General features: G+C 44.1%; 2 non-coding genes across 2 annotated transcripts; one reads left to right on the top strand and one right to left on the bottom strand.

The window, feature by feature from the left end:
- Positions 1-32,572: 32,572 nt before the first annotated feature.
- Positions 32,573-32,644, top strand: Trnas-acu (transfer RNA serine (anticodon ACU)). The gene has a single exon. It is a non-coding gene; the product is annotated as a tRNA-Ser (tRNA).
- Positions 32,645-48,477: 15,833 nt separating this feature from the next.
- Trnas-uga (transfer RNA serine (anticodon UGA)) lies at positions 48,478-48,559 on the bottom strand. Its single transcript has one exon. It is a non-coding gene; the product is annotated as a tRNA-Ser (tRNA).
- Between the last annotated feature and the right edge of the window lie 23,530 nt (positions 48,560-72,089).

Here is a 72,089-nt window from a genome sequence, read left to right as displayed (position 1 = left end):
CCTCGTCGAACTGTTCGTGCAGATGGTTGTTGTCTTGCAAACGTTCCCATCTGTTGACTCAGGGATCGAGACGTGGCTGCACGATCCGTTACAGCCATGCGGATAAGATGCTAGTGATACGAGGCCGTTGGGATCCAGCACGGCGTTCCGTATTACCCTCCTGAACCCACTGATTTCATATTCTGCTAACAGTCATTGGATATCGACCAACCTGAGCAGCAAAGTCGCGATTCGATAAACCGCAATCGCCATAGGCTACAATCCGACCTTTACCAAAGTCGGAAACGTGATGGTACGCATTTCTCGTCCTTACACGAGGCATCACAACAATGTTTCACCAGGCAACGCCGGTCAACTGCTTTTTGTGTATGAGAAATCGGTTGGAAACTTTCCTCATGTCAGCACGTTGTAGGTGTCGCCACAGGCGCCAACCTTGTGTGAATGCTCTGAAAAGCTAATCATTTGCATATCGCAGCATCTTCTTCCTCTCGGTTAAATTTCGCGTCTGTACCACGTAATCTTCGTGGTGTAGCAATTTTAATGGCCAGTAGTGTATTACACATTTTTCCTGTTTGCGAATACGCACCACGAGGGAACGGCTGTTATGGAATGTCTGTAAGTCAATTCACGCAACATGTAATTTCTCCTCTCCCCCCCCCCCCTTCCACATTTTTATTGTATTTTAAGCATTTCATTATTTTGGTAACTTTTTGTCTCCGGAAGAGGTGTGTGATTCTTTCGGATTGTTTTAGACACGCAATTTTGACACGGAATCTTTGGCTCCATGACAACATTGGGGTGAGGGTGACCTCAGAAAATTAAGTGATTTTATTTGTACTGAACGTCCTGTTCTACCTCTTTTAATCCGTTTTAATTTAGAAATTTTAGCCAGATAATCCCTTATCTGATACTTGAGGATCCCCTCCCAATCTCATGTAACAGAAGACTTTTACTGTTGCTGTTTACACCAGCTGATGGTGCTGTACCAGTTCCGAAACCGGTCGTATACCAAAAAAAGCACTGCGCGGTTTTCTTCATTTTTCAAAATTGCGTTTTTCGTATACGTTTAGGTTCTCTTGTGGTAGGTACTGCCTGTATTGAGTCTGGTTGGTGGAGGTATTTGGATTTCCTGTTTTCTCATTGCGGGTATTTTTCTTGACTGTTGTTTTGTCGGTGTTCGCGGTTGGGTGTAAATCTGGTGCGTTTTTTTGCTTAGATTCCTCCGGCATTGGCGTGTTATTGCGAGGTTCCTCCATCGTTTTTCTGGTCGATCGGATGTTGATGCGTATTTTATCGCCGACTGGTACAGGGTCTATTTTATTAACGAAGAACGCTCCAAGTACTTTGGTTTGCCTGTCCGGTAGGATGTTAATGAGGGCTGTTGTTATCGCTCTAAGGTCATGAGGCCTTACGCCTTGATCAGTGGCTGTAGTTGTTGTTTCGTGGTGTGTAAGATTATCCATGAATTTTGTAGGTTCTGTAGCTTCTGGTGATGTTGCTGTTGGTCGCCTGTTTGGGCCTCTTGAGCCCAAGCGGTGGTATTCCCCATCGCATTTTACTTTCTCTTCCTGCTAGCTGCACTCGCAGGTGAAATGGTTTTTCCGCTCCTCTAGTGCATTTACAGTTTGTGGGCAGTTTACTGTGACGTGTTCATAGTTTAAGCACCATCCATAATGAGCTGGTTGTGGTGAAGGCATGCTGGGTCGCTCTACGTTGTAGGATTTCAGGTACATTCAGAAGTTTTGTGAGAGCAGTTTATCTACTGTTGTCTGCTATCTTGTGAGAACTCGGATGTTCGGTGTGAATTTTTTTTTATCTGACGCCAGCCGTTCTTTCGAATTTGCATCCTTGTTTTTGAGTTCCTCTTCTACTTCATTAGCGGTCATGTCGAAGTCACATTTTTCATTACCAAGCACGTGTATGGGCCTAAGTTTGTTCTTTGTTCTCTTGTAGTGTGAGGTTCTAGTGCACTGCAATTCGCTTTAGGGTAGTGTGGTGCTAAAAATGCATCAACTCTTTATTATACGTCGATTGGTGGCTCTTGGGTGCCGCTGTATGATTTTATGCAGCATGAAATCATGATCATACTGTGCGACATCCAGTGCCTTTAGTGTAAAGCAGAATTTGTTTTTGATTTTCTTCTTTTGACAGGTTCCTGATTAGCAGAGTCGTCCGTTTGTATTTTTGTTGGGGCTCTTTGTTGATTCGGGTTGTGGTTTCCCGTGTTATAGGGTTTTCTGTAACGATTATTGCGTTCTTTTTGCCTGGTGAGAGTTACACACTCATGAGCAAACAGGGTGCTCTGTTTTCTTCGCGGATGTGGCGTCTACATATGTTGCCGTGGTCGCTTCCGCGTATGAGGCGCGTTTGTTTCCTCGCTGGCTCTTGGGGCTCTTTGTTGATTTGTGTTGTGGTTTCCCGTGTGATAGGGTTTTCTGTAACGATTATTGCGTTCTTTTTGCCTGGTGAGAGTTACACACTCATGAGCAAACAGGGTGCTCTGTTTTCTTCGCGGATGTGGCGTCTACATATGTTGCCGTGGTCGCTTCCGCGTATGAGGCGCGTTTGTTTCCTCGCTGGCGGGTGCGATGGCGTCGGTGATGGTGGGCGCATTTACTACTGCGCTTGCGGGCTCATTTAATTCCACAGATTTGGGTTTAGTATTATTCGGTTTGTTCCTGGTTTTGGAGGTGTTTTTGTCTTTACCCTCGTTCGTGGCGCCAGTTCAAGGTCAGGGACAAGGGCAGCAACTGTCTCTACCTGCGTCGTCTTGAACAAGGGCGTCTGTGGTGTGGTGTGCGGTATCTCGGCGAACCGGTGCCTTCTGCTTACGAGTGCTCTGCTCTGCTCCTACTGCTGGATCTTTGCCTCAACGACCGCGGGATAGACCGACATGAGCGGAACCCTGGATCGCTATCACCCGCTGTGCCGTCTCTGATTTCCGAAAGGCTGTGCTGTCACTATTTTGCCTCTGCGGGGCGTTACAGCATTATATTTTATGATAAATGCGACTGGACATGTCACTCGTCATTTTGACGTCACTTCTGGGTTTCTGGAGCCGCGTATGTTCTAAGCTCATGTCATTTTGTAAGGTATTGCCGAATAGCACTTTCTAAGGGTGGAACAATCTGCTAGTTTACATAACAAGCTGCGTTCTGTCAAATCTCTGCGGAGTGGAAATAAGGCGAGGACAGTGAGTCCTCTCGTACCATAAGCTCAAAACTTAAACGTACCGAAGCAGGACCAGTGTACTGCAAGTGATCCTCATTCAGTAATACTTGACTTATGTTCATTTCAAGAGCTTGTTCATGCAACTTTGTTCTTTGTAAAGTACTTTTGATTGACTCACATATAAGCGTTTTCGGAACACTTAAATCTCATCGTCAGATCCTTCTACAGCCAAACACGATGGTAATCATGGCCCCAATCTTGCATCGATCAAAAGACCAGCCAACGAACTAACCAGCAAGTGAACATGTCGGGTGGTGGTTAGTGGTGAACTTGCGGGCCGTGTGAGCCTAATTGTACCCAAACTTTCCTGTGGGAGGCATCTGAAGACGGTATTTTAGTCTCTTTGAAAAATATTTTCAAGTGATAAACCCATTTATATATTACAGAATTTCCTTTAAATCATAAGGGGCATTCAAATGAAACCAGGTCGCTAGTGTAAAGTAACGGTAATGATTTTATTAACTCAAAAATGCAGTTATACACAGTACACATACTCAAAAATAGTCACCAAACTGTTGGCACATTTGCCGGCCGGAGTGGCCGAGCGGTTCTATGCGGTACATTCTGGAACCGCGCGACCGCTACGGTCGCAGGTTCGAATCCTGCCTCGGGCATGGATGTGTGTGATGACCTTAGGTTAGTTAGGTTTAAATAGTTCTAAGTTCTAGGGGACTGATGACCGCAGAAGTTAAGTCCCATAGTGCTCAGAGCCATTTGAACCATTTTGTTGGCACATTTATCCCATTGCGACACTAGACGGTCGATTCCATCCTTGAAGTAGCTAGTAGGCTGCTTTCGGATCCAGACCTGGACCGAGTCACACACTTCGTCGTGGGCGGTGTCCATGCTAATACCCGGTAACCGATGGATCTCCTCCACGGTGATTCTGCGGCTGTCCAAGACTAAAGCATTCACTTCCGCAACCATTGCCGGTGTGATGACAACGATGAGCCTGTCCAGGACGAGCATCGTCTTCCAGTGACTCGCGCCCCTTACGGACTCGTTTGCGCCATTCCACAACGACTCATACTGTATTCACCGTACACAGTCTTCACCCGTCGATACATTTCACGGCCTCCAACTCCCTCCGCTGCCAAAAATCGAATCACTCCTCGTTGTTCCTGCTTACTCGTCTGCATGCTCGATAGTGGACGATAACTTGTTTGACCACCTTCTCTTCGGCGTGAAACCACACGCGCTATGCAACATTAAACTGTGCACACGCGTCAGTCTGTCTACCAATAGATTGAACCAGCATACCCGCAGTTACGTGGTGCCACCTTACGTGTAAGGCAAAGGTAGACCCACTGACGAGGTTTCATTTGAACCTCATATTTATTTCTAATTGTTTGCTCCCTGTCTTCCACCATCCTTTTCTCCGTTTCACTCCCTTCTCTCTCTTTCTCTCTCACACACGCACACACACACACACAACTCTCACAGAATTTCCACCTGCATCAGAAAGTTAGCTTTAGTCGTTATCAGACTGGTAAGCTGACGAGCTGTTCCGCAAATGGTGGAATTCCCCAAAACTGTTCTTTTTCCACGGTTTCTCAAAGAAAGCCAACGATAAGATGACCAGGATCTTTAAAGAGCAAATAATTCCTCTTGCCTGGCGTCGTTCCAGCGGAGAGATAACATCGACAACGGCCCGAGCCATCAAACGGTGGGGCTTGTAGTTGTTAGCACAACCGCCTGCGCGTGACGCAACACTATACGCGACGCGGACAGCGTTCAGTGATTTAGTTCTTAGCATAGATAACGTCGGGACGCTGGCTACTGCCTCACCTACGTAGCGAAACAGGACGATATTCAGGCTGTCGATATCTTGGTGTGTGGAAGAAGCAAAACGATTCCGATTTTTCCATTTCTAATAAGCTTGAAACTGGTAAATTCTTCGTAGACGAAAGCGTTTCAACGATCTGTTATATTTCTGCACAAGTCAAAAGGAAGTCTTTGAATAACATAAAGTAGAGATACGTGTTTTAATTATGAAATCACTTTTTGATATGGGAGATATACATCTGAGTTTCACTTGTTTTCTCTGTCGCAAGCCATTTTACTTTCTGGCTCAAAGAACACGTATGAGCCGGCCAGAGTGGCCGAGCGATTCTAGGCGCTTCAGTCTGGAACCGCGCGACCGCTACGGTCGCAGGTTCGAATCCTCCCTCGGGCATGGACGTGTGCGATGTCCTTAGGTTAGTTAGGTTTAAGTAGTTCTAAGTTCTAGGGAACTGATGACTTCAGATGTTAAGTCCCATAGTGCTCAGAGCCATTTGAACCATTTGAATACGTAAGAAGCCTTGAATAGAGACTCAAAATACTAAATGTCTGTAAACGTGAAATGATCATGTTCCTTCAGTAGAGAGCTGTGCAACAGTCTGAGAGTGTGTACCGAATAAAAGAACAATTCTACCCATTACAGACGAATAAAAATCACCTCAAGCAGAAATGACCAGTAGCATTTGACTTTTGTACGAATGGCGAGTATTGGACATTAGGTGCAGCTGTAATCTGCTGACCGAATACCCACACTACGAGTTCCTTAAAGAAAACATCAGATCACGCTCTCAACTGACTGCTGATGCCCGTAATGATCTAACTTACAATATGGAGGTGCGTGTTACGCTCCTGTTATAACAACTGAGTCCGAACTTGCAGCAGACAGAGCGACCAACAGAACAAAGAGTTTGTAAACAGTTCACTTGGTGGCGCTGTTCGTAAAGACTAACTGCAAATCGTGAGATTCGAACGCTGCTTGATCAAAGAATTGTCTCTGGTATTTTATGCCATTTAAGTTATTTATAGTGCTTTCCGAGTTCTTGAGTTGCATGAGTTCAATTTATTCGTACTTGCGTGAATGGGTGGGTAACGGACATAATTTGAGAATTGATAAGGAACAAAAACAGTATAGCAGTGCGACGCGTGTTTCCAAAACAGGTACTTCACAAACATTAGCTAACAGCCCACCAATGAAATTCACCTTGAAAATTATAGAGAATATCACGAACCCAGAAGCAAGAACGAAAGATAAATACATAAAAGCAGTGCCAGTAAGAAAAGCCCGAGAGAAGAACAACGTTACACTGCGTAGCAATTTTTACTAAGTGCATACTGGAACATTCCACACAAACATCTAGAAAATAAACTGAATGTTGCCCAAAATGGAAGTACTCTCCGCCGGCCGAAGTGGCCGTGCGGTTAAAGGCGCTGCAGTCTGGAGCCGCAAGACCGCTACGGTCGCAGGTTCGAATCCTGCCTCGGGCATGGATGTTTGTGATGTCCTTAGGTTAGTTAGGTTTAACTAGTTCTAAGTTCTAGGGGACTAATGACCTCAGCAGTTGAGTCCCATAGTGCTCAGAGCCATTTGAACCATTTTTTGAAGTACTCTCCGACATGTGTGCTCACCGAGAAGCAAAAGCAGGAAACAACATTCTCGGTTATGTCTCTCGTGACAGTAATTGCCGTTACCACTTCGATGCCAACAGACTAGGAAACAGCATGACGAACAATGTGGCACACATTTTAAAGCACTGGACTCTTATTCAGCAGAAAACACGTTCTCATTCCTGTCCGGACATCCTAGTGTAGCGTTTCCATGGTTACCGTGACTCATGTAAACCGAATGCTCGAATGGTTTCACTTATAATAAATGATAAGGACCTATTCAATCTGAACTAAAAACCTGCCCACAGAAACCTCAATGCTGACAAGACGTCAGAGCCTAATCCTCACTGTTATATTTATTTTCAGTCCAGTAATATGTATCTTGCAATATATTACGGTTTATTTATCCTATTTTCAGTTACTACAAAATAACAGAGGATTTATGGGTTGGGATGTCTTAAATTGTCTTTAATGTGATCATTAAGCATAATAGTTTCTTTACTTTTTATTGTTATCCTTGTTATGTATAATTATTTAAATAAACGCAAATTTTTAATATAACACGTTTATAAATCGGACTAAAAAGCACAAAATAACTTCTCCTTGCCCCATAGAGATTCCTAACCCCGTACAGATAGCTCTGACAATTTGTGCTTGTAAATTTTTTACAGCTATGACAATATCTGTAAGATTTATAACTAGAAAGTTGGGCCAAATGCAATACATGATTGATGCATGAGTAGTTCAACTCCTAACTCTTACATGTTGCATGCGTCCCTCGGTTTTTGTTATATATTAAAAAGTCATAAGCGCAAATCTTCAGGACTATCTGGATAGTTAGGAATCTGTACAGGGCTAGGAAAAATTACTTTATACTTTTTAGGCCGATTTGAAAACGTATTATATCAAAAATATGTTTTTACTAAAATATTTTCTGCCTCTTAGTTTTGTATGTGACATATCTTAGTGGATTTTAAACATTTTGATAAGTTTATATTTTACTGCGAAGGAGTCCTCGTAAGTTAACATCTCTGACTTCGTGGTAGAGCATGTGTGCTCAAGCTGCTATTGCTGCAGCTACTGAAACAACAGTGTTCTCTCGTCTAATGTGGCCGATGTGCACGAAGGAAAACACCAACACAGCAAAGCAGAACTTAGTACCATACTAGGTTATCTTTGTACTGACTAACCAAGAAAGCTGTAGGACAAATTAAGGCTCTTCCAATGGAAATCAAGTCTGCTTTTAACATAATCTTTGTTTAATCTATAGTTGACCAGTATGAATAAGAGGTTATTTGCCTTTAATATAATTTTAATTTTCACTTTTAACTGACACAGAAGTTAAAAGCAAGTAGTCTGTCTATCGCAGAATCTTATTTCCTCTTAAATGAGGCAGATGTTAGACAAAAATTATCAGTGGAATAAAATCAATTGAATCTCAAAATTGGTTAACGAAATAGCCGAGATAAACACTTTGGGAAGAACGCTATAGAAGGAAGATTGTGTGGAGGCAATAGTACCAAGATATCCTTACCCGTGTGTAAGAGGTCCATGATTAAGGAATTTGTTGCTAGCGCACTCGAGCAGGTGTAATTTCGGTCCATGATTAAGGAATTTGTTGCTAGCGCAGTCGAGCAGATGTAATTTAGATGGATTGCTCACGCGCTGCCTGCGATATGTAAGGTATAATAGAATCTCAGACCAGAGAGCAGTGTTGTCAGCAATAGGAACTGTGTGGCAGTAGGAGTAAGTAGTTGCTAGCGAGCAGTCGTGTGTATCGAGTTGGCTGGAGCGATGTGGAGCGATGGCGGTGCCTGAGCGTTGTAGTATAAGGTAAAAGCAGCCTCGCGCATATGTACTATTGTAGTAACAAGTCCCATGTAAATGTTTTTCAAAAAAGTCTCTTAATGATAAGCATTCTTATGAAAATTAACTTTTGACAATCATTCATCTCAATTTAAAGAATTTACTAATTTCTCCAATCCATGGTCATCCCGATTATTGTAAAGAAAAATCAGTTGTTTCCTTTTATACATGACAAACCTATCGGCCAGCATTGCACTGGGCTGTGCAAGAAAAATTTCTTATAGGAGCAGATATATATGCGTTATCCGGCGACTTCATTGAGGTAAAATTTTTCGATTTATTCAGAATGATATTTCAGGACCATGATTCAGCACTGCTGACGTCTAAAATTTACCAGTTTAAATTCACAGTCAGTTATTGAAAGGTAATAAGTGAGCCACATTTTTTTATTGAGAGATTAGTCACATTTTTATTATTGGTAGGTTACGGAATTTATCTGCTGGGAGGTCACGCTGAATGTGAATTATATAATTATATTTTTACTGTTGGGAGGTTACACGTGCAGCTCAATGATGCAAGATTAAAGAACCGAAATTCAAATCGGTGCTCAGTCAGCAACTTATGCTGCACATCCAGAACAAATGAGAAGCGAACTGCTCAGATTACGGGTCGTGCTACTTCGCATTGCCAAAACTTACCTCCGCTCCAAGCCAGAAGAGTGCTGCAAAACAGCAACTGATGGCCGTCAGCTTCCGTCTCTGGCGACCTCCAACCACGCGGCTCGAACCTGCGACCCCGTCTCCCGCAAAATATTCCTTCTTTTTGCTGCCCAACTTCCAAAAAACCATAGGTGGAGAAGCCTACTTTCAACTAATGTCAACATGGTGACTGGGAAATGACCCAAAATTTCCGGAAAATCGGTGAAAAGACAGTGGACTTCCCCCTCTCTGCATACACGAAGCAGATTTAACCTTCATGAAGTTGATACTGGACTGAAGCCGAGTTATGCTTGACTGGTCGATTCGTCTGCGCCCTGTCATAGGCGAACCGTCACAAACTCATTGGCTGAATTAAATTTTTGGAGCGAAGACAGAAGCACCGCTCCAACACCTCTTCTGGCGCTGGGGCGTCCAGTCCAAATAGCAGAGAAACCATATACGTAATCGTATCCACTTTATCTGCAGGGAGTAACGCGGTCGACGTACTCGCACCTAGGTACCGTTTACCAATACACAAAGGGCGACGCTATGAGACGTTTAGACTGACACGAAGTCTCCGCCACCTACAACTGGGGTATGACTGACACAATGAGATTTACTGATGGCTCTGTCTCTACAACAGACCACACTAGGATGATGAGAAGTCTTTCACTCCCGAACAGCCCAACAGAACATCAACATAAAATGGAAAAATATGCTGACCCTGCGATGAATACATATCACATAGCATTGTCACAATTTAACTAACAAGGGGAGGCCGCCAATTGTGAAATTCAGATTCGATTCATGCTGCGCATAATAAAAGCTCATGGCCAGAGGTGTAATGTGGTAAAGCACCAAGATGCACTTCTCAGCCGTTGTCGAGAAAATCGACAGTTAAAAGAAACCGTTGCGGCGAAATACTCTCTACGATTAATTATTTTCTACAGCGTCGTGGCGCTCGGGTTCGTAATCCGAAGGTCGCCGGATCGAATCTCGCGCCATGCAATTTTTTTATTATTAGTTTTTTGTAATATATATATATATATATATATATATATATATATATATATATATATATATATAAAACTATTAATGAATTGCTTATGCATGTTAGTGAAGGCGGATCGCTCTCCAATTGTACCGCCTCCGTATTTCCGTTTGTTTAACAGGGTGTACCAAAGCTCTCACGTCCGCACTGATTTTCGACGATGTTATAAGTTGCGCTAGGGACCGCATCTACCTTCTTTATCGAAGTTAGCAGGTTACTACGCTGTTATGCGGCAGCTCGTTTCGGCCCATTCAACATCTGTCCTTCAAGTGTAACGAGCGAGTAACGGAGTTTATATTTCATACCTGCCACAGCAAATTTGTGTTCGTGGGGTCTCTATTCCAATTCGAACGTCTGACTTACGCTATACGCATTCATTTCGGAATATCGTTTCTACGTCTTCCGTTAACTATACGTGTTTAACATTATGAAGACAATTAGTAACATTTGTGAAATACAACTTTGTTTGCGGAAAACATAATGATGTTCGAAGTCGCCAGTTTTTCCACGACAAACGACGTTCAACAACTTATTATATGCATAATCGTTGCAACTGATTGCCGGGAATTTTATATATATATATATATATATATATATATATATATATATATATATATATATATGTGTGTGTGTGTGTGTGTGTGTGTGTGTGTGTATGCGTGTGTGTGTATACACATTTGAATTACAAAAACAAATACTAAAAAAAAGGTTGCAGGGCGTGAGATTAGATCCGGCGACCTTCGGATAACGAACCCGAGCGCTTACCGCTGCACCACGACGCTGTAGAAAATAACTAATCGTAGAGAGTATTTCACCGCAACGGTTTCTTTTAGCTGTTGATTTTCTCGACAACGGCTGAGAAGTGCATCTTGGTGCGTTGCCACATTACACCTCTGGCCATGACCTTTTATTATGCGCAGTATGAATCGAATCTGAATTTCACAATTGGCGGCCTCCCCTTGTAAGTATTTATATAGATACTAGCTCTTTACACAGCTTTGCCCTTGTACGTGCATGTCACATACATTGCAAACATCTCCTCCTCCCCTCTCTCTGTCCATCTCCTCTCCCCCCGACTCACTGCTCAGCCATTTTCGTCACCTCGCATAACGCCTGAAACGCATTCCAGTGCCACCTGAACAATCAGATCAGCCGACATGTCAGGTATTACCAAACTTATACACCCCCACTCCTAACCCTACCGAACAGACCGTCAAGACAGATAGGTAATATTGGATTGTAATCCAGTTCTGAAATGGTTCAAATGGCTCTCAGCACTGTGGGACTTAACATCTGAAGTCATCAGTCCCCTAGAACTTAGCACTACTTAAACCTAACTAACCTAAGGACATCACACACAACCATGCCCGAGGCAGAATTCGAACCTGCGACCGTAGCGGTCGCGCGGTTCCAGACTGAAGAGCCGAGAACCGCTCGGCCACACCGGCCGGCTAATACAGTTATGAACTACGCTTAAAATTTCAGTTATCTATCTGATTGGGAAGTTAGTTTAAAATCAATTGCAAAATTGTACCAAGCAGACAGACAGAAAATGAAGCAACCTAATAAAATTGTGATGAAAATATTTGTGATATTGTGCATTGTTTTCGAATCGTCGGTGGATCCTAACCACTACATGAGACAGGTTTCAAGAGCTTTTAGCTTCGGCTTCTTTAAGTGTGATGTGGGCTTATATTGGCGCAACGTACAGTATTGAGAGTGGAACTGTCCGAACATTGTCTACAGATAAAGTTGGGGAAAATTTGTAGCTGTTTGGTGGATTCTGTTCTTACACAAGAACGGATGTAGTACCAGCGAGCCCACCACCTTTCGGATTGAGGAGAAAAAGGCACTGTGACTGTAATGAATCACCTTGAGAGAAGCGTAGGTTAGGTCTGTGCTGGCGCCACACTGTACAGGGAGTCCGCGCAGTCAGCTGTGACTGTTGGCTGCCCGACGTTCCCAGACAGTGAGCCATTACTCTCACGGAAAATAAAGTCGACGCCTGCTCGCCCGGCGTGTCCTGTGTCCGGCCGAGAGCAGAGCCTAATGGCGCCGCCCTTAATGGGAAATTCGCCACGAGTCGGCGACGCGAACTGGCTGGCCCATTCTCGCCGGAGCGGTAAAAAAGGGTGGTCTGCGTTTAATCTGCGGTCATGCAGGCGTCCCAGCCGGGCGGAGAGAAACGCCGAGGTCTGTGGTCAGCTCTGCCCAGCTGAGCTCATTTCGCGCTCCAGTCGGCCTCTTATGAAGAACATCCGTTCCGAGAGCTATGCGTGAAGTTTGTCGGACTGCGTGAACAGTCGGCAAGTCTAGCAGTACGCCTTCGTCATGCAGGCTTCGTTTGAGCTTCGGATCTTTCCAACACAGCCTACTCATCACGTGAAGGATGTGGTTCTGCGTCTGTATCTACACTCTTCGACTGACTATCAAATTTAGTCTGGTGATCTTATTAATAAACTGTCCACTCACATTAATGTGACCACCTGTCAAAAGCGAGGAGCGCCGCGAACCGTGCAGGAACAGAGTCAGTGAGGTTCTGGAAGGTACGGACAGGGACGTGGAGCCATGTCGACCCTAGTGCCTTGGCCATCCGTGCTAGAATTCTCAGTTGAGGACCCATGGTGCGAACAGTCCGATCGAGATGGTCCCACAGATCCGCGATTCGGTTTAAGTCCGTACAGTTTAAAAACATAGCCATTTCGAAAATGCTTCCACCCTTAGCCCGAAAGCCAGTGATCATGCCCTTTCGGACATAAGATACATCGTTCCGTTTCCGCATCATGACAACGACTGCGTCGGCCGGAGTGGCCGAGCGGTTCAAGGCGCTTCAGTCCGGACCCGCCCGACCGCTACGGTCGCAGGTTCGAATCCTGCCTCGGGCATGGATGTGTGTGGTGTCCTTAGGTTAGTTAGGTTTAAGTAGTTCTAAGCTCTACGGGACTGATGACCTCAGATGTTAAGTCCCATAGTGCTCAGTACCATTTTTGACAACGACTGCATTATCGTCCGCGTGTTAGCCCCCTCCCCCCGACGCGCTTTCTATACCCTCCGCTGCTAGTGCTGCCGCCTGGCGTGTGTGAATGGTTATTGCCTGATCATGTCCAACATAGGCGGTGGTCGCCCCCTCAAATGACCATACTGGTCTCTTCGCAGGGCTGCAGACGTAGAATTGAAACCAGGCACTCGTTTGATTCTCCACCGCTGATGTAAGTTACGGCGGCGAAGTGGTGTGTATGTTCAAATTGATTGTATAGAGAGAGCAAAGTAAGGTGGGCCGATGTGGAGATGTGACAATTTGGCAAAATGGAACTATCGTCTTTGGACAGGCCCACTACTACAATGTGATTGAAGTTGCCTGATTTATTTATGTATTCGTCTTTTGGCTAATGGGCACAATACTATACGGCATGTCAAATACATTACTGAAATGACAGAGACACACGTAAAACACACAAGCCAGGATCGAATTAGGTGTTTCAATATGGACTGTCCAACGTATCTACAAGGAATGTGTACAACTTACAGCCAAGTAACACTGCGCAAAAACAGTGGCCGTGGAATGAGCCTAACCGTCTGGCACTGGAGACGAGTGTCACGCTTTGGCAAACAGAACCAGTTTTAAACCGTACACGAATTCGTGCTCTCGGTGACTGCAGGTCTATCTCAGACAGTTTCCGAGCGAACGTCAAGTAGGTAGCTGCACGGAACGGACACTTGGTGTCACGTAGATCACAAAAGGCCATTGCTCACAGCAGCACATAAAACTGCACGTCTTCGAGGGGGCAGGCAACACAGATACTGGACAGTAGCTGATTGAAAAAGTCACTGACTGCACCAACAGATTAATGAGACATCGAAACAGCAGTGTGTGGAGGACACTCTTAGTGCAGAGGTAGTTCTCTGACGTTTTAGGGTGTCTGTAGTACTATAATCTCTCGGCTAGCCGCGCGGTCTAGGAGTGCCGGTCCCCGGCATAAATCCACCAGGCGGATTAGTGTCGAGGTCCGGTGTGTCGGCCATCCTGTAGATGGTTTTTAAGACGGTTTTCCATCTGCCTCAGCGAACGCGGGCTGGTTCCCCTCATTCCGCCTCAGTTACACTATGTCGACGATTGCTGCGCAAACACTGTCTCCACGTATGCATACACCATAATTACTCTGCCACGCAAACATTTGGGGCTACACGCGTCTGGTATAGACGTTCCCGGGGGAGGGCGGGGGGGGGGGGGGGCACTAGGGGCCGAACTGCACAATAACCCTGGGTTCGGTGTGGGGCGGCGGTAAGTGGACTGCTGTGGCCTGTTGTGGGGTTGTGTACCACTGAGGGATATGACGGTGACGAAGCCTCTCCATCGTTTCTAGGTCCCCAGTTCAATACATAATACACTATAATTGGGACCACTCATTCAGATTACCATGATCAGGAACGATGTTGTTTATTTCAACACTCCCAGTGACCAAGTGTTGTCGTGTTCACAGGGCTGCACATATATGTTCTTGATTTGACATACACTGAGGTATTCCAGAACAGCTCGACCAACCCACTGAAACACCCAACTTCAATTGCATAGAAAATGTTTGGGATTATTTGGGGCAGATAGTGAAATTTAGCAGTCCGCATCCCTGTAATTTAACAGCTCCATGGGATCTAATTACCTATGAATGGTTTCGTCTGGTTGAGGCATATTTGAAGACAGGTGTGGGCACCCTTTCTGGTCAAATTAAGAGGACTGTATAGTCTACAGACTACAGGTTGACATTACTGTCACATATCACTATATGTTGTTGTTTCATTTTTTTGCAACCATTGCTTAGTTATTAAATTGTGAATATTGGGCATGTGTGTTTTGGAGAAAGCCTTCGCTTTTTTTTTTTTTTTTTTTTTTTTTTTTTTTTTTTTTTTTTTTTTTTGTGCTGGGAAGGTGCACTCCTGGTGTGATTTTATGGTCCTGTTGTCGGTAGAAGGCATTCAGTGAATCTTATTGGGAGAAGCCAGTCTCCCTAGGGAGGTGGGTCGTATATGTGGAAGTGAGGCTGCAGCCTGCTTCAGGTTTTTGTGAGTAGAGCCAGTGCCCGGCCTAGTTGAAAGCAGGGGCGCCGTGCCACCACTGACATCCCCATGCCGTGGCGCCGCCCAGACAGCGTGAGAAAGATGGCTGCTTTCATTCCAAAATTTTGGTCAGCCAACTGAGTTGAGTCATCCTGCCACTGTGTTCGGCGCGAAGAAGCTGGCCAATGAAGGAGAAACTGCTAAGCACAGTATCAACATTTTGTTTTGTTAATCTGCGTTTTATGCACCAAGAATGGGAAGGTTCTGCTGCGTTTTCGTGTGTTCTCATTAAATACACTCAACGATATTCTCGTGTGTCACATTGGTGACAACAAGGAGTCAGCCCCTCCACATAGAATTTTTATAAAGTAGAGAGTTGAGGAGATCTATGTTTCGTTCAATTGCCGCCTACCATGATGATCATTCGATTGCTATCCGCCTTCAGGGCTATTTCTCTGCCGGCCGTCGACTGAAGGTGATCGGTGCACGCTAGCTGTTGTGGTGTAATGTGTCGCTACTGCGGCAGCACAGTTCACATTCTGAGCAGCTCGCTACCTACTTACTTTGCCATACAATTTCAGTCGCTTAAATTGGTTATAATTTGTAGCTTCTTGTCATATAATTAATTCTGACTTCGCGAGCTGCCCAGACGATCAGATCTTGCTGTGCTCTCTTCACACAGTCTTCCAAATTCTGTGGTACCTCCCCACATAGTTAGCGCGATTTTGTAATTCTATTTCAGTTTAGAGAATTTTGTTCTTCCGTTAATTTTATTGTGATTTTTGTCAGTCATTAAAGGATATAAATATCTGTAAATCCCCAGTCTATCCTTAGATTTCAAGATCCTTTAAATTGTCGTACAACTTTCCCACGGTTAGGCGACCCAATAATAATAAATGTAACCTGGTGCGTGTCTAAACTTCTTCTCACTGTGACAGCGTTATCGTTGTGCACTGTGGCCAAACTCAACCACCATTCTGTTATTATTCAGAGCACTCGCTCGTCTGGTTTGTTTATAAATTTGTGTATTGACCAGGGAGAGCTGTGTCGATTTCCCCTAGAATTATATTTTTGCTGTGTATTGTGTCGTGACAATATGGCTAACAAACTTGTAGTAGGTAATAAGCAACAACATTTAATAGCAAAGTCGTAGAGTAACGCAGGTCCCAAGAGGGTCACTGCAGCTCATAGAACATTGAAGGTATTACACGGTATTAATGTAGCGCCAGCGGAGTGACGGGGGTGGCGAGAGAGACGGGGGAGTAATTTTTGTCCACGCCACTTACCCGAACATCTGGAAGATTTGTTTAGAAACTGAGTTTTGGAGATCATACTTGCCGGTTATAATCGATGACTTCATCGGATGCCGGCCGGAGTGGCCGAGCGGTTCTAGGCGCTACAATCTGGAACCGCGCGACCGCTACGGTCGCAGGTTCGAATCCTGCCTCGGGCATGGATGTGTGTGATGTCCTTAGGTTAGTTAGGTTTAATTAGTTCCAAGTTCTAGGGGACTGGTGACAGCAGTTAAGTCCCATAGTGGTTAGTGCCATTTGAACCATTTTTGAACTTCATCGGATGAATGGGTTCTTTGGGCAACACAGATGAGCTAGGAGTGGCCGCAGATAGCTGTAAGGGAAGAGTCAAGGCTTCGAGTTGCTTCCCTGCAGTAAACAACATCGTAATTTAACCCAGTTGAATGTCTGTGTTGTGTTTCCCCCGTGAAGAGTCTGCATGCACTGTTCACTAACTGTGGGACGCACTACAGGCATCCTAGTTCAGTACACTGAGATGCAAAAGTCATGGGACACCGATACGCATACATACATATGCTGGTAGTATCGCGTACATAACGTGTGCACTGACTGTACTCAGGTGATTCATGTGAAAAGACTTCCGACATGATTGTAGCCGCACTACGGGAATTAGCAGGCTTCGAACGCGGTATAGTAGTTGGACCCAGACGCATGAAACATTCGATTTCGGAAGTCGATGGAGAGTTTAATACTCCGCGATCCACACGGTCCAGAGTGTGCCGAAAATGCAAATATCAGGCATTGCCTCTCACCACGGACACTGCAGTGGCCAACGCCCTTCACTTAACGACCGAGAGCAGCGGCGTTTACTTAGAGTTGTCAGTGCTAGCAGACAAACAATACTATGTGAAATAACCGCACTCAATGTGGGTCGAACGACGAACGTATCGGTTAGGAAAGTGCGGCGAAATACGGCGTTAATGGGCTATGGCAACAGACGACCGACGCTAGTGGCTTTGATAACAGCACGACATCGCCTGCAGCACCTCTCTTGGGTTCGTGCCCGTATCGCTTGGACCCTAGACGACTGGAAAACCGTGGCCTCGCCAGATGGGTCCCGATTTTAGTTGATAAAAGCTGATCGTAGGGTTCGAGTGCGACGCAAACTTCACGAAACAATGGACCCAAGTTGTCAAGAAGGCACTGTGCAAGCTGGTAGTGGCTGCGTAATGGTAAGGGCTCTGTTTGCATGGAATGGACTGGATCCTCTGGATGTTCGGCTATTTGGAAACCATTTGCAACCATTTATGGCCTTCAAGAATGACAATGCGTCATGTCATCAAAAAAATGGTTGAAATGGCTTTCAGCACTATGGGACTTAACTGCTGTGGTCATCAGTCCCCTAGAACTTAGAACTACTTAAACCTAACTAACCTAAAGACATCACACACATCCATGCCCGAGGCAGAATGCGAACCTGCGACCGGAGTGGTCGTGCACTTCCAGACCGAAGTGCCTAGAACGGCTCGACCACACCGGCCGGCTCATGTCATCAGGCCATAACTTCAAATGTTCAAATGTATGTGAAATCTTATGGGACTTAACTGCTAAGGTCATCAGTCCCTAAGCTTACACACTACTTAACCTAAATGATCCTAACAAGGGAACCTCCCCATCGCACCCCCCTCAGATTTAGTTGTAATTTGGCACAGTGGATAGGCCTTGAAAAACTGAACACAGATCAATCGAGAAAACAGGAAGAAGTTGTGTAGAACTATGAAAAAATAAGCAAAATATACAAACTCAGTACTCAATGCGTAACATATGCAACATTAAGTATCATGTGAGCTGAGGAGAGCCGTGGTCCCGTGGTTAGCGTGAGGAGCTGCGGAACGAAAGATCCTTGGTTCAACTCTTCCCTCGAGTAAAAAGTTTAATTTTTTGTTTTCAGTTTATGTGACAAACTCTTTTGTTTTCATTACTTTTTTGGGAGTGATTATCACATCCACAAGAAAACCTAAATCGGGCAAGGTAGAAGAATCTTTTTACCCATCCGCCAAGTGTACAAGTTAGGTGGTTGGTTGGTTGGTTTGGGGAAGGAGACCAGACAGCGAGGTCATCGGTCTCATCGGTTTAGAGAAGGACGGGGAAGGGAGTCGGCCGTGCCCTTTGAAAGGAACCATCCCGGCATTTGCCTGGAGCGATTTAGGGAAATCACGGAAAACCTAAATTAGGATGGCCGGACGCGGAATTGAACCGTCGTCCTCCCGAATGCGAGTCCAGTGTCTAACCACTGCGCCACCTCGCTCGGTACAAGTTAGGTGGGTCGACAACATATTCCTGTCATGTGACGCACATGCCGTCACCAGTGTCGTATAGAATATATCAGATGTGTTTTCCTATGGAGGAATCGGTTGACCTATGACCTTGCGATCAAATGTTTTCGGTTCCCATTGGAGAGGCACGTCCTTTCGTCTACTAATCGCACGGTTTTGCGATGCGGTCGCAAAACACAGACACTAAACTTATTACAGTGAACAGAGACGTCAATGAACGAACGGACAGATCATAAATTGGCGAAAATAAAGAAAGTAAACTTTTCACTCCGTAGAAAACTTGAACCAAGGACCTCTTCCTGCGCAGCCCCTCGCGCTAACCACGGGACCACGGCGCTCTTGAGCTCACATTATCCTTGATGTTGCCTATCTTGCGCATGGACTACTGAGTTGTACATTTTGCTTATTTTTTCATAGTTCCACACAACTTCTTCCTGTTTTCTCGATTGATCTGTGTTCAGTTTTTCAAGGCCTATCCACTGTGCCACCTTATAACTAAATCTGAGGGGGGTGCGATGGGGAGGTTCCCTTGTAAGGCCAAACACACACACCCATGCCCGAGGGAGGACTCGAGTCTCCGCCGGGACCATCTGCACAGTCAGGCCATAACTGGTCGCGATTGTTTTGAAGAACATTCTGGACAATTCGAATGAACGGTTTGGCCGCCCAGATAGCTCATCGGAACATTTGTGGAATATAATCGAGAGGTCTGTTGGTGTAAGAGATCCTGCACCGGCAACACTTTTGTAATTATGGGTAGGTGGTACAGAGGCAGCAGATCTCAATATTTCTGCAGGGTACTTCCGGCGACACGGTGGTAGAAGGTATTCGACAGCTTTAGTCTCCTCAATAAAATGGCCCCGGAGGCCTGTCAGCACCTGACGAAGTTTATTCGCCCTTGAGTACGCTGTCGTAAGGTTCGCCGAAGACCGCTGCGTTCGATGGCAGCGGCTCGCTTCGGCGTTGCTGGGAACGAGCTGCAGCGCGGGGCAGCCCACTACCCGGAGTACGGCGGTGCGGTCAGTGGCGCGTGGGCGGGCCGCGCCGCCTCGGACCCGGCCGTGACGATGCGTCTATTTGCGGAGCGGGCCAGAGCGCGCCGCGGGTCGCGGCCACCGCCCCCGCACCCACCCGCCCCCGCGGCCGGCTGTTTCGGCAGGCGGCGGGCTTTTTGCCTGCGGGCCCGTCTGGCGGCTCCGTGGCGCTGACTCAGCGGCGGCCGCTGACTGCTGCGCGACCGGCAGGCGGCGGATCCGCCGAGCGCCGCGCGATCTAAGAGTCCACCACACAACGAAGGGTTGTCGTAAAGCTTGAACTGCCGCCTAAAAATGTCCACCTAATTACCACGATCACAGTCGAACTCTGTGGTAGTGTTAGTCCTTCTACACGGTGAAAAGTATTTAAACCGACAAACTCTGGGAGGTTGTGGGGGACATCAAAACAAATATTTTCCCCTAATGTCATTTTTTCCTATGAGGATTATTTAAACCAGTGGAGGCCATATAACGCTCTTCAGCTGTTAGAGGCCGTATTACGATCTTCACTTCTTAGATGGCGTATTACGCTCTTCAGTTGTAGGCAGCTGCTGTCTGCCAGTGTAGTAGTGCATTGTCTCTGTTTACTAATGGAGCGATACACCTGGAGTGAGTACACTGATATGGTTGGTGCGTACTACGTAGCACTCCACAACGGACGAGCTGCACAGTCAGTTTATCAACAACAATATCCTAATCGCCGTATCCCGCATCACACGACCTTTGCTGCTGTTTACCAACGTCTGCGTGAGACTGGGTCATTTAGCAGATTACCTGGAAAGGGACGTCGTCGCACGGTAAGAACGCTGCAACTTGAGGAAGCTGTCTTGCAGCATGTGGAGCGGGATCCTTCAATCAGCACTTGTGCAATTGCACGTAACATGGGGACGAATCAGACGAATGTAAGAACAGTCCTTCGAGAGCAATTGTTACGTCCATTTCACTACAGCGTGTCCACAACCTGGAACCAGTTGATTACCCACCCAGAGCACAGTTTTCGCAGTGTTACCTGGAACAGTGTGAAATGCGTCCTACATTTCCATCCTCTGTGTTGTTTACCGATGAAGCAACGTTCGGGCGTGATGGAGTCTTCAACATGCACAATTCGCATGTTTCGAGTGAGGATAACCGACATGCCACAGTTACTAGCGCTCGTCAAGTGCCGTTCTTGGCTAATGTGTGGGTCAGTGTTGTTACGGAATGTTTAATTGGACCGTATGTGCTACCTAGGCCGTTAAATGGCAGGCACTATCACAATTTTCTCGCCAGAGCATTACCGGAATTGCTGGAAGACGTCCCGCTCCCTACAAGACAACACATGTGGTTCCAACATGACGGGGCGCTGGCACATTTCAGTCGTCGTGTGCGTCGATTCCCGGACCGAGGGTTACCAGAAACGTGGATTGGCAGAGGTGGTCCTGTACCATGGCCTGCTCGATCCCCAGATATGTCCCCTCTGGACTTTTTCTATGGGGAGAGATGCACAACCTTGTTTATGCAACTCCTGTTGCATCAGAAGAGGATCTGGTTGCCCGGATAGTAGCAGCAGCAGGAACAATTCAGGGTACTCCTGTGGTTTTTGCCCGTCAGAGAGAACATGATCCGACGGTCATGTCAATGGAGGTACGTCAATGGAGGCATTTTTGAAAATCTACTGTAACTGAAATTGGGTTGTGTGTATGTGTTGTCTCTTGGTCATAAAAAATGGAAAAGTGTTTGTTGGTTTAATTAATTTGCCGCGCAGATAAATCTTCCTCTACCGGTTTAAATACTCCTCATAGGAAAAAATGACATTAGGGAAAAATATTTGTTTTGATGTCCCCTACAACCTCCCAGAGTTTGTCGGTTTAAATACTTTTCACCCTGTATAAGGAATCTGAATTTCAGGGACCTTTGACAGATAGTAGATTTCGATGCTTCTTCTGACTGGCAAAATTTGCGATTCACTCTTATTTCGGCTACCTTCTTCTTTCGTTACAAATTCTTTGGGGTACGCTGGATCAATCATTTCTTTGCGCGTTGTTCTTTTCCTAGGGCCCAGTATTTCTTCATTCTTCCTGATCTTCTTTTCCTCTCTTCTTCCGAGATGCAGGGTTTGGACTTTTGTGTAGATTTGTCTTGGAACCTTACGTTTTCATCTTTAGTAATTAATTTAGCTGTTCGATCAATAAGTGAATTTTCTGAAATCTTCAATTCTACTTGGTCTTTCTCAGTTTCTTTAAACCAGTTGGGTTTCGTTTTGCGGTTACGGAAAAAGTCAAAGATTTGTTTAATTAATCTGTTAGAATTCATTCTGAGAAGATGTCCATAAAAATTTATCGTCCTTTTTCGCATAGTATCTGAAAGTTTTTCAAATTATCTTGTAGAGAGTTTCATTTTTTATGTATATAATCTTATAGTCTTGAAATTTTGGTCCTATGATTTTTCTTAAAAAAATTTTTCCTTTAGCTTATGTTTCTCCATTTGGCCTTTGAAATTCGTGTTTAGTGTTTCTGCTGCATACAGTGCTTCTGGCCTAATCACTGTCTTGTAATGTGCAATTTTGGACCCCCATGAAAGGGATTTTTTGTTGTATGTATTTTTTGTTAGTTGGAAGGCCAATTCAAGTTTATTTTTTCTGCATTCCATTGCTTTGCTTTCCCCAGCATTCCAACTAATCCATTCTCCGAGATATTTGAATTCTTTTACTATTTCAATCTTTTGTTCCTGAACTTTGAGGTATCTGCATGAATGCTTGATGCTTGTCAATATCTTAGTTTTTTCAAAGAAGATGTGAAGACCTATTATAGCTGCTTGTTTCTTTAGTTGAAGGATTTTCTCCCGTGCTTCTTCCATTGTTTCAGCAAACAGGGTCATATCATCTGCAAAAGCAATGCAATTTACTTTAAGGTTCTTCTTTTTGCAACCCAGTCTTATACCACTCTTAATATTTGTGTTCCATTCTGTGACTACTTACTCAAGCGCACAATTGAACAGCTATGTTATGTCTAAGATGGCAAATCTTATGTTCAAAATGGGAGTCTATGGAATCGATGTATTGTATGGGAATATTTACTTAAATTTTAAGTTACATTGTTTTCCATGTTTCCTGTAATACACTCCTGGAAATGGAAAAAAGAACACATTGACACCGGTGTGTCAGACCCACCATACTTGCTCCGGACACTGCGAGAGGGCTGTACAAGCAATGATCACACGCACGGCACAGCGGACACACCAGGAACCGCGGTGTTGGCCGTCGAATGGCGCTAGCTGCGCAGCATTTGTGCACCGCCGCCGTCAGTGTCAGCCAGTTTGCCGTGGCATACGGAGCTCCATCGCAGTCTTTAACACTGGTAGCATGCCGCGACAGCGTGGACGTGAACCGTATGTGCAGTTGACGGACTTTGAGCGAGGGCGTATAGTGGGCATGCGGGAGGCCGGGTGGACGTACCGCCGAATTGCTCAACACGTGGGGCGTGAGGTCTCCACAGTACATCGATGTTGTCGCCAGTGGTCGGCGGAAGGTGCACGTGCCCGTCGACCTGGGACCGGACCGCAGCGACGCACGGATGCACGCCAAGACCGTAGGATCCTACGCAGTGCCGTAGGGGACCGCACCGCCACTTCCCAGCAAATTAGGGACACTGTTGCTCCTGGGGTATCAGCGAGGACCATTCGCAACCGTCTCCATGAAGCTGGGCTACGGTCCCGCACACCGTTAGGCCGTCTTCCGCTCACGCCCCAACATCGTGCAGCCCGCCTCCAGTGGTGTCGCGACAGGCGTGAATGGAGGGACGAATGGAGACGTGTCGTCTTCAGCGATGAGAGTCGCTTCTGCCTTGGTGCCAATGATGGTCGTATGCGTGTTTGGCGCCGTGCAGGTGAGCGCCACAATCAGGACTGCATACGACCGAGGCACACAGGGCCAACACCCGGCATCATGGTGTGGGGAGCGATCTCCTACACTTGCCGTACACCACTGGTGATCGTCGAGGGGACACTGAATAGTGCACGGTACATCCAAACCGTCATCGAACCCATCGTTCTACCATTCCTAGACCGGCAAGGGAACTTGCTGTTCCAACAGGACAATGCACGTCCGCATGTATCCCGTGCCACCCAACGTGCTCTAGAAGGTGTAAGTCAACTACCCTGGCCAGCAAGATCTCCGGATCTGTCCCCCATTGAGCATGTTTGGGACTGGATGAAGCGTCGTCTCACGCGGTCTGCACGTCCAGCACGAACGCTGGTCCAACTGAGGCGCCAGGTGGAAATGGCATGGCAAGCCGTTCCACAGGACTACATCCAGCATCTCTACGATCGTCTCCATGGGAGAATAGCAGCCTGCATTGCTGCGAAAGGTGGATATACACTGTACTAGTGCCGACATTGTGCATGCTCTGTTGCCTGTGTCTATGTGCCTGTGGTTCTGTCAGTGTGATCATGTGATGTATCTGACCCCAGGAATGTGTCAATAAAGTTTCCCCTTCCTGGGACAATGAATTCACGGTGTTCTTATTTCAATTTCCAGGAGTGTATTTTGGAACTCCATCTCTATCTTTGAGGTTAAAGAAATTAATAGTCCTATAAATTCAATTTCATTTCACCGCAACTGAAATACGTCTCACATTATGCAATATTTGGTTACTAAATTTTCTACTAATATTTATTTTCCGTTAAATTAAGTACTGTTATAAGTTTTGATAAAAACCGTTCAGGTGGAAGAAAGTACAAGATATTTGTTATTTTCGCCATGTGGCACACTTTGTAAACTTTAATGTGGGGTTGTGAGCCCGCCTTCATGCAAAACACTTCTTTCTTCTATTTATTTTCTTTTCTTTTCCAAACAGTTTCAGCAACGATATTGCCTTCATCAGCGGGTTTTTTCTTTATTCTAAATCGTGCAAAAGTAGCATCGTTATGAACATTATAAAACATAACTATATGAGTTCTGTTTTGTTCCAAATATTGTTTTCTGTGAACAGTTTCATAACATCTTATTTATTCTGAGTCGCAGCGTGGTGACTGGTTTGAACAAACACAAAAATCATGCCGTGACTCAAAGTAAATAAGGTATAATGAAAGTATACAGACAGCACACTATTTGGAACCAAGCAGTACACGTGCAATAATGTTTTATAATGTTTATAACGATGCTACTTTTGCATGGTTTAGAATAAAGAAAAACCCCATTGATCATGGCGATACTGTCGCTCAAACTAGTTGGGAAATAAAATAAAATAAATAGAAGACAAAAGAGTTTGCCTCTAGGCGGACCCAGAATCCCATATTGTTGGTTTTATGCAAACACCGACCAGTGGGACTGTTCGCGAACTTGACAAAATCTTCATTTCAAAATTATATTCAATAATATATAACTATTTTTACAAATTTTCCTTATCTCAAGAGTCAATGTATTCTTGTTAATTATTCACTAAAGTATTCAGAAAAGCATGTACCAAAATTATTTTGATTAACTACTGCTTCTGGAATAATATTCGATTCCAAGGTATAATATGTCACTGGGCTATGGGCCAAAAGTTTGTAAGTCTTTATTTAGCTTTCATGTCGGGCAGTCTCTTTGCTGCTCTCAGGGAGTGTGGTCTTTGCTTTAGAGCTACGTAGTATGTCTGGTTTCGGTACTGTGAATTACAGTCTTGTCATTTGGTGCACAGTGTTTATTATAAAATAATGTGGAACACTCTCTTTCTCAAGATGCATTAAAATGAGGCATGAAGTTGAGTGTTTGCCATGTGTGAAGTGGAAATAACCGACGATGTCCTGAACACGTGAATAACTACCTTCCCACTCATTTAAATCTCTGGACCCGAACATCATCCCCTAAAAAAAGTAGATATCGACTGAAGCCACAAAAACTTTAGTTAAAACAAGATGTATATTGAAACTTCCTGGCAAATTAAAACTGTATGCCGGACCGAGACTCGAACTCGGGACCTTTGCCTTTCGCGGGCAATTTCTCTACCAGCTGAGTCACCCAAGCACGACTCACGCCCCGTCCTCACAGCAGATGTATATTACAAAAATCTTTGTACCCACTGTAACAATAATTATAGAATAGGTTTTTTGCACTGCTGTTTACCGTTCTATTCATCTAAGCACTTACATAGCTGAGTGTCTTGCCGAAGACATGCGTCACATAATTTTCCAACTGTAGGCGCCCTAACGGAGACCTTGGTTGTATATTTCCGTGAAACACTCCACCTCGACAATCACCTCTTTCCTATTGTGATATGAGGAAAGAGCGCAGCTGGGTTCCTCAGGAAGAGAATACTGGGAATGAGGCAGAATTTGGCAGGCCAAAATGCAGGATGTCTGGCTGTGTCCCATGCAGATTGAGCTGGGACCTTGCCGTGGAGCAAACGCACCAATTGGGACACTCCCTCATCCGACAGTTTATCTTGACAGGCTTCCGTAACCACGTCAGGAGATTTCCGTGGTATGCTCCTCTCATGTTTGATGTCGAGGTGCTGTTCCAGTACAGTTGAAGAGCCTCTGCAATGCTGTTGGAGTTCAGGGGGAATACTAAATGAGCTGTGGTGTGAATGACAGGATGGCCTAGTGGTTAGCATATCTCTCTAGTGAGCAGGAGACACGGCTTCGAATCCCGACCTTGATGATAATTTTATTGGTCGGCTTCAGTCTGCATATAGACATCAACATGGATTGTTGCAGCGTTGTCGCCCATCTAACGTAGAAAATGAAATACTAGACGATACTGCAGCGTATCGATAGACCACGCCACTTAGTTTTCGGTCCCTCTAAGTGGTGTACTATACTGTGGCACGGGGATCTCAATGAGTAGAACTTTACGCCCAACCCTCGTCGTGATGCTATTTGACCCAAAAAGCAACTCTTCGTTTCCTCCACGCCTCACCCTAAACAGTGGCTCCCAGCCTCCTCCTTTGGGGAAAATTAAAATTTCTGAAAACAGAAAGGGTTCAATGAAATACAAATTCAGATGGCTGCAACTAACGACTTACGAAATGTTTACTTCCCCGAACTACTAGGGGCGTTCAATAAGTAATGCAACATATTCGTTTTCTGAAAGCAGGTCGGTTTTATTCGGGATTCCAACAATTCATATTATTCTCCGCTCTTTTGGCTACCAAACCCTATTTTTCAACATAATCTCCGTTCGATGCGACGACCTTACGCCACCTTCCTGGGAGGGGGGGGGGGGGGGGGGGCGGTCTGTATTCTAGAATGGAACCACTCTACTGATCAACGTTGGAGTAAATACCTGGCTGCATCTATAACGTACCATCATCCACGTACTGTTTTCCGCAGATGTATCCTTCCTTGGCCCAAACAGATGGAAGTCGGAAGGTGCGGAATCCGGGCTCTAGGGTGGATGAGGAAGAACACCCCAATGGTTTTGTGAGCTCCTCTCGGGTGCGCAGACTCGTGAGCCCTTGCGTTGCTATGGAGAAGAAGTTCGCTTGTATTTTTATAGCGATGAACACGCTGAAATCGTTTCTTCAATTTCCTGAGGGTAGCGGTATACATTTCCCAGTTGGGCGTTTCACCATGAGGGAGGACATCAGACAATAAACCCTTCACAGTCTCATAAGACCGCCGCAGCGATTTTACCGGCTGATTGTGCGGCTTTGAGGTTATGTGGCGCCACTCCATGAATTGTCGTTTTGTTTCCAGTTCAAAGTGGCGAATCCATGTTTCATGACCTGTGACGATGTTAGACAAAAAATTGTTGCTGTCAACTTCGTAGCGCGCAGCCAGGTGTTGGACTGTGATACATCGATCACCTCGAATGAGAGTGTCCGCACGTTCGAACATTGTGTGAGTCACAACTGTGTGCAGCCGACCGGCATACAGGAGATCGGACGGGTTTGTACGACCTTGTTGCGATGATGATAGAACGCCACGCCCAACGACTCACCGTGCTTTTGTTAAGTGACAGGTTTCCATAGACATTCAGCAAGCTCCTATGAATATCTCCGATGATCTGGTTTTCCGCCAAAAGAAACTCAATGGCACCTCTCTCCTTCGAACGTACCTTCATTAGATACTCCAATTTGAAGGCTACGTATAGCGCCCCAAGCTATTGGAACTTCTGAAAATAAAGATGCTGAAGCGGGAATATTCCTCGGTGTTCCACAACAAATTCTGCATTTTTTCAACCGATATGGGCCGACAAAAAAGTGTTGCATTGCTTATTGAACATACCGCGTAGTTTTTGAGCTCATCTTCTGAGGGGGCGTAGAGAAATTTACATATTCGTGTTGGTAGCATGTTGATGAGTACTTGAGATTTCTTCACTTTGAAACGAAGACAGGAAAGCACTTTAATGTGTCGCTTTATGTGTTACTTATACTTAGAGTCAAAAATTGAATTTCTTTAGTTACTGCGGTAGTATGGGTGGTATTAGTGTTAACAATGAACCGGCAGCTTCCATTGTTATTGCCTGTTAGCCACAGACATAAGCATTATTCTGCCGTATCTGACATCTACCTTATCGTAGAACGCAGCTACCGCAGATATGCCGGTACTCGTATTTTAGATTCATCTCTGAACACTTTGTACCAGCTGTCCCAAAACCAATTTAATTTACACAGGGTTCAGGCTCATTCGCAGATACCATTGCTTTATTAACTTGATAATCAACCGAAGGTAAATCTGCCATCAACTCGAAGATTTGTTTGGACACAGCTCTGTGTTGCGAGATATGATCATATTCAAGGTGGTATGCCCTTGCTTTCTTCCGATCACTGAACTGATTTATCCTGCCCGTTACAGGTAGACCTACGGTTTAACGGGATTTCTGGCCATGAACAACTTGGTTTTTTGACACATTAACAATCACTGCGAGAGGTGAAAGTAGTGGTCAGCCGTATATTGAGTAATGAACGTGAGCTGGATAATCACTTGACTGACACCGCTTCTGCCCAACACTTTTGCTTGATAAATATGAAATTGTTATTGTTTTGGCCAACATTCGATCGCCTTATCATGCAGTAGTCGGGCTTGGTGGTCTAGCGATCATGCAACGGACCCGGGTTCGATTCCCGGCCGGGTCGGAGATTTTTCTCCGCTCGGGGACTAGGTGTTGTGTTGTCCTCGTCATCAACCGCCATGATACCTTAGCGTGATTGGTCAGAGGGCTACATGCTCTCTGTAACAAAAAAGAAAATAATAATAATAAAACTGAGTGAAGTAATCAATGCTGAAAATGATGGGGTGTCAAGTGACGCCCGCCCGAACTACAGGCCGAGAAAAATAACGAAGAAAATGAAGGAGGAAAAGAAAGTGGTGAAACGGGTACCTGGAAACTGAAAGGTCGCGAGATCGCCTGCCGCTCGATTTATGAAATATTTTAGCCTGGCTTTAACTTAGCCTTCACTTTTCACTAATGGGAAGATTCACTGTGGATCGGACTTCACATTAAACTATAGATCGCCTTTCCTCAGTGGGACTACTGGGATGGGTTAGGAAGACGGAAGTCGCCATATACCGTACAGTGCGATATTGTTGACAATAGTTTGCGTTGCTTCCCCTAAATTTCTTTTTCCCCACATGGCAAAGTAACATTAGTATTTTCTATTGCAAGGTATGATTTATTTTAAGATTTTAGAAACAGTACATGTACCTGGTTCTGCGTCAGGCAATATCCAAAAGCAGTGCCTAAGGTAAACAGCTGTTTGCTACAACTTTACGTTGAGGTTTGCCTACACTAGTCTCAGTAGGCGTTGCGCGTTCAGCCAACCAATACACCTCGGTGCTTGGGTCCAATTCTCTGTCGTTCCGTCCCTGTTTGTCGAAGAGACTCACCAGAACAGTCCATTCTTCCGATGTTAGTATAAGTCACCGCTGAAAGGCATGTCAGTATAGACCCTTCGGGGTGCGTGTACATCTCGGTTATTATGCAGCTGAACGTTAAGCGGAATTCTCGGCAGTAGTTTCGGTAGCTGATCCAAGCACAGTTCACGAGATACTGCCTTCAAATGGTTCAAATGGCTCTGAGCACTATGGGACTCAACTGCTGAGGTCATTAGTCCCCTAGAACTTAGAACTAGTTAAACCTAACTAACCTAAGGACATCACAAACATCCATGCCCGAGGCAGGATTCGAACCTGCGACCGTAGCGGTCTTGCGGTTCCAGACTGCAGCGCCTTTAACCGCACGGCCACTTCGGCCGGCTACTGCCTTCAGCCGGATAGTTTTTCTGATAAGGTGCCATAAGCATAAATATTTTTAAATTAATTCCAGGCATTTTATAGCAAATATAAAATAGGTTTGTGTTGCTGAGAACTTCGAGAATTCCTCCTGATACTCGATATGTTTGGAATGATTATTGACTTCATATTCTTTGTAAGTAAATGTCAAACCATACGACTTCATATTCTTTGTAAGTAGATGTCAAACCATACGAAATGAGGCTTAAGGTCTTCATTGCACGTATCCTCTCTGTAAGAGAGGGTAAACATATACTTGTAGATCGTATAAGTAGATTATATTGTGTCGATAGTACGTGTAATACATGTTCAAGCTCCCCTAAATTACCCATTGCACTATGAATGTCTTGCTTATTTTGAGCATATCAACCAAATAGTAGTCAGATACCATTACTTTCGTTACATGGGTCTAAATTTTGCATAGAAAGGGGAATCTTTTCAGGACATTTTCGCTCAAGTCATGCCACTTATGTACCTGGCTTAATAAAAAAAAAAAAGAAGAAGTAAGAGGCTTTCACATTTTACGGACAGATTTCGTAATTTACGTTTCGCAGAATAAAAACGAAGAGATCGAATATGGCAATATTTTAATTCACCGCAGACTGACGTATTCTGGACACGTTCTGCGAAACATAACTTTCTGCTGTAATTTCTGAAACTCGTTTTGTGAACGTTTCTGCGAAACGGTTTATTGACGTTGAAGAGTCCAATTAAGTCGGGGTACAAGTTGACACATATTTTTAAATATTAGTTGCATTATCATTTTTCGTTCTCACGTAGATTTACCTTAATGTAAAATCATGTCAACGTGATCAATTTCCAACTGTAAAAGCATTAGGTTGCGTACTTTTAAATACATTTAACTGAAATTTTGACAGATTCTCCGAATTTAAAGCGAACATGCCGTATGTGAAACACAAACTAAGAAATTCTCTTGCATACGTAGCAGGACTAACATTCCTTTTTTTATAATCCAGCAAGATATACAGGAGAGTTTCTGTGTAGTTTCGAAAGTAGTGACGTGGCACTATCAAAACTGAAGTTGTTAACACGAGTCGTGAATCGTGCCTGGATAGCTCAGTAAGTAAGAGCATCTGCCCGCGAAAGGCAAGGTTCTGGATTCAAGTCCAGGTCATGGACACAGTTTTGACCTGCCAGGAAGTTTTAAAGGCGCGCCCACCTACTGCAGAGTGAAAATTCATTCTGGGATATTGACACTCTCCTTTAATCACAAAGACTATACGAGGGCTATACTCAAGTTTCGATTGGTCGCGAAATGGTAAACAAACTGAAAATCAATGTTTTATTTACAACAGTTAGCTACACCACCTTCCAGCTACTTCTCTACATGGTCGCTGCTGACATCTATGATGTATATATGCAGACTGAAGACACAAATGAAAATTTGTACCAAGGCTAGGATTCGAACCCTGGTCTCCTGTTCATAAGACGGATGCGCTAACTACTACGGCACAAGGACGCAGTGGCTTCGTTTAGTGAGAGGAGACCTGGGTTCGAATTCCGTTCTTACTACAAATTTTCTTTCATCGCTTCAGTCTGCAGTTACACATCATAGATGTTTCAGACTTGAAAAGGTCTCTGGAACCATACAGTTTCATTTGATTAAAGCACCTATGCCTGGGTTTCAAGCAGGATCCCCCATTTCGTTCGATGCTGAAGTGCTATTCCAGTGTAGTTGCAGAGCCTCTGCAATGCTGTTCAGTTAGGGAGAATGAGAAGTGGACTGAGGCTTGAATGGAAATTTGGATTGAGCAGGGAAGAGTGCTATGGAAGTCCGTGTGTAAGTAGGCTGTTTAGGTTTTTATGATGGTAACGCCACGTAGCGCTCTGTATGAAAATCACTGACTGTGCGGTGTGCAGTCTGTGGCTGGTTGGCATTGTTGGAATATTCGCTATTGTAGTATTGGGCAGTTGGATGTGAACAGCGCATAGCGTTGCGCAGTTGGAGGTGAGCCGCCAGCAGTGGTGGATGTGGGGAGACAGACGGCAGAATTTTGAGAGTGGACGATCTGGACGTGTGTCCATCAGAAAGAGTAAATTTGTAATACTGGATATCATGAAATGATATATTTATGATGACTTTTGAAAATTATTAATTTAAATACATTGTTTGTTCTCTATCAAAATCCTTCATTTGCTAACAACGCCTGTTAGTAGTGAGTCCCTTCAGTAGTTAGAATCTTTTATTTAGTTGGCAGTGTTGGCGCTCGCTGTATTGCAGTAGTTCGAGTAACGAAGATTTTTGTGAGGTAAGTAATCCATGAAAGGTATAGGTTATTGTCAGTCAGGACCATTCATTTGTAGACACTATTGAAAGTCAGATTGCGTTGCGCTAAAAATTTTGTGTGCCAGTTTAGTGTTGATCAGAATAAGTAAAGAGCGAAATGTCTGAGTATGTTCAGTTCTGCTCAGCTGTTTGAAAATCATATAACGTAAGAGGTTTACCAGCACAGTAATTCATTAATTTTTCTAAGGGGAGGTTTCACGTGTAGTTGTTCAAAGCCACTGTGCCAGGGTGGCGTAGTGGTTAGTGCATCTGCCTACTGAGCAGGAGACCCGGGTTTGAATCCCGGACTTGGTATAAATTTTCATTCGTCGCTTCAGTCTGTACATGAAGATCATATTTGTTGTAGCAATGTACCAACTTCCCAATACACTCATCATAGACGGCAGTCCCTTGTGCTTTCGACCAATTCTCTACGCTGGTCTGCAGCTCGTTGTTTGTGTCAAAATGCTGTCCTCATAGCCAGCAGTTCATATGACCAAAGACATAAAATCAAAGGGAACGAGGTCTACGCTGTACGGTGGGGGACCAAACACTTCCCATCGAAAATGCTGCAGGAGCATCTTTGTTGCAGCTGTAGTGTTTGGCCGAGCATTGTGGTGAAGAAGGACAGTGTTTGATAACAACATTCCTCTTAGTTTGTACTGAACTGCCCTTCGTAGACGCCTGATCCAGTCTCTGAACAAGATCATTGGCTGAGAGACACTCGCTTATTTCCCTGACTGCCTACATCTTTCACGTCTGTGTGCACTGCCTCAAAGGTCATGCACGGTTGCTGCACTTTGCTGTCATACATGACAGTTACGTTGCACGGGCTGCATGAAATCGAGCGAAACCTCTCGGCATGAAGAAATCGACTAACAGTACACACTTCACACTTGGCAGGAGACTCTATTCTTCCAGGCATATTTAAGCGCTCACTGTGCACTAGCAACTGAAAAGTGCGATATGACGCGATTGACAAGCGTGCGAGAGACACTGTGCAACACATCTGTGCAAAGGTTCATCGGATTTCCTCTGTGGTTCTAATATCGCGATGGATCATGTGGTACCACCCTAGTTGTTGTTGTGGTCTTCAGTCCTGAGTGCAGGTTCAAAATGGTTCAAATGGCTCTGAGCACTATGGGACTCAACTGCTGTGGTCATTAGTCCCCTAGAACTTAGAACTACTTAAACCTAACTAACCTAAGGACATCACAAACATCCATGCCCGAGGCAGGATTCGAACCTGCGACCGTAGCAGTCGAACGGTTCCAGACTGCGCGCCTAGAACCGCGAGACCACCGCGGCCGGCCAGAGTGCAGGTCTCCATGTTACTCAATCCTGTGCAAGCTTCTTCATCACCCAGTACTTACTGCACCCTACATCCTTCTGAATCTGCTTAGTGTATTCATCTCTTGGTCTCCCTCCACGATTTTTACCCTCCACGCTGCCCTCCAATGCTAAATTTGTTATCCCCTGATGCCTCAGAACATGTCCTACCAACCGGTCCCTTCTTCTTGTCAAGTTGTGCTACAAACTCCTCTTCTCCCCAATTCTACTCAATAACTCCTCATTAGTTATGTGATCTACCCATCTAATCTTCAGCATTCTTCTGTAGCACCAAATTTCGAAAGCTTCTATTCTCTTCTTGTCCAAACTATTTTTCGTCCATGTTTCACTTCCGTACATGGCTACACTTCATACAAGCACTTTCAGAAACGACTTCCTGACACTTAAATATATACCTAATGTTAACGGCCTCCCGTTGGTGGCCGAGCGGTTCTAGGCGCTTCAGTCTGGAACCGCGCGACCGCTACGGTCGCAAGTTCGAATACTGCCTCCGGCATGGATGTGTGTGATGTCCTTAGGTTAGTTAGGTTTAAGTAGTTCTACGTTCTAGGGGACTGATGACCGGAGATGTTAAGTCCCACAGTGCTCAGAGCCATTTTTGAACCTAATGTTAACAAATTTCTCTTCTTCAGAAACGCTTTCCTTGCCATTGCCAGTCTACATTTTATATCCTCTCTACTTCGACCATTCTCGGTTATTTTGCTCCCCAAATAGCAAAACTCCTTTACTACTTTAAGTGTCTCATTTCCTAATCTAATTCCCTCAGCATCACCCGACTTAATTCGACTACATTCCATTATCCTCGTTTTGCTTTTGTTGATGTTCATCTTATATCCTCCTTTCAACACACTGACCATTCCGTTCAACTGCTCTTCCAAGTCCTTTGCTGTCTCTGACAGAATTACAATGTCATCGGCGAACCTCAAAGTTTTTATTTCTTCTCCATTGATTTTAATCCCTACTCCGAATTTTTTCTTTAATTTCCTTTACTGTTTGCTCAATATACAGATTGAATAATATCGGGGAGAGGCTATAATCCTGTCTCACTCCCTCCCCAACCACTGCTTCCCTTTTGTGCCCCCCGACTCTTATAAATGCCATCTGGTTTCTGTACAAATTGTAAACAGCATTTCTCTCCCTGTATTTTACCCCTGCCACCTTTAGAATTTGAAAGAGAGTATTCCAGTCAACATTGTCAAAAGCTTTCTCAAAGTCTACAAATGCTAGAAACCTAGGTTTGCCTTTCCTTAATCTTTCTTCTAAGATAAGTCGTAAGGTCAGTATTGCGTCACGTACTCCAACATTTCTACGGAATCCAAACTGATCTTCCCCGAGGTCCGCTTCTATTCGTCTGTAAAGAATTCCCGTTAGTATTTTGCAGCTGTCGCTTATTAAACTGATATTTCGGTAATTTTCACAACAGTCAACACCTGATTTCTTTGGGTTCAAATGGCTCTGAGCACTATAGGACTTAACGTCTAAGGTCATCAGTCCCCTAGAACTTAGAACTACTTAAACCTAACTAACCTAAGGACATCACAGACATCCATGCCCGAGTAAGGATTCGAACCTGTGACCGTAGCGGCCGCGCGGTTCCAGACTGTAGCGCCTAGATCCGCTCGGCCACCCCGGCCGGCCTTTCTTTGGGATTGGAATTATTATATTCTTCTTGAAGTCTGAGAGTATTTCACCTGTCTCATACATCTTGCTCACCAGATGGTAGAATTTTGTCAGGACTGGCTCTCCGAAGGTCGTCAGTAGTTCTAATGGAATGTTGTCTTTACCCGGGCCTTGTTTCGACTTAGGTCTTTCACTGCTCTGTCAAACTCTTCACGCAGTATCATATCTCCCATTTCATCTTGATCTACCTCCTCTTCCATTTCCATAATATTGTTCTCAAGTACGTCGCCCTTGTATAGACCCTCTATATGCTCCTTCCACCTTTCTGCTTTCCCTTCTTTGCTTAGAACTGGGTTTCCATCTTAGCTCTTGATATTCATACAAGTGGCTCTCTTTTCTCCAAAGGTCTCTTTAATTTTGCTGTAGGCAGTATCTATCTTGCCCCTAGTGAGATAAGCCTCTACTTCCTTACATTTGTTCTCTAGCAATCCCTGCTTAACCATTTTGCTACTGGCGTCATTAAGTTGGCAACAGAATTGCAAGGTTCTGTCAGACACCAATAGTGGTCGCGCGGATCTGTGGACATAGTGGTGCCCAACCGCTGAGCCACACCTCCGGTAGCTCTGTACCGTGAGTACCCCTGCCGCCACGATATAGGACGGCCGGTGTCAGCCACACAGCCTGCCTCTCACTACATGGCGCTATGCACACACGGCGTAGACGCAGCTCTGACACCGTCGAACGTGCTTGTTCACGTTGTTATACCTGGACTCAATTTCTTGCTGCCGGCCGGAGTGGCCGTGCGGTTCTAGACGCTACAGTCTGCAGCCGAGCGACCGCTCCGGTAGCAGGTTCGAATCCTGCCTCGGGCATGGATGTGTGTGATGTCCTTAGGTTAGTTAGGTTTAATTAGTTCTAAGTTCTAGACGACTGATGACCTCAGAAGTTAAGTCGCATAGTGCTCAGAACCATTTCATTTCAATTTCTTGCTGCATTATTTGTAATGAGTCTTAGCACGCGTGGAGAAATGCAGGTTAAGTAAATATTCTGTTTGCTGTGTTAACTTGTTCGCTAATTGTTTCTGCTCCTGTCCAGCTTTCCTACGACGACAGTTGACTCACCACTCTGGTGCCCGCAAGCCCGATTCTCCTTACCATTACGGACGATGTTGCACACAACAGATTGGACCTTGAACCATGTCCCTCGTGCTTGCGAATGTCCTCATCCACGCAAATCTCATCTACCTTCAGGGTAGAGGTAGGGTGATCAGACGTCCGGATTAATCCCGGACATGTCCTCCTTTTTAGCTCTTTGTCCGGGGTCCGGGCAGATTTTTACAGTGTCCGGCTTTTTCGCAAAGTTGAGCGTAATACAGTTTAATTTACAATTCGTCCCGTTCTATTGCTCTTTTCTTAAATACTTTAACTATTGGCACAGCCTTCGTGATAAACACGCACGAAGGCGGTGTTAGTGGGTGGCACCAGGATCGTCGATGTTATCGTTGATCGACCTATAAGCGAATGCAAATATCTATTATTTAAAATTTTTGTTTCGTATCTTCACTTTGTATTGGCTTGGCTTCCTGTAGTGCACGTGTGATTTGTGAGTGTAATTTTTAACCGAGTGAGTTACGTGAAATATTTGGCTATGCCTAAACGAAAGTGTACATTTTCGGATGTCCTTTCCTGCAAATATCCGGCATTACGAAAGGGAGAAATGAATTTGAATCGCAATGTAAGATATGTGGAGCTGGATCGTACGTCTCAGTGGCCAATAAAGCTAAGAAATGACTCGACAGAACAACTATGATGGTTTTATTTCATTGTTTCATAGTCGTTCAATTTATTTGTATTCGGAAGGTTATATTGCAGTTTACATGTCGTCAGCTGCTGCTTGAATTGCAGATGTTGGTAGCGGTGCGTCGAATGAAGGGAGGTGAATGGTCTAACGTTTTTCGCTTTGTAAACCATTCCGTGCTGTTCACATAACAAAACAATTGATGCTACACTGTCACCACAATCAATGTTTTTAATTTTTTTTTATATTGCTCAGTTAACCACCACCTGACCATCAGTAACGATTAAATACTGGTTTTACCGGTAATTCCCGGCAGTCACGTGACTTGTCCAAAGTTGACATGTGGTTGACTCGTGTGATGTGTCCTCTTTTTTCTTCCTTGTCCTCCTTTTTGAAGCTGTTTGTCCTCCTTTTTAAACAACTGCATCTGGTCACTCTAGGTAGAGGCATCTAGATGGCTGGTAAGTGTGAAGGAGGTAGCTGTCGTCTGCCCACTGCCGAACTGCCGACTGGTCACTCCTGACGGCCGCATGGGCGTCTCCGCGCGTGACTCACTGCTCGCTGCACAATTGTCCGGCGCCCGACCGGTTCTATCCGGAGGCGCGGCGTGCTGCCGCGAATCAACGCGTCGGCAAGCATTCCCATTATGCAGGCGCCCGCGTCAAGCAGCCGTCGACTCCCTGTAGCGTGCCCTCTCTCTCCTAGCCCTTCCTCTGTTCGGAGCCTTAGTTGCTGCCAAACCAAACGTCTTTATCAGCACATCCCACAAAAAATAACCGGTAACACCGCCTCTATCATCAATTCGGCAAACGAAAGAATCCATAAATTTGTTCACGTATGATCCAGGATGGTTATACACTACTGGCCATTAAAATTGCTACGCCACGAAGATGACGTGCTACAGACGCGAAATTTAACCGACAGGAAGAAGATGCTGTCATATGCAAATGATTAGCTTTTCAGAGCATTCACACAATGTTGGCGCCTGTGGCGACACCTACAACGTGCTGACATGAGGAAAGTTTCCAACCGATTTCTCATACACAAAAAGCAGTTGACCGGCGTTGCCTGGTGAAACATTGTTGTGATGCCTCGTGTAAGGACGAGAAATGCGTACCATCACGTATCCGACTTTGATAAAGGTCGGATTGTAGCCTATCGCGATTGCGGTTTATCGCATTGCGACTCTGCTGCTCGCGTTGGTCGAGAGCCAATGACTGTTAGCAGAATATGGAATCGGTGGGTTCAGGAGGGTAATACGGAACGCCGTGCTGGATCCCAACGGCCTCGTATCACTAGCAATCGAGATGACAGGCATCTTATCAGCATGGCTGTAACGGATCGTGCAGCCACGTCTCGATCCCTGAGTCAACAGATGGGGACGTTTGCAAGACAACAACCATCTGCACGAACAGTTCGACGACGTTTGCAGCAGCATGGAGTATCAGCTCGGAGACCACGGTTGCGGTTACCCTTGACGCTGCATCACAGACAGGAGCGCGTGCGATGGTGTACTCAACGACGAACCTGGGTGCACGAATGGAAAAACGTCATTTTTTCGGATGAATCCACGTTCTGTTTACAGAATCATGATGGTCGCATCCGTGTTTGGCGACATCGCGGTGAACGCACATTGGAAGCGTGTATTCGTCATCGCCATACTGGCGTTTCACCCGCCGTGATGGTATGGGGTGCCATTGGTTACACGTCTCCGTCACTTCTTGTTCGCATTGACGGCACTTTGAACAGTGGACGTTACATTTCAGATGTGTTACGACCCGTGGCTTTACCCTTCATTCGATCCCTGTGCAACCCTACATTTCAGCAGGATAATGCACGACCGCATGTTGTAGGTCCTGTACGGGCCTTTCTGGAAAATGTTCGACTGCTGCCCTGGCCAGCACATTCTTCAGATCTCTCACCAACTGAAAACGTCTGGTCAATGGTGGCCGAGCAACTGGGTCGTCACAATACGCCAGTCACTACTCTTGATGAACTGTGGTATCGTGTTGAAGCTGCATGGACAGCTGAACCTGTACACGCCATCCAAGCTGTGTTTGACTCAATGCCCCGGCGTATCAAGGCCGTTATTACGGCCAGAGGTGGTTGTTCTGGGTACTGATTTCTCGGGATCTGTGCACCCAAACTGCGTGAAAATGTAATCACATGTCAGTTCTAGTATAATATATTTGTCCAATGAATACCCATTTATCATCTGCATTTCTTCTTGGTGTTGCAATTTTAATGGGCAGTAGTGTAATTGCGCACCACGTATACATTCCAGGCTTCAATCCGTACTTGTCGTGGAGACCATCTGCATCCACGACTGCCTCGAAGTTTGTGCGTATGCCATTTCACAATAAGTGTTCGTCGCACTTTTAATCCTGTAGCCCACAGTATGAAAATCATACCCATAAATTTCGGTACCCATACGGTAAACAGTTTTCCGCCTACACCGGTAGAAGTAGCGAAAGCTTAATTATAACCACCATGTAAATATAGCTACAAACAGTCGTTGATGATTAGATGCAGTACACATACCAAATTGCAGGGATGTTGAATTGCACATTTAACCCGCTGTTTCAGAGAGGCCCAGAAATGTTCTATAGCACTTTTATCAGGCTGCGTGAGCTAGCATATATCCGACAGGATCTTTGAGTATTAGTCAAACATCAGACGATCAATTCCAATTACAAAATGATCTAGAGAGAATTTCTGTATGGTGCGAAAAGTGGCAATTAGCACTAAACAAAGAAAAGTGCGAGGTCATCTACATGGGTACTAAAACAAATCCGATAAATTTTGGGTATACGATATATCGCATAAATCTAAGGGCTGTCAATTCGACTAAATACCTGAGAATTACAATTACCAGCAACTTAAATTGGAAAGACCACATAGATAATATTGTGGGAAGGCGAAACAAAGGCCTCGCTTTGTTGGCAGAACACTTTGAAGATGCGAAAACCCACTAAAGAGACAGCCTACATTACACTTGTCCGTCCACTGCTGGAATATTGCCGCGTGGTGTGGGATCCTTACCAGGTAGGATTGACGGAGGACATCGAAAAAGTGCAAAGAAGGGCAGCTCGTTTCGTGTTATCGCACAATAGGGGTGAGAGTGTCACTGACATGATACGCGAGTTGGGGTGGCAGTCACTGAAACAAAAGCGGTTTTCTTTACGGCGAGATCTATTTACGAAATTTCAGTCACGAACTGTCTCTTCCGAATGCGTAAATATTTTGTTGACACCCACCTACGTAGGGAGAAATGATCGTGATAATAAAATAAGAGAAATCAGAGCTCGAATGGAAAGATTTAGGTGTTCGTTTTTCCCACGCGCCATTCGAAAGTGGAATGGTAGAGAAGTAGTATGAAAATGGTTCGATGAACCCTCTGCCAAGGCACTTAAGTGTGAATTGCAGAGTAAACATGTATATGTAGGAACGGATGCATGTAGCCCTGTGAACACTGCTGTTTCTACCGCGAAAAAAGGGAGCGTCTGCAACGTACCCGTCAGGAAAATGTTGAGGAAAGGGCTGTACTTGCTGACCGATAAGGTTGAGAAATACGACGTCATGCTGAAAAGTAATGGCTCCAATTTTTTAATTTGTGAAAACTCTTAATGCTATTTCAAGAAGACAAACATTATTAACGTTACACATCTCTATTCTTCATGTCTACATCAAGGCATCAAGGATCACCAATTTAGTATTGGAGGGAAGAGTGGAGGGTGAAAATCGTAGAGGGAGACCAAGGGATGAAAACACTAAGCAGATGCAAAACGATGTAGATTGCAGTAGTTACTCGGAGATGAAGAAGCTAGAACAGGATACAGTAGCATGGAGAGCTGCATCAAACCAGACTGAAGGACTCAACAACAACATAGTTGTAGGCCTCTGCCGCTGGAGGGCTTCAAATTGTAGCGTGGAACATGGCGGTGTGAAACGTAACCATGTCGATGAGTGAGAAATGAGAAACAGCATCCTGTAATCGAGTTTCAAATTCGAATATTTCGTTCACACATGGAGCACCCTCTGCTTCAGCATGACGATGTCAAACCACACACGAGTGCTGCGACATCTGAAAGAATCCGACGTGTTGGGTTCACTGTTATCGATCTTTCTCCATACAGTCCCGACCTCGCCCTAACCGATTTTCATTTGTTGCCAGAACACCGGCGAGTGCTTCTTTTTCAGAGTGACGAACCGGTGCAAGTAGAGGTGAGGTTGTGGCTCCATCGACAAAATCAGACATACTACCGTAACAGTATAAACAAACCATAAATGAGTACCTGTACATACTTGTGGACTGTCTTACTTGCCGAATGGAGGCATTATGAATGATACAGGCGGTGGTATGCGATGTTTTCGGCTGATGACTTAACTGTTTGTCCATTGTGTTTATTAAGATTGTCTGTTTGCCTGTCTTCCATGGAAGAGGGTTTAACACGTCTATGCAGTAAGTATGAGGTTAGCATCCTATATCTGTAACTCTGCGCCAAAAAACCGTTCGAAATTGCAAGTCGCCGGCCACAGTGGTCGACCGGTTCTAGGCGCTTCAGTCTGGAACCGCCCGACCGCTACGGTCGCAGGTTCGAATCCTGCACCGGGCATGGATGTGTGTGATGTCCTTAGGTTAGTTGGGTTTAAGTAGTTTTAAGTTCTAAGGGACTGATGACCTCAGATGTTAAGTCCCATAGTGCTCAGAGCCATTTGAACCATTTTTTGAAATTGCAAGTACTTACACCCAAACTAATTATTTGAATCTTACTGCCAGGAAGTTTGTTGGCATCTTACTCTTCCATGAGATGTTATAGATTCGTTTTGGATTATATTAGCCGGCCGCTGTGGTCGAGCGGTTCTAGGCGCTTCAGTCCGGAACGACGCGGCTGCTACGGTCGCGGGCTCGAATCCTGCCTCGAGCATGGATGTGTATGATGTCCTTAGGTTAGTTAGGTTTAAGTAGTTCTACGTGTAGGGGACTGATGACCTCAGATGTTAAGTCCCATAATGCTTAGAGCCATTTGAACCATTTGGATTATATTATTTGCTTCTCATTTCAGGAGTTATACTAAATGCTCGTCTTTAAACATTACGTCAGCACTAATGAATCTTCATGCTAGTCGCAGAAGCTAGACATGGATTTGAGGATGAGTTGTAACAATGGTCGAAATCAGCAATCATAATAAACAGAAAGAGTGATCCATCTTTGTCATTTTTTCTCCATTATAATGGAAGTGCTCACTGTGCTCTCAGCCATCGTATCTTCAATTATGAAATACTAATTTTTATCAGAATCGGATAAATACGTTTAGTGCAAAAGCAAACAGTTGTCGACTACATATTACTGTTTACATTTGCGCGACTGCTACGGTCGCAGGTTCGAATCCTGCCTCGGGCATGGATGTGTGTGATGTCCTTAGGTTAGTTACGTTTAAGTAGTTCTAAGTTCTAGGGGACTGATGACCACAGATGTTAAGTCCCATAGTGCTCAGAGCCATTTTGTTTACATTTGCAGGGCGTTGAATTATCTCTTACTTTTACATCTCCTATTCTTTATGTGTGCTCATTGTCTCTTGTGTAAACGCTAAATGAACACAATATGCTTATAATTAATTGTATGTCATAGTTTTGTTTTTTACTCGACATCCATGCCTGCTGTGCACTACACTTAAATTTTCTGTTGGATTAACGCAGGAATCATGGGAACTGAAGATGGTAGCAGTTACATGCTGTACTATTAATGCTTACCAAAAGCCAGTGGGCAGGGAAACAAAAATAATGCGTAAGAATAAGTGTCATATCACAATACTGTAATTATAAATAGCAAAGTAAGCTAAACATGATGGCTGGAAACACTATACATGCCGTAGCAAAATATATATCATCAAATAGTTTTCTTTTATATTGGCTGCTGATGGTGGCTAATACGAATAGCTGGGACATATTTGTGTAAAAAGAATAATTATGATTCAGTTGCAACAGAAGGATGGCTTTGTTTACATCGGCTGGCCCGCCATCGCATTCCTATGCGTTGTCGCGCTAGACGCCACTAGCTGAATCACTGCACATGCTGAATGGGGTCAGTGTCTTCCTCAGTATACACAAAGGACAGAATGTGTACAAGACATGAACATTTACACATCAGCGAGAGGAACTGCTTGCGCTGACTCACCATGGGCGAAGTTTATTTTGTCGTAAATTCCTCCGCACTGCTGACGCTCATTTAAAATATGTGCACATAACAGGACAGGGCGGCCGTGCGTGCCGTTCTTCACTTCACGGTATGTGTGTATTTGTCTTTGCTCGCGGCGCTCGGCTGGCTTCAGTTTCCCTCAACTGGAGATCAAGAACATGTGCCCGTCCCCTGAGCAGAAACCCTGTTGGGAGTGAAAAAGTAGCAGCAGCAGCGCTGCATAAAAAGATCTACTGCAGATCAATATTACCTAGCGCACGATACAAATGCAGAGTTTCTAATTTTTTTTTCTTTCGATTTTCACTACAGTACATTGCTTTCTAAGGCGTCAGGTATCGTAATGTTTCGTTGTAATTTATTATTAAAGATACTTGCAGATATTACAATGTTTCCGGCCGGTGTGGCCGAGCGGTTCTAGGCACTTCAGTCTGGAACCGCGGGACCGCTACGGTCGCAGGTTCGCATCCTGCCTCGGGCATGGATGTGTGTGATGTCCTTAGTTTAGTTAGGTTTAAGTAGTTCTAAGTTCTAGGGGACTGATGACCTCAGATGATAAGTCCCATAGCGCTCAGAATCATTTGAACCAATTTGAACCATTTTGTTACGATGTTCGTCTATAAGCGAATGTACGAGGTCTGTTCAAAAAATTCCGGAACATTCGTAATTTTGCGTCAGTGGCGTGTTGGAGCGAAATGCGGTTGGCATCGCTGCACACCCCTGTGTTGTAATGTGTAACTGCCGGAAGTTTCATTATTTTGTGACTATTAGTTATTGCTCAGTGCTGTATTGAGTAGAACATTGTGTCTCATAGTTCCCGAATTTCGAGATGGCAGAGTTAAACGCGTCTGCATCAAATTTTGCGTGAAACTCAAGAAAACCGTTACCAAGACACAGCAAATGACCCAGGATGAGTGATTAAGCCGTACTCGGTGTTACGAATGGTTCACACCGTTCAAGAATGGTCGGACGGAAGTTAAAGATGACCCTCTTCCGGGACGCCCTTCGACGTCTACCGACGACGCACATGTCATGATCGTCGAGACTGTGCGTGCCAATCGAAGACTGACTGCCCGAGCGATTGCAGAAAAATTTAACATTTCAGTTGTATCATGTCATTAAATCTTGACAGCAGCTGGGAATACATTGTGATGCCACCAAGTTCGTCCCACGACTCACAAGTCAAGACCAGAGAGACCTTCACCTCGCGATTTGTGATGAGCTTTTGGGTCGCGGAAGTGAGAACGAGATGCTCCTTAAGACAATCGTAACTGATGATGAGACGAGGGTCTGTGGTTACGATGTTGAGACCAAGGTTCAGTCTTCACAATGGGTCGGGAAAGGTTTTCCAAGACCAAAAAAAAGCTCGTCAGGTCAGGTCAAATGTCAAAGCCGTGCTGATAGTTTTCTTTGACTCTGAAGGATTAGTTCATCATGAATTCGTGCTACAGGGACAAACTGTTATTCGATGTTGCTGTCGGGATGTGTTGCGACGCCTGCGAGAAAATCTGAGTAGGAAGTGGTCTGAAATGTGGGGAAACAATTCATGGTTCTTGCATCACGCTAACGCACCCACAAAATCATCCCTGTTGGTGAATGAGAATTGCACAAGAAACGAAATCACTGTGCTGCTTCATCCTCCGTATACTTTTTTGCCACTTCCGAAGTTCAAAACCCCGGTGAAAGGACGAAGATTTGCAACGATTGACCGGATAAAAGAAAAATCTCAGACGGCGCTTCGCGCGATCCGGAAAGAGGCGTACCAAGACAGCTCCCGAAAATGGAAACGACTTTGGGAGCGATGTATCAATTGTGGAAGAGAGTATTTTGAAGAATGCCATGCACAGTAAGTAAAAGAGAAGTGTAGGAGGATTTTGTAGACAAAAGTTCCGGAATTTTCTGAACAGACCTCGTATTCCATGCTTTCCAGAAAGCGTTCGGATTTGGTTCCGGACTGTTACCTAATAAGCTCTCAGGATTATCGTAAAACTGTGTAAAAGAAAAACTTTTTGTTAATAGCTGCAATTTGTACTGCGTAAGCAATGCTTGTACTGTTGAGTATATAAATCTGCAGTTGTTACTAAAGTCTGTGACGTGTTCTCATAGTAGTTCGTGATTCGTTTATCCCATGAAGAACAGGGCTGTTTTTCTCCACGCGAATGAATAAATTTGCCACTAGTTACGGAACCCTACTTGAAAACGTGATACCGCCAGTGGTAAAAACTGCTTCTATGGTGCGCGGCTCCCGTAAATAAGAGCAGATGCTTGAACACGTGGACTCAACGTGCATACAACCTGACGAAATCTGTGAAATAATAACGAAACAGAGACACTAAGCTCAGACACAGTCGTGATATCATTCAATCAGAGGAACTGTAGACACTTGAATGCCTCGCGATGATTATAAAACATCTGACGAAGAAGTTAGAAGCCAGGGAACGAAAGATCTTGGGCCCAGTAAGAGAGAATTTTGAGTTTAGAAGGCATAACAACAATTTGTACTTACATATGGAAATGGTGACTGGCGTCATCCGGGAATGGAGGGTTGTTTCATATTGACGCATAACACGAATGACCAGAAAAGACAGACCAAGCAAATTTTAATTATTTCCTAAAGAAAAAAAAAAAAGCCCGAGAGCCCTTGCTCACTGAATTTGAGCAGTATCTTAAGAAAATGGAAATCACAAATAAAGACATTCAGTATAAACCATACTAAAGAAAACACACACCAACGTATCCAAGAAAAGGCGATCTTAAAAACTGGCAAGCCATGCACTGAAGAAAGAAAGGAGGTTCATACAAATTTAATGTAGTAATATTAGGTGTAATTTAATACTCAAGGAAAGAGTAGGTTGAAATAATATGGTCGCCAGCTGTCTAGTAATGTGAATCAAGACATTTATAGAGTTCTCGTGTCATTTACATAGTCATAATCTTTATGTTACTTACCGCTTCTTTCATCGCTAGTGATGACTTTCTGAAGTGAAAAACGCCAAGTTGCGTCGTTGTTTGAGTCTACGTTAAACTGCTGGTCCCCCTAAATCGGGTTGGGTAAGACAGTTTAGAGCTCATAAAAAGACAAAACTATTCCAAGAAGCAGATATCTAGGAAAATATTGTGGTTTACAAATCAACACTCGAGTTGGAGACAGCTTTACTTTTACCAATTTTCCGATACGCAAGATCTTTAATAGTTGCGCATAGCTGCATAGTATAAGAAGTCGCATTTTCCCAAGTACGATCCAGTTGACGGAACTTTGTGATAAATTGCGAATGTTATTGCTCGTCAGCTTGTTAACCTGTGTTGAAAGTGAACAGGCTGTGAATCTACGATGCTGAATTAGATAAGAACCTGGTAAGTTATTTTGGGTGATGATGGGAGATCAAGTTGTGATTCAAGAAAATCAGTACATCGATGTTTCAGTACATTGGAGAATGCACTGCAGTCAGTAGGAACATACATTAGCCCTTTAGTCACGCCAGCACTTGGAGCTCCAGAGGAGTAGCAGAGTCTAGATTGCATTTCAGAGTGGCATCAATATACCTCTCATGCCACGTAATAATGAACTCGTCTCAAACTATATACGTCTCTTCTTCCTGACAACGGCTAATGTCCTTTAAGATCAGGCGTAACCTTCAATCGTCTCCACAGGTGAGACATTCGACTTAGTTTCAACGTAGACGACATTCGTGGGTCACTGTAGCATACGCTTCTCGTTGAGTAATCGGTGATAAGTATCGCCTGCTATCAAGATACACTGGGGCTGTCATAGGTCACCTGAAACAGTTGTATTGAGAAATCAAACCTCCCTTTACTCCAAGACGCCACGCAGTACTTACATACTAGCACACGTCTCTTGCAGCGGCCGTACCGGTTAGAGTCATGCAGAGGGCAGTCATGTTTCTCCTTTGGCGCTTACCACCTTTCTGGTGCTGACATGGATGGTTCGTTGAACTGCTTGAACGAATTTTTCGACAGTAATATGGTAACATGATAAGAACTTTCCCTGGCGCTCAAGTCTTTCTTTTCACTCATATACATTGCCTCCTCCAAGCTTTCTTTCTTTTCTATTCCATTTTTATCGCTGTTTGCGTACCAATGAGATTCTATGGTAGAAATGACACAGGTAAGTAACTACCCTTCGTGGAATCGCATTCTAGGGACGTTTATACTTATTTGGTTCATTTACAGTAACACAATCATACCTGGCAGCTGCACTGTGACAACTGCTAGGTTGTCAGCAGTGGAAGACGAAATTTTGTAAAAAAGTCATCGGGGGAAATAAACGTTGTTTGTTAGCGTCGTTTTCCTCCTTTACTTTCGTCCGAGAGTGAAAAGAACTAACTCGTGTTCGGTTGCCGCCGCCGCCACAAAATCTGAAGTGTTACGCGGAAACTACAACTGTTTTCGGCTATACCTCGAAGAAGAACACTAACGAGTCGGAATGAAAGATGGAGAAATAGAGAGACCCAATTTTTGCGTAGACAAAGTAATAAAAATAATATAAACATTGCTAAGGATAATCCCGTTGTTGTTTTTAAAGATACATTTAAATATGCACTGAACGTAATTTCAAATGATTTTGAGAGTTATAATTGCGGTTTGATGAATTTTCATTCCAGATTTAGTAATGCAAATCATTTAGAATCTGATGTTGCTTTACGTGATACAACGGCATTCACGTTGCGTCGTCATTAGTTATTTTTCCGCCATAAACATAAAATTTATTTTTCAACGCACTGCGTCAAAGACTCACTTCAAATGGTCGAACAATTACAGAGAAATAAAAGAATTATTTCAAGAAGACTCATAGCTACAATGCAGCATTTGCTATGGGGTATTTCTGATACTGAAATTTCAGAGTTTTGCGTAGAGTGTGTCACTTCAAGATAGTCGACATTTTTTGTCACAGATCATGTCCATTACTCAGTTGGTCGAATTTCGACCTCAGGCGATACTCGTTGAATTAAAACCACATTATCAGTGAATGCAAAATATACGTTCAGTAAATAAGCCTCACTGCTTCTTATAATCGCAGGACTCCGGAATTTACCTTCAATTGTCGACATTTATAGCAATGGTTTTCTGTATCGATACAATGTGCGGAACCTATAATTAGTTGAACATATCATTAATGCGCTCAAAGGAGTGACCCGCGGTGTCCAAGCAAATAATTTAAAATTTTCGCTGCGGACAGGATTCGAACCTGTGCGGGTAGAACCCATTGGATTTCAAGTCCAACTCCTTAACCGCTCGGACACCGCAGCTGCGATGCGTGTTGGCGCCTTGTGTGCCAGCACACGTGCCTAGTGCGCTAGTGTGTAAGAGAGACGGGCGGGAACGGTCGCGTGGCTTTCGGCAATATCGATCGCATTAAACGCGATACGTTACGACATGTTGGTGTCAACGGTTTATTAATGCTTTTTTGACGCCACTGGAGGGGTCTCTAAGGAGAAAATAGCGGGCAGAAAGAAGAACGATAAATATTTCGATGTCCCCCCGCAACTTCTCTCTTTCCATTCAAACGACAGTTTTCACCTTTTCTTCGTATTGTTTCTTCTTCTGTCCCATCACTCCTTCATGCCTGCATAGATTCTATAAGAAGGTCATAGCATCCATTTTTATCTACTTACTTTTTGCACGCAGATATGCTCACGTAGTCATACATTACACATATTTCACGCTTTTCATGCTTTTACACGTTTACAGTACAGGTCGTTTTCTGAAATTTTTACATGTCACATCATCTCATGTCTCCCTCCCTACACCCCCCTCCAGTATATAGGTGGTAGGATTATCTTACACTCACAGAATTTTTATAGAAATAATGTCATCTATATACCAAATTTAGTTGAAATTTCTCCAGGTGTTCCTGAGTAAGGCTTTTACGTCAGCGTTTTTCACGCTCACCTTCACCTATAGGGGTGTCTTATTGTCACACTATTTTGTTTTCTAGACAAGTAATACAGATTACTTTTTTCTGAGGTTGTTTCAGTTGCTAAAGTTAAAAACGCTTGTACAAGAGTAATGTAATCCGGAAGATTATTTCAAATTGTTCTTTAATTTCTCTTATTTTTACTGAAATTGTCCCAAATCACTTCAGGCAAATGCGAGATGTCTCGGTGGTAAAACAGTGGATATCTATTCGGGAAAGCCGGAATTGTTTTCCCCCTTCGATCATCCAATTTAGGTTCGCCGCCGTTTCTCGAAACTGCTGAAATGCCAGGATGGTTCCTTTGAAAAAACACGACCGATACTCTTCCGTATCCTTCGCCAATACTAAGCTTTCAGCTTTTTTTTTTTTTTTTTTTTAGTTTGTTGCACTCATGAGAATTGTAAATTTATATTGATTCGCTAAATGCAGAGAATATAGAATTCTGTTCTTCCACACATAAATAACTTACGTTTAGAATTATTTATCTGGTTATTTCGTTTCTGAAATACCAAAACATTTAAGGAATTTCCTAGCTGACATATGATGCAAAACTTCTGCCGTCACAGGAAGATCACTTCTTATTGAATCTGAAATTGATAGTGCACCAGTGTTGAAGTTCCATCACGTACACTAACACATTATTACGGTCTTCTGTGTTAGAATTCACATTCTGTGCTATCAGGTGTAAACATTGTAATTTCGTTACGTTATGGTTATGGGAAGATGTTTAACCTTTTGTAGTGACACTTATCATTTCGTTTCTAATGTTTTAGGGATGCCTTCATTGGAATCACGAAGAGTAATATTAGTTCGTACTATAGGACATAAAAGTCTCTTCTTTTTAGAAATACTCTTGTTGATGTTGCCAGTCTTCATTTTGGTTAGATTCTTTTTATTTCAACCATCGTCAGTTATTTTGCTGCACAAGTAACAAAATTAATCTGTACGTATACACATGGTGTCTGTACTGTCGCAATGTCCGACAGTGTAGGTACCTCACATTTATCCGTAAGCTTGACTGCTGTGATATCCTCAGCGCTGATGCACAATAAGCATTGAACCTCTTGCTGGAATACAGGAAACGCTGATAGTGTGCGATAAGTTGAGAATTTGGGTCGACGGGAAGCGTGCTCGGATAGCCGAAGCGATCAAGGCAACCACTCGCGCAAAGCAGTAAACCCGTGTTGGAGTGCTGGTCCGGCATAATTTTTCAGCTTCCGCTACTGAATTATTTCATTGCCGAATTGCAACTGACATCGGTACCTCCCTCGAAAAATGCAGTGCTACTTTTAGCGTGTAATTTCCAATATTACGGTACAACTTTCCTCGATAGGTCGATAGGACAGATCCTCAGGGATGAATGACTACAAGGGACAGTATATTTCATAATGGAGAGAAGTGTAAAAATATGAAGTGTGCCCATGGGGGACGTGGGAGGGAGAGTGATGGAGGGAAGGAACTGACGATAGAGACAAAGGATTGATGTTCCCATGGACGTAAACTAGAGTCTTTGGTGTGGAGAATAGGACGATATAGTATAGACGGTTCCTCGTTCCTTAGGGTGATGCTTCTCTGTTTATCCTTTAATAGTATTAACAGCGATATCAATAGCGATAGTGCTTTCGAAATACATACAACGATACGAAAATTTTGACTAATTGTATCTTTATTTTATTTCGCGAATCATAGTCGAAGCGCTTTTAGCAGCGTCAATGTTTCAGCACTAATCAACAGGCTTTTACTTCCTCCAATGAACGTCTCGAGTAAAATCCATGAAATCGAGGTTATGGCTTGGCTCTGAGCACTATGGGACTTAACTTCTGAGGTCATCAGCCCCTGTCCGAGGCAGGATTCGAACCTGCGACCGTAGCGGTTGCGCGGTTCCAGACTATAGCGCATAGAACCGCTCGGCCACCCCAGCCGGCTCGAGTTTATGCAGATGTTATTGCACCTGCAGTCTGAACAACCAGTTAAAGGAACCCAGGAGACATTTGGAGAGAGAATTAAAGTTCACGGAGAAGCAATTAAAACTGAGTTTCGTGAAAGAACTTGTAATTCTTTCAGCGACTGCGAGGGACTTTGAATATCAGTTGAATAGACAGTGTGCTGAAAAAAGGCTGTACGATGAACATCAACAACTTAAGACAAGGATAATGGAGGGTAATCGAATTAAATCAGGTGATACTGTGGGAATTGGATAACGGAGTGCCGAAGCAAGATTGGCACCTCGCACCGAAACCACAGAAGAGTATAGACGCCACACGCCAAACCTGCGAATAAGAAACGACAGTGTGGAGACACTTTATAACTCTCCCACTCCGACCGAGACGAAGTGTTACATTGGTAAAGGAAAGTTATCTGAGAATGAAGATTTGTAGACTCATACGTCCCTGCCGTGATAACAGGATCGCCATTTCTAACTCGCGACTGCGTGAATATAATCACGGGTGGACCAACTTTATTCGCTCTTAGCCTTCGGACTTCGTAGTGAAATAACAGCTGCAGGCTCTGAGAAAGTTTGCTACCGTTAGTAGCGATCTGCATGAGATGTAGAAAATGGTTGACAAATTTTCGTTGGCAAACCGTTATAAAATGTTCAAATGTGTGTGAATTCCTAAGGAACCAAACTGCTGAGGTCATCAGTCACTTGACTTACACACTACTTAAACTAACTTATGCTAACAACAAGAAACACACCCTTGCCCAAGGGAGGACTCGAACCTCCGGCGGAAGGGGCCGCGCAATCCGTGACATGGCGCCTCAGACCTCGCGGGCAGTCCGCGCGGCAAACTGTTTTACCGGAAAGCGTTAAAATTACTTACAGGAAGTGGAAGCTCCGATTTCTCAGCTGTGAAAATGATGATTATTACTCTTAAAATAAACTATACTATTTCCAGTTAATGCAATTATTATTAACTAAAAATTATAAATTTTTACATAAGCAGTGGCCAAGGCAGGAGAGAGTAGGCTAGCTGAAGCAGAAGAAAAGAAAAATAGTGTACAGAAACATGTGATGAACAACTTATAGAAACTGAAAGTAACATATTGTTGATTTTTATCGCAATTACTGATGTATATATTAAGTTTACATTCTCAGGCCATCCGTTTAAAAGATCATTCAATTGCAGATTCCTAATAGTATTTGTAATACAAAATATATGCAACTTTAAGAATCATTTGACACACATAGGAAAAGAAATCGATTTATCGTTACAGCCTCCTATAGCTTCCCTATGCCAGTGCCACCGATAGTCTACTTAAGGCTGAGAAGAGGAACGATCGGACCAGTTCGCAGTTAAGATCAGGACGACAGCATGGTCAAATGGTTCAAATGGCTCTGAGCACTATGGGACTTAACTTCTGAGGTCATCAGGCCCCTAGAACTTAGAACTACTTAAACCTAACTAAGGACATCAAACACATCCATGCCCGAAGCACGATTCGAACCTGCGACCGTAGCGGTTGCGCGGTTCCAGACTGTAGCGCCTAGAACCGCTAGGCCACCCCGGCCGGCGCGACGACAGCATCGTCTTAGATAAGCTACCAGTGCTTTAAATGTCTTTGGCGGAAATTAATGTGACCATTATGTCAGTTATTTTTCAAATGAAAATTCTTGTAAATTTGTCTGTATCAAGTGAAACTTTAATATTCAGAGGCAGTTGTAAATACTAGGAACCTTCCTGTGGAAATGGATAGTACAAAGTTAAATAAATCTTCGTATCTATATTTTAATAAAGTGAACTAATATTTTGTATGTTATAGTTCCTCCCGGAACAAACCAAAGAACCCACCGTCGTGCGGGCGAGCGTAATTTCCTGTGGTACAACATCCGGTGCAGTTGGTACGCAGATGTGATTAGTCTTTCACAGGACAGAGTAGCGCAGCGAGCTGGCTCAAACCAGTCCTCGAACTGAAGTCACAACATCATTTACGATACTGCAGTGCCTGTGTCGTTAAGAAGAACAATACAATATTCCTTCGGACATGCTTGGCATTGTACAGGGTGATTCAAAAAGAATACCACAACTTTAGGAATTTAAAACTCTGCAACGACAAAAGGCAGAGCTAAGCACTATCTGTCGGCGAATTAAGGGAGCTATAAAGTTTCATTTAGTTGTACATTTGTTCGCTTGAGGCGCTGTTGACTAGGCGTCAGCGTCAGTTGATGCTAAGATGGCGACCGCTCAACAGAAAGCTTTTTATGTTATTGAGTACGGCAGAAGTGAATCGACGACAGTTGTTCAGCGTGCATTTCGAACGAAGTATGGTGTTAAACCTCCTGATAGGTGGTGTATTAAACGTTGGTATAAACAGTTTACAGAGAATGGGTGTTTGTGCAAAGGGCAAAGTTCTGGACGGCCGAGAACGAGTGATGAAAATGTAGCACGCATCCAGCAAGCATTTGTTCGCAGCCCAGGAAAATCGACTCGCAGAGCTAGCAGAGAGCTGCAAATTCCACAATCAACTGTATGGAAAGTCCTACGAAAAAGGTTAGTTATGAAACCTTATCGTCTGAAATTGGTTCAAGCACTGTCTACAGCTGATAAGATTAAAAGAATCGATTTCTGTGATTTTATCCTTGCTCAAATGGAAACAGATGAATCTTTCGTTTCAAAGATTGTGTTTAGTGATGAAGCAACTTTCCACACTAACGGGAAAGTCAACCGTCACAATGTCTGTATATGGGGCACTGAGAATCCGCGGGAAACAACTCAGTATGAACGTGACTCGCCTAAGGTGAACGTTTTCTGTGCCATTTCAGCCAATAAAGTTTTTGGTCCCTTTTTCTTCGAAGGTGCTACTGTAACTGGACTACAGTATCTGGAGATGTTAGAGAATTGGCTGTTCCCTCAGCTCGAACAAGAAGCACAACAATTCATATTTCAGCAGGATGGAGCGCCACCACATTGGCACTTATCTGTCCGTAACTACCTGAACGTCAACTACCCGAGGCGATGGATCGGCCGCCAGGCAGCCCGTGACAGAGCACTTCATCACTAGCCTCCAAGAAGCCCTGATCTTACCCCCTGCGATTTTTTCTTATGGGGGTATGTTAAGGATATCGTGTTTCGGCCACCTCTCCCAGCCACCATTGATGATTTGAAACGAGAAATAACAGCAGCTATCCAAACTGTTACGCCTGATATGCTACAGAGAGTGTGGAACGAGTTGGAGTATCGGGTTGATATTGCTCGTGTGTCTGGAGGGGGCCATATTGAACACCTCGAACTTGTTTTTGAGTGAAAAAAAACCTTTTTAAATACTCTTTGTAATGATGTATAACAGAAGGTTATATTATGTTTCTTTCATTAAATACACATTTTTAAAGTTGTGGTATTCTTTTTGAATCACCCTGTATTATTAAATTTATCCGTCGATACCAGGCAGCTACTTTCAATTACAATGTCCTCCCCTGTACAAAAATTGCATATCGTGTGTGCAAGTGCAGGTTGTGACGCAGGAACGACACCATATGGAAGTTTGTGTCTGGCCGTAGTGTCGTGCAGGATAGCCAACGTGCATAAGGCGACCGCTCGTATTAAACGGGAAATCCGGCTTCGTGTCCCGGTCGGGTACAATTTTTATGTGTCACCGTTTCCTCGTTGTTGTTGTGGTCTTCAGTCCAGAGACTGGTTTGATGCAGCTCTCCATGCTACTCTTTCCTGTGGATGCTTCTTTATCTCCCAGTACCTACTGCAGCCTACATCCTTCTGAATCTGTTTAGTGTATTCATCTCTTGGTCTCCCTCCACGCTGCCCTCCAATACTAAATTGGTGATCTCTTGATGCCTCAGAATATGTCCTACCAACCGATCCCTTCTTCTAGTCAAGTTGTGCCACAAATTTCTCTTCTCCCCAATTCGGTTCAGTGCCTCCTCATTAGTTACGTGATTTACCCACCTTATCTTCAGCATTCTTCTGTAGCACCACATTTCGAAAGCTTCTATACTCTTATTGTCTAAACTATTTATCGTCCACGTTTCACTTCCATACATGGTTACACTCCATACAAATACTTTCAGAAACGGCTTCCTGACACCTAAATCTATACCCGAGGTTAACAAATTTCTCTTGTTCAGAAAGGCTTTCGTTGCCATTGCCAGTCGACATTTTATATCCTCTCTACTTCTACGATCGTGAGTTATTTTGCTCCCCAAATAGCAAAACTCATTTACTACTTTAAGCGTCTCGTCTCCTAATCTAATTCCCTCAGCATCACCCGACTTAATTCGACTACATTCCATTATCCTCGTTTTGCTTTTGTTGATGTTCATCTTATATTCTCCTTTCAAGACTACGGATCTGTCCTGGCCTAGCTGCAAAAAATTAACTTACTGGACACATAGTACTGTCAGTGTGATGACGTAACTTATTACCTTATACAACAGTATTTATAACCAGTGAATAATCCGCGAACGAAATAGAAATGGCTCAAATATCATTCTGGTACACAGTGTAGAGCCTTGATAAAATCTTCTTACTTAATCAGCCGAGTGGTGGCGTCGTCTTGTCGCAACGTTTCAATGAGTTTCGTACCAATCATCTTCACTTCGCCTGAAGATGAGGGGTACGAAACTCACTGAGACGTTGCGACAAGACGACGCCACCACTCAGCTGATCACGAGGAGATTTAATCGCAGGAATTCGCTGAGAAAGTCTACAAGCACATAAATGTGCTCCCTCCCCCACACATTCGGGTTACAAATGTATATCTATGGTCCCGTTGATATTGGGGTCATTCTGGATGGAATATCTCCACATCGGAACGAGTAAGACTGAAGAATTCAGTCGTTGAATGTCTACAGACACCCCAGTGTTTACACAGTAACTTATGACTCCGTTTTTCTCGTAGCGTTTGCACAGGAAGAGGATATGTTTTATGCTACCAACAGTTACGTCATCACACTTGCAGTACGATGTGTCCAGTAAGTCAATTTTTTGCAGCTAGGCCAGGATAGATCCGTAGTTGTGAGGCGTTCTCACAATAAACCCTATTATTTTCCATGGCTTTAAGGATTTTGCAGGCGATGGCTAAATTGGAGTATTAGCCTTATTGCTCTCCGAAGTGTAGACTGGCAATGGCAAGGAAAGCGTTTCTGAAGAAGAGACATTTGTTAACATCGAGTATAGATTTAAGCGTCAGGAAGTCATTTCTGAAACTATTTGTATGGAGTGTAGCCATGTATCGAAGTGAAACATGGACGGTAAATAGTATGGACAAAAAGAGAATAGAAGCTTTCGTAATGTGGTGCTACAGAAGAATGCTGAAGATTAGATGGGTAGATCACATAACTAATGCGGAGGTATTGAACAGAATTGGGGAGAAGAGGAGTTTGTGGCACAACTTGACAAGAAGAGGGGACCGGTTGGTAGGACATGTTCTGAGGCATAAAGGGCTCACAAATCTAGCATTCGAGGGCAGCGTGGAGGGTAAAAATTGTAGAGGGAGACCCAGTGTTGAATACACTAAGCAGATTAAGAAGGATGTAGGTTGCAGTAAGTGCCGGACTCAGTGGCCGTGCGGTTCTAGGCGCTACAGTCTGGAACCGCGAGACCGCTACGGTGGCAGGTTCGAATCCTGCCACGGGCATGGATGTGTGTGTTGTCCTTAGGTTTAAGTAGTTCTAAGTTCTGGGGGACTGATGACCCTAGAAGTTGAGTCCGATAGTGCTCAGAGCCATCTCAACCATTTTTTTGCAGTAAGTAGTGGTAGATGAAGAAGCTTGCACAGTATAGAGTAGCATGGAGAACTGCATCAAACCAGTCTCAGGACTGAAGACCACAACTACTACAACTTCCCGAGAATGATTCCCAGGGTCATGACCACTGCGCCACGTGATTCGGGCTTCTACACTGGCGCCAGACTGTGAACCCTGTGTGCTGTCGATGTGAGCCACCAAAACCGCGCGCCGGCAGATCGCAGCCGCGCACCATCCCGCTGTTATTCCTGGCCGCGGCTGCAGCGCCGCGCCGCGCCGTGCAATCCCAGCGACGCCCATTCAATTACTGGCCGGCCGTGGCTATCTCTGGGCCCCAGACCGAGCCTGCGCATGCGCGTTCGTCCGCGTGCCGGATTGCGGAAGCGCGCGCGCCAGACACTTGCGGTCCGACTGTTGCGCAACTCGGCGGCATCAGTCGCCTCGGGCGCCGTCCATTAGCGAAAGCTCTCGCCCGGCACACACACACACACACACACACACACTGCGTCCGCAAGCCACTTGCTCGCAGATGCGCAGTGCCGATCGCTCTGCTACGTTCACGTACGCAGTCCGCATACAGATGAGCAGCCAACACCTTCCGCGTGTGTTGTTTGTATGGGACGGCTGTTTTCGTACTGTAACGCCCTTTGGCTGCGCTCCGCTCGTTTGGAGATTGAAATGTCTGACTGCACGAATAACACTTTGATTTCGAGAGGTCGAAGAACCTAGGAGTGCTTTAACACCGTCAGCACGCCACACGTGTTCGGCATACCAATTCCTCTCACGATTGACACGCAGCTATTCTGGAGGTATATGTTTTAAAATTAGCTCCTGACTTGTTCTTAATAGGCGAACAAAAACAAAAAAAGATACCTAAATGATACAGCTTGGTCAAATTATAGAACTCGCGTGGTTGAAATCTCACAGCATCAAATACGATGAACCAGCGCATCAACTACCGCAACATGGAATTACACTACTGGACATTAAAATTGCTACGACACGAAGATGACGTGCTACAGACGCGAAATTTAACCGACAGGAAGAAGATGCTGTCATATGCAAATGATTAGCATTTCAGAGCATTCACACAAGGTTGGCGCCGGTGGCGACACCTACAGCGTGCTGACATGAGGAAAGTTTCCAACCGATTTCTCATACGCAAACAGCAGTTGACCGGCGTTACCTGGTGAAACGTTGTTGTGATGCCTCGTGTAAGGAGGAGAAATGCGTACCATCACGTTTCCGACTTTGATGAAGGTCGGATTGTAGCCTATCGCGACTGGGGTTTATCGTATCGCGACATTGCTGCTCGCGTTCGTCGAGATCTAATGACTGTTAGCAGAATATGGTATCGGTGGCTTCAGGAGGGTGATACGGAACGCCGTGCTGGATCCCAACGGCCTCGTATCACTAGCAGTCGAGATGACAGGCATCTTATCCGCATGGCTGTAACGGATCGTGCAGCCACGTCGACTGCTGCCCTGGCCAGCACATTCTCGAGATCTCTCACCAACTGAAAACGTCTCGTCAATGGTGGCCGAGCAACTGGCTCGTCACAATACGCCAGTCACTACTCTTGATGAACTGTGGTATGGTGTTGAAGCTTCATGGGGAACTGTACGTGTACAGGCCATCCAAGCTCTGTTTGACTCAATGCCCAGGCGTATCAAGGCCGTTATTATCGCTAGAGGTGGTTGTTCTGGGTACTGACTTCTCAGGATCTATGCACTCAAATTGCGTGAAAATGTAATCACATGTCAGTTCTAGTATAATATATTTGTTCAATGAATACCCGTTTATCATCTGCATTGATAATTGGTGTAGCAATTTTAATGGCCATAGTGTAGGAACGGAAGGAACATGGACGTAAAATTCCAATGATCACTCCTAAAAGTAAAATAACAAGCGATTCTCTCGCGGTAGGAAGAATAGCATTCCGTCTTCAGGTCACACGTGGCCCATCGGGACCATCCTCAGATGAGGAAGCGGATGATGGTTTTCTGTGACCGGAGCCGCTACTATTCGGTCCAGTAGCTTCTTAATTGGCATCACGATGCTGAGCGCACCCCGAAAAATGGCAACAGCACATGGCGGCCCGGATGGTCACCCATCCAAGTGGCGGCCACGCTCGACAGCGCTTAACTTGGGTGATCTGAAGGGATCCATTGCGGTAAGGCCGTTGCGCGGTAGGAAGAATAACATACAATAAAAAAGGCGTTAGAAGCTGTGCAAGTTTACAGCCGTCCATACCAATTCAGCTGTAGTCTGAAAAAGCCTTAAAATCACGGAAAATAATAGCGTATATTGTCAGAACGCGGTCCAATTGCGGTTTTTTCCAGGCCCAGTTGCACAAAATTGATTATTGACGCACCATACTGTCAGTGCGATGATGTAACAATTGGTGGCATATTACACATCCTCTTCCTGTGCAAGCGCTATGAGGAAAGCGGAGTCATAGCTTTTGAAGGAGCGATTTCATTACTGCTTCCCGCTTTGCGCTGTGCCAGTTCTTGGACATACAATCAGGAACGCATATGCCGTAGTCAGGTTTATAGCAACAGAAAACACAAACGTAAAAGAAAAGATGGACATTTAATTTTATGAAAGATCTGAGGTAAATGTCTTTGATGTACATAAGTGGTTAGCTGCGAATTAATATCTATTGATATAATTATATTTCAGTAATTATTTCAACCAGTCGTCAAATTCAGCTGTATTCACCATATACACTTCGTGTCAAACACATAAATGTTGCAGGAAGATAACACTTTACCACCGAAAGTAGTTGCTGTTGTGAAATGGCTTGCTTGCACGTAGCAACTATATTGCCTCGTCATAGGACCAAACAGGGTTAGGCAAAAAGATGGCAACACAGATTCGCAACAATTTACAATAATTTGTGAACAAAAAACTTACATACTTAACGACACGTGGTATAAAGATGGTATGAGGCAGTAGTTCAGCGTTAATTTGCGCTGATCCGTCTTTAACTCTCATTAACTCCGCTCTAATTCCGTATCCAGAAAACGATAATTTGGCTTTTGTTGAGACAACTGCTGTCACTGTCGTGGTGGCGCCTTGAAGGACTGTCGAGGCTGTCAGAGTGGAGCGACGCGTCAGCTTGTATCCACATTTGGCGGGGAGACGTCCACTTGGGAACTGTTTCTGTGACATAAGGCGGAAGCGGAAAACAGTCAGCGCTTCTTGCGCCTTCTTCTGAAGCTAGGCTTAACTCAATAAAATTTGCTAAGAAAAGTTTTGATCACATAAATATTTTATTTAAACCGGTGACCGGTTTCGATCTGTTGTGCTCTATTACATCTCTCTGGGGCAGGCTGCTCAGCCACTACTGCAACCTACATCCTTCGGACTCTGTTTAGTGTATTCATCTCTTGGTCTCCCTCTACGATTTTTACCCTCCACGCTGCCCTCCACTACTAAATTGGTGATCCCTTGATGCCTCAGAATATGTCCTACCAACCGATCCCTTCTACTAGTCAAGTTGTGCCACAAATTTCTCTTCTCCCCAATTCTATTCAGTACCTCCTCATTAGTTATGTGATCTACCCATCTAACCACCACATTTCGAAAGCTTCTATTATCTTTTTGTCTAAACTATTTATCATCCACGTTTCACTTCCATACATGGCTGCACTCCATACAAATACTTTCAGAAAAGACTTCCTGACACTTAAATCTATACTCGATGTTAACAAATTTCTCCTCTTCAGAAACGCTTTCCTTCCCATTGCCAGTCTACATTTTATATCCTGTCTACTTCGACCATCATCAGTTATTTTGCTCCCCAAATAGCAAAGCTCATTTACTGCTTTAAGCGTCTCATTTCCTAATCTAATTCCCTCAGCATCACCCGATTTAATTCGACTACATTCCATTATCCTCGTTTTGCTTTTGTTGATGTTCATCTTATATCCTCCTTTCAAGACACTGTCCATTCCGTTCAGCTGCTCTTCCAGGTCCTTTGCTGTCTCTGATAGAATTACAATGTCATCGGCGAACCTCAAAGTTTTTATTTCTTCTCCATGGATTTTAATACCTACTCCGAATTTTTCTTTTGTTTCCGCTACTGCTTGTTCAATATATAGGTTGAATAACATCGGGGATAGGCTACAACCCTGTCTCACTCCCTTCCCAACCACTGCTTCCCTTTCCCGCCCCTCGACTCTTACAAAGATATAGAATGTTAATAACGTTTGTTTTATTTAAAACGCCTTAGGAATCTTCGCATAAAAAATTCAGAGGCATTACTTTTCAGTACGCCTTCGTATTATGTAATTATGTATGTCTGGTCTGTCTCCTTTCTCATGAGGTACACTTTTTACAGTACTGCTTAAGTTTTTGAGGCCAACATCGAAGCTATTCAGCTAGCTCTGCCGCACGCGAAACCGACTGCTGTCTTGCTCTGAATGTTGCAGTTGTATACCTCGTAAGACAAGATGAAGCAAGTGATTTTAAGCGCCGCTAGTTTGCATGTGATAGTTCTGTGCAGCAATAATGCGGTAAGATCACGCCTTGCGGCCTCTGTAATTTGTCCCTAATACGCGGATAGCAGCGCGCAATGCACGCTGCCGTGCCTGGAGCGTGGTGCTGGGGAGCCGTGTGATAGCGACGCCGCGCTGTGTGCAAGAGGGGAGAATAGCAGGGCAGCAGCCACCTGCGGGACCCGAGGCTAGAGCTGGTGGCTGAGGCTGGAGCCTGCCAAGCGGAACGCGCTCTGCCGACGCCTGTCCGCCTCTCGCATGCATTAATTTCAGCCAACCTATCTCGCGCGCCATTAATTCCTGGCTATGTCTGGGTCACTGCCCGATAGACCAGCTGCTGTGACCTCACTTCTCTCCGTCTCGAGCAGCAGGTCACTGTTTCTAGATATGGCTCTAAAAAATAAATAGAAATAAAAATCAATAGGCCTCAAGTTAACGTATTTTTGTAACACCAACTGATATACAGTGTGTCTATAGAATGAGATTTTTACTCTGCAGCGGAGTGTGCGCTGATATGAAACTTCCTGGCAAATTAAAACTGGGTGTCGGACCGAGACTCGAACTCGGGACCTTTGCCTTTCGCGGGCAAGTGCTCTACCAACATTTTTTAATTTTTTTTTTTACTCATTTTGTTCGATATAGTTCGTTCCGTTTGGTCGGGGCGGACGTCACAAGACATCCGTTCATATTGATCGTTGGTTCCTTGACTCAGTTTTTTTATTACAGAGAGCACATAGCCCTCTGACCGAACACGCTGAGCTACCGTGCCGGCTCCAACTAAGCTACCCAAGCACGACTCACGCCCCCCTCCTCACAGCTTTACTTCTGCCAGTACCTCGTCTCCTACCTTCCAAACTTTACAGAAGCAGCCGCGCGGGATTAGCCGGGCGGTCTCAGGCGCTGCAGTCATGGACTGTGCGGCAGGTTCGAGTCCTCCCTCGGGCATGGGTGTGTGTGTTTGTTCAAGTGGATTTGAGCTGTGACCGTAGCGGTCACGCGGTTCCAGACTGAAGCGCCTAGAACCGCACGGCCACACTGGCCGGCTATGTGTGTTTGTCCTTAGGATAATTTAGGTTAAGTAGTGTGGAAACTTAGGGACTGATGACCTTTGCAGTTAAGTTCCATAAGATTTCACACACATTTGAACATTTATTTCTACAGAAGCTCTCCTACGAACCTTGCAGAACTAGCACTCCTGAAAGAAACGATATCGCGGAGACATGGCTTAGCCACAGCCTGGCGGATGTTTCCAGAATGAGATTTTCACTCTGGAGTGGAGTGTGCGCTGACATGAAACTTGGGTTGCTTAGTTGGTAGAGCACTTGCCCGCGAAAGGCAAAGGTCTCGAGTTCGAGTCTCGGTCCGGCACACAGTTTTAATCTGCCAGGAAGTTTCAGTGTGTCTATACTTTGTTATACGAGGGGCGTTCAATAAATAATGCCACACTTTTTTCAGCCTATTTCAGTTTTAAAAAATGTGGAATGTGTTGTGGGAGATCGTGGAATATTGTCGCTTCAGCCCCTATAGTTATATGAAGTACCGATAGGGGGCGGCCTTCAAAATGGCGGCTTAACGAAGTTACGTTCCAAGTAGAGAGCTGTCATTGAGCTTCTTTTGGAGGAAAACCAGAGCATCTCAGATATTCATATGTGCTTGCAGAATGTCTGTGGAGGACTGGCAGTGAACGAAAGCACCGTGAGTCGTTGAGCGAGACGTCCCTCATCATCTATTGACACACAGTCAACATGGGTTTAGAAAACATCGTTCTTGTGAAACACAACTAGCTCTTTATTCACATGAAGTGCTGAGTGCTGTTGACAAGGGATTTGAGATTGATTCCGTATTTCTGGATTTCCGCAAGAGTTTCTACACTGTACCACAGAAGTGGCTCGTAGTGAAATTGCGTGATTATGGAATATCGTCTCAGTTATGTGACTGGATCTGTGAGTTCCTGTCAGGGATGTCACAGTTCGTAGCTGAAAGGTCTCTGTTGGATTCCTTTCATGTTAATTTCTTAAATCTGTTGTCATTTACAGCATAAATTCCTCTTCTAAATTTACTGTGGTGTTTCTGACTATCTGGGAGGAGACTGAGCAGTGGAACGTGTTACTTTCACACTTAAACAAGAACAATCTGTCACACTACTACACTCTAAAACACAGTTTATATGTAATTCATGTCACACAGTCTCATACGGAACCTACATCCGCTTTCTTTTATATACTGTATATGATAAGATACTGTCACCCCTTTCCCTTCTGTGTGAGAGGATGAATGAGCAAATGTATCTCTAGTTGCATGCTTGAGGGTGGCAGACAAGCCTGTCTGCTAGAGAACAGTAGGACCAACGTCGGAACAGGTAGCTACGCTTTCTAAAAGCAGAGAGGTTTCTATTCTGAGTATGGTCCTGTCCGTCCCTTGTCATGTTGGTATAGGAAGCTGCCTCTCTGGTCACTTCCGTTTGTATTTGTGAGCCACCCCTCAGGAAGGGACCACGGCAGTCGGTCCGCGGCGAGCATCTGAAGTGGTAAGATCTCCGGCTAAGCGCGTGACTGCTAAGTCCGCAGGACAATGGATTTCTTAAGTTCAGCCTAACTGAAAATTTAATCACCTTTATTTCAGGTTTAGCTCTAAAATATCTAACGTTATCTTAAATTGCAACGCAGTGTAATTCGCGTGTGAAGTAGTTCAGAATATCTTCCGGTAGTTGCTTTGTCACTACTTTGTGAGTAAAGTGGAACCACGTGTTGATCAGTAACTCTAACTAAGATCATCAATCTTAAATGCGAATGCTCGTGTGATTATAACGTCTCGTCTTGACAATATTTTTCAATACAGCAAGTTTTCTTTATGTTCAGCCCACGTGGGGTGTACTTTGTGAGACCAGTACCACGTGCTTATACAACTGTTTGACCCATCAGGTTAATAGTAAGACGATAGTAACCAGTTCGAGGTTTTTCTTTAGTAAATTGCGTTTCGATGTAATTTATTTTAATTATCAAAATTATTGTGGAGTTACACTCTTTGTGTAAACCAAGTTGACCACGTGAAGCATGTGGTGAAAGCATCAAAGTAGCCCTCAGCTATTCTTTTCGGGAATATTTCACAGAGAGTTAGTATGAATTTAGTATACCAGTGTGTGGTAATTTCATGACGGACAGGATTGCGCTACGAACGTAACTTCTTTGGGTGAAAATTGAATTGGTTGGTTGTGGTTAATTTCCTCTTGCAAATGTTTCAACGTTCTTTGTGTGTTTTTTATGAATGCAGTGTTGTATGCAGTCTCCCAATCTTGGCTCCATATTTGATGTGTTCTGTAAGATTACAAACTCACATTTTCACAATCCTAAACAAGGCACCAGTTTAGTTAGGAATCAAGTTTAATATACTGAAATATATGTTAAAATAAATTTCCAAATATAAACTGATTTATTTCTTTTTATTTAAATTGTCTTATATATATATATATATATATATATATATATATATATATATATATATATATATATATAAAAGACAATTTAAATAAAAAGAAATAAATCAGTTTATATGTGGAATATTGGGAATTTGGTAAGCTAGACTGGATACACAGGCGCAGTAATGCAAGGTTAACTTCCCCAGACAGCTCACAGCTTTTAACCCGCTTTTATTGTCTATCAGCACCGCTTTCAGAACCAATTAATGGAACAACATTACATAGTAACTGACGGAAAGTCATCGAGTAAAACAGAAGTTATTTCTGGCGTTCCCCAAGGTAGGCCCTTTACTGTTCCTTATGTATATAAACGACTTGGGAGACAATCTGAGCAGCCGTATTCGGTTATTTGCAGATGACGCTGTCATTTATCGACTAATAAAGTCATCGGAAGAGCAAAACAAACTGCAAAACGATTTATAAAAGATATCTGAACGGTGCGAAAAGTGGCAGTTGACTTTAAATAACGAAAAGTGTGAGGTTATCCACATGAGTGCTAAAAGGAACTCGTTAAACTTCGGTTACACGATAAATCAGTCTAATCTAAAAGCCGTAAATTCAACTAAATACCTAGGTATTACAATTGTGAACAACTTAAATTGGAAGAACACATAGAAAACGTTGTGGGGAAGGCTAACCAAATACTGCGTTTTATTGGCAGGACACTTAGAAAATATAACAGACCTGCTAAGGAGACTGCATACACTACGCTTGTCCGTCCTGTTTTAGAATACTGTTGCGCGGTGTGGGATCCTTACCAGATAGGACTGACGGAGTACATCGGAAATGTTCAAAGAAAGGCAGCACGTTTTGTGTTATCGCGAAATATGGGGGAGAGTACCACAGAAATGATACAGGATTTGGGATGGACATCATTAAAAGAAAGGCGTTTTTCGTTGCGACGGAATCTTCTCACGAAATTCCAATCACCGACTTTCCCCCTCCGAATGTGACAATATTTTGTTGACACCGACTTACATAGGAAAGAACGATCACCAAGATAAAATAAGGGAAATCAGAGCTCGTGCGGAAAGATATAGGTGTTCATTATTTCCGCTCGCTATACGAGATTGGAATAATAGAGAATTGTGAAGGTGGCTCGATGAACCCTCTGCCAGGTACTTAAATGTGATTTGCAATCGATGTAGATGTAGATCGCAACAGGGCCGCGCAAACCTGTCCGATCTCCCGTGTGTCAGCCGGTCGCACACAGTTGTGACCCCTGCAATGTTGGAACGTCCGGACACTCTCATTCATCGTGATCGACGAATCATAATCAAACTCCTCGTAGCCCAACTGGACGCCTCTGTTTGTAGTGCTGACAGTTGGAGTACACAAAGGTGTGTGCTCGCGCCCGCATCTCGTGGTCGTGCGGTAGCGTTCTCGCTTCCCACGCCCGGGTTCCCGGGTTCGATTCCCGGCGGGGTCAGGGATTTTCTCTGCCTCGTGATGGCTGGGTGTTGTGTGCTGTCCGTAGGTTAGTTAGGTTTAAGTAGTTCTAAGTTCTAGGGGACTGATGACCATAGATGTTAAGTCCCATAGTGCTCAGAGCCATTTGAACCATTTGTGTGCTCGCTGGGGTCCTCGTCGCCTAACTAAAGACCGTAAAGAGCGACGAAGGATCGTGTGTGCGGAACGGCTCGCGCGTTACGAGACTGATTGTGACAATTTTTTGCCGAACATTTTCATAAGCCATGAAACATGCGTTCACCGCTTCGAACCGGAAGCAGTCCATGGAGTGGCGCCACACCATCTCTCCTGCGAAGAAAAAGTTCAAAGCCGCAACTAGAAAAGTTTTGGCGTCGGTCTCGTGGGACTCTGAAAGGGTTATTCTGTTTGATGTCCTCCCTCAAAGTACAGCTATCAGCTCTGAAGTGTACAGTACTGCCCTCAGGAAACTGAAGAAAAGAAACAACTTCAGCGTGTTCGACGCTACAAAAATACAAACGAAAAGTTTCCTTCTGCACGACAACGCAAGGCCTGATACAGTTCTGTCTACCCGAGAGGAGCTCACAAAACTTCATTGGAGTATTCTTCCTCATCTACATTACAGCCCGGATCTCACACCTTCCGACTTCCACCTGCTTGTCTCAATGAAGGATGCACTCCGTGAGAAGCAGAACGTAGATGATGGGGAGGTTATTGATGTAGTACGGCGTTGGCTGCGACGTCGACTAGCAGAGTGGTACCGACCCTCCCAGGCCGTCGCATTAAACGGAGATTTGTTGAAACACAGGGTTTAGTAGCCAAAAAAAGGGCATAATATGGTGTATGGTAATCCTGAGTAGAACCAACCTGCATTCAGAAAAAAATGTGTTGCATTACTTGCTGAATGCCCCTCGTGCGATTTCGAAAAGACACACTTACACCAAGACTGAACAAGACTAAATCATTTTAACAAATGCGAGACTCTTTATTTATCCGCAAGAAAACCATTTTCAGAAGTATCATTTTCTTAACATTCGTACAATCTAGTTGCAACGGTTCTTTTCCCATCCCTAACTAATTAACTGTTTAGCATGAGATACACAATGTTCCTGCAGTAACACATTACTTTGTTGGACACGCTAACTGCGCAAGTGCTTTGCGAATTGATGCAGGTGGGCCGACCGCTGTGGCCGAGCCGTTCTAGGCGCTTCAGTCCGGAACCGCCCTGCTGCTACTGTCGCAGGTTCGAATGCTGCCTCGGGTATGCATGTGTGTAATGTCCTTAGGTTAGTTAGGTTTAAGTTGTTCTAAGTCTATGGGACTGATGACCTCAGATGTTAAGTCCCATAATGCTCAGAGCCATTTTTTTGATGCAGGTGGAGGACTACGTTGATAAGTCCACAACTAAGTAGACTAGCAATTTTCCTTCTTCCCTAGCTTAACAGAAGGGAGAGGGTGCGGGGGAGGGGGGGGGGAGGGTGTTGCTTACCTCGTGTCTTCTACAGTTATCTCATGTCCCCATCGGTTTCCTTCTGCACCCGCCTCAGATCCTAACATGCGAGCAATGAGTAGTGAATAATGAAATGGCAACTGGTAATATCTCAGTGCCACTACAATGATAGTATCAAAATTTACTATCTCAATCACAAAATCAGGAAAAGTAGCCTTAAAGCCAGTCTATAATTATTATTACCATCAAAACTCGTGGATATTAAATATCCTTTATCGAGCACCATGAAAGATCGCAAAAATATCTCCATACGATTCTGATACTACGATGAAAGCTCACAAAGGCATCTCCAAACAATTTCTGATATCTATAAGAAATCGTACGCAAAACCTTTCCCGTGGCTGGTTCAAACTTTAGTTCGCTTGATAACATGAAATAGTCACTCGTACGAACAATATGGCGTCTGCCTCAAAATTCCTTCAAACCTGCGTGATGAGCTAGCCTAACTGTTTCGCATATACCCGCTCACGGCGCTATTGTGATTGGTCTGTTCAGTCTGCCATTAGTTTACAACGTTAGCTGAAATCTTTAATTAAGCGTTGAGCGTCAATTTAGACTGACGGAAATTATAGTTAGAAAGCTATCAGTGTGGATGGTGTTTTGAGCACAGCCAGAGGTATGCATAAACATTCAAACAATAACTATAAATAACCAAAGTTATGCGACTGGCACCCAGCTTAATATGTGAATCACTGCTGTGTCCGTACTCTGCAACACGACACTGCTTACATGCACACCACTTTCCCACTTTTCATGACCATCTGCCGCTTTGTGCGATAGGTAGGCCTACCGACCTTGACTGCTTGCTAATGCAGAGCTTTCATAAAATACCATGCTAAAACGTGTTCCGAAATATGACATAAATCCCACATAGTACATGTCAGATTAACATAAGAACAAATGTTTTCGGGGAAAAAAAATTGTTTTCATTGTATGTGGCTTCACAGGGAACTCACTGATAGCCAGGTAGCTACACTTCAAGCTTAATCTGTCTTTTGCACTAATTTCGCTGATAATTACACTGGTACTAGCAACAGTCATACAAAGAAACATTACATCGTGTGGCACCACCATTTCATTTCCATTGTCATTTGTCGGTGTTTACACAGTGATACTATATATGATTACCATTTTTTAGTACAAAATCCGACTGGTAGTAAGGATTTGTTGGTCAAAGAACGTAAATTTTAAAGATACATCAACACCTACTAGCTGAAGTTATTTGAAATATACGACTACAGACAGGAAAGAACTTCGGACGCCGGAGCACACAGGAAATACGATCTTCACCGGTAACCTCGAAGCCAGGAAGGACTGGAAACGTGTGCTATTACACGGCGGGAACTGAAGGTGGCCTTTAGAGATCAATAGCTACCACTAAACCTCATGATTCCGTTATTGAACCACTGTCGAGATGTTGTTGTTGTTGTTGTGGTCTTCAGTCCTGAGACTGGTTTGATGCAGCACTCCATGCTACTCTATCCTGTGCAAGCTGCTTCATCTCCCAGTAACAACTGCAACCTAAATCCTTCTGAATCTGCTTAGTGTATTCATCTCTTGGTCTCCCTCTACGATTTTTACCCTCCACGCTGCCATCCAATACTAAATTGGTGATCCCTTGATGCCTCAAAACATGTCCTACCAACCGATCCCTTCTACTAGTCAAGTTGTGCCACAAATTTCTCTTCTCCCCAATCCTATTCAATACCTCCTCATTAGTTATGTGATCTACCCATCTAATCTTCAGCATTCTTCTGTAGCACTACATTTCAAAAGCTTCTATTCTATTATTGTCCAAACTATTTATCGTCCATGTTTCACTTTCATACATGGCTACACTCCATACAAATACTTTCAGAAAAGACTTCCTGACATTTAACTCTATACTCGATGTTAACAAATTTCTCTTCTTCAGAAACGCTTTCCTTGCCATTGCCAGTCTACATTTTATATCCTCTCTACTTCGACCATCATCAGTTATTTTACTCCCTAAATAGCTAAACTCCTTTACTACTTTAAGTGTCTCATTTCCTAATCTAATCCCCTCAGCATCACCCGACTTAATTCGACTACATTCCGTTATCCTCGTTTTGCTTTTGTTGATGTTCATCTTATATCCTCCTTTCAAGACACCCTCCATTCTGTTCAGCTGCTCTTCCAAGTCCTTTGCTGTCTCTGACAGAATTACAATGTCATCGGCAAACCTCAAAGTTTTTATTTCTTCTCCATGGATTTTAATACCTACTCCGAATTTTTCTTTTGTTTCCTTCACTGCCTGCTCAATATACAGATTGAATAACATCGGGGAGAGGCTACAACCCTGTCTCACTCCCTTCCCAATCACTGCTTCCCTTTCATGTCCCTCGATCTTATAACTGCCATCTGGTTTCTGTACAAGTTGTAAATAGCCTTTCGCTCCTTGTATTTTACCCCTGCCACCTTCAGAATTTGAAAGAGAGTATTCCAGTCAACATTGTCAAAAGCTTTCTCTAAGACTACAAATGCTAGAAACGTAGGTTTGCCTTTCCTTAATCTAGCTTCTAAGATGAGTCGTAGGGTCAATATTGCCTCACGTGTTCCTATATTTCTACGGAATCCAAACTGAGCTTCCCCGAGGTCGGCTTCTACTAGTTTTTCCATTCGTCTGTAAAGAATTCGTGTTAGTATTTTGCAGCTGTGACTTACTAAACTGATAGTTCGGTAATTTTCACATCTGTCAACACCTGCTTTCTTTGGGATTGGAATTATTATATTCTTCTTGAAGTCTGAGGGTATTTCGCCTGTCTCATATATCTTGCTCACCAGATGGTAGACTTTTGTCAGGACTGGCTCTCCCAAGGCTGTCAGTAGTTCTAATGGAATGTTGTCTACTCCCGGGGCCTTGTTTCGACTCAGGTCTCTCAGTGCTCTGTCAAACTCTTCACGCAGTATCATATCTCCCATTTCATCTTCATCTACATCCTCTTCCATTTCCATAATATTGTCCTCAAGTACATCGCCCTTGTATAAACCCTCTATATACTCCTTCCACCTTTCTGCTTTCGCTTCTTTGCTTAGAACTGGGTTTCCATCTGAGCTCTTGATATTCATACAAGTGGCTCTCTTTTCTCCAAAGGTCTCTTTAATTTTCCTGTAGGCAGTATCTATCTTACCCCTGGTGAGACAAGCCTCTACATCCTTACATTTGTCCTCTAGCCATCCCTGCTTAGCCATTTTGCACTTCCTGTCGATCTCATTTTTGAGACGTTTGTATTCCTTTTTGCCTGCTTCATATACTGCATTTTTATATTTTCTGCTTTGATCAATTAAGTTCAATATTTCTTCTGTTACCAAAGGATTTCTACTAGCCCTCGTCTTTTTACCTACTTGATCCTCTGCTGCCTTCAGTACTTCATCCCTCAAAGCTACCCATTCTGCTTCTACTGTATTTCTTTCCGCCATTCCTGTCAATTGTTCCCTTATGCTCTCCTTGAAACTCTGTAAAACCTCTGGTTCTTTCAGTTTATCCAGGTCCCATCTCCTTAAATCCCCACCTTTTTCAGTTTCTTCAGTTTTAATCTACAGTTCATAACCAATAGATTGTGGTCAGAGTCCACATCTGCCCCTGGAAACGTCTTACAATTTAAAACTTGGTTGCTAAATCTCTGTCTTACCATTATATAATCTATCTGAAACCTGTCAGTATCTCCAGGCTTCTTCCATGTATACAACCTTCTTTTATGATTCTTGAACCAAGTGTTAGCTATCATTAAGTTGTGCTCTGTGCAAAATTCTACCAGACGGCTTCCTCTTTCATTTCTTCCCCCCAATCCATATTCACCTACTACGTTCCCTTCTCTTCCTTTTCCTACTACCGAATTCCAGTCACCCATGACCATTAAATTTTCGTCTCCCTTCACTATCTGAATAATTTCTTTTATCTCATCATACATTTCTTCAATTTCTTCGTCATCTGCAGAGCTAGTTGGCATATAAACTTGTACTACTGTGGTAGGCGTGGGCTTCGTGTCTATCTTGGCCACAATAATGCGTTCACTATGCTGTTTGTAGTAGCTTACCCGCACTCCTATTTTTTTATTCATTATTAAACCTACTCCTGCATTACCCCGTTTTGATTTTGTATTTATAACCCTGTATTCGCCTGACCAAAAGTCTTGTTCATCCTGCCACCGAACTTCACTAATTCCCACTATATCTAACTTTAACCTATCCATTTCCCTTTTTAAATTTTCTAACCTATCTGCC

The sequence above is a fragment of the Schistocerca nitens genome, chromosome 5 (assembly GCF_023898315.1).
Source record: "Schistocerca nitens isolate TAMUIC-IGC-003100 chromosome 5, iqSchNite1.1, whole genome shotgun sequence".
Taxonomy (NCBI): domain Eukaryota; kingdom Metazoa; phylum Arthropoda; class Insecta; order Orthoptera; family Acrididae; genus Schistocerca; species Schistocerca nitens.
Note: the sequence above shows the minus strand (reverse complement) of the source record. Positions and strands in the feature narration are given on the sequence as shown.